Source organism: Malus domestica, chromosome 13 (assembly GCF_042453785.1).
Source record: "Malus domestica chromosome 13, GDT2T_hap1".
Taxonomy (NCBI): domain Eukaryota; kingdom Viridiplantae; phylum Streptophyta; class Magnoliopsida; order Rosales; family Rosaceae; genus Malus; species Malus domestica.
The window spans coordinates 13,394,781-13,466,869 of record NC_091673.1 but is presented as its reverse complement, the minus strand read 5'-3'; the positions used below and the strand labels follow the sequence as shown (position 1 = coordinate 13,466,869).

The window sequence follows — 72,089 nt, the reverse complement described above, 5'->3', positions numbered from 1 at the left end:
TTCTCTTTGTTTCTAATTCTTATGAAGGACTTTGATATTCTGCATTTGGAACTTAGAATCAAGGTTCTAACTGGTTACTATATTTCAGCAGCCACTTTGCTCTAAATCCAGTTGAAATTCCTCTCCTTCATCCTTTGCATGTTGAATTTCACATCATCATCATCTCCATGGAGTTTGGTTCATACTAAATTTAGGTGGTTTCACTTCATGAAGGCTAACTGTTTATTTTAGGCATGAAATATAATTTCTTGGAGAATGTACATTGTTGATGATAATTTTTCGAACAATACTACCCCAAAAATTCTCCTGATGTTACCCTCAATGTGGGCATCGTATAACCATCATCCGAACTTCTCAACCATTTAAGGGGCTCATTCCGACCAGTGCTATTTGGTTGTAGAACAGCTTTGCAACTTCTTTTTTATCTCTTATATTCTGATTAGCATTTTACTCTCTCTCTCTCTCTGTCTCTTTCTCTCTCCTTTTTCTATGCATATGAATTGTTTCTTAAATATTTTTTTATTAATCACTACAGAGCACTTCTTTCTGATATTAGGTAATAAAACTACACAAGTTCTACCGTGAACATTACCATCCCAGCAATTCACAATTTTGGCTATGTAATACATTGTACAAACAAGTATCTTTTGTTCCTTATTGAATATAAAGATGTAAATAGACTTTATTCTATCCGGTACGTTGAACACAGTTTTAAGACCCGCGACATCGCGCGGGGGGGGGAGGGGGCTCAGTTGCTTGTGTAGGAAGAAAAGAAGAGATAGAATTTGGGGTGGGTGGGACGAAAGAGTTAAAAAGGGTGAGGGATGAGGAAAGAAAATGGAGAGGTTTAATTCATTTCTCATTTTCATTATTTTACTCTTTTTTCTACTGCTTTTTTTAACTACAGAGAATATATAAAAGGAGTAATTTTTAACATAATTTTTGAAGTTTTTTTTACATGGAGTTGATTTGGGTGGGGGAAATAAAACCATGGATGGGCATATTAGCACTAAAAAAGTGTACATAAGCAAAGCAACTACCACCAAGGTGCTTCGAAAATTTACCAAAACTCTGGAAAATGAACGGTGGTGTGCAAAGTAACTACTGCTGTGATGTAATCATGAAAATATAAATGGTAAAAGTTAAGCTGCAAAAAAATTTTGGACGGCGTGAGATGTCATTCAAGTTTCTTTTTCCATGTCATTACGAGGGAGGATTTGGTTCATCTTACAAGTACACGTAAGATAGACTTGTATGTAACAGTTTAGAGTGAAAATATTAAACGAAACGTGATTATTCCACCCAAAACTTTAAAGTTTATTTATTCTGCTAAACTACAACCATGTGGCACGTTAAAAAATTAGAAAAATAAATAAATTTCCTTACGTTTGTTAATCTATCTCTATATATAAAAGAAGAAGGTAAATTTGATGAAATATTCATAGTACTAAAAATGCCCCTTCTTTTTACTACTTTTTAAAGAGACAATTTAATTAAATAAGGACAAATTATTAAAAAAAAACCCCACATACATGGAGTTACTAACCATTTTTTAAAATTATACATTGTAAATTAACTTTCAAATAAATTAATATTCAAAATAATATAAAGTTTAAACTAAAAAATTAAAAAAAATATTACCACACGCATCAACGTTTGGTAAGAAGCTAGTATATATAAAAAGAAGGAATATGATGTGAGAGGATAAAAATTGACACATCCCAACTCGAATATCCACGTGAATACTAAAATCGAGGCATGTTGACCGACATCCGAAGGATGACGAAGTCATAATGTGAAAGTGGTGTGTAAAAGTAGGAATAAATTAAAACCAAAGTCTAAATTTAAAATATATAAGAGTGCACAATATGGATGAATCTTATTACAATGCATACAGTATCAGAGCATAGATAAAAGTGTACCAAAAAAATTAAAAAATATTCTCATAGAATGGTAATTTATACAATGACCCAAAGACCACATGTGGCAGCATAGGTTATGGGAGACTCGCAGGATTATAGAGGCTACTGTGTTTTCATATAAAGGGCCAATGTGACAGCCCGTTCCGGAAAATAATTTCCGTTGACGTGAAATTACTAGTGTACCCTTGGACGTTAAGTTGTGTGGTGTATAACTTGTATTTAAGTTGGATTTAATTATGATTTCCTAAGTTTTTGGAACCACTTAGGAACTAAGAAAGACTAATTTTTGATTGGTTGGAGAGATTTGGTCCACACACTACACCTCACTTCCTCTCTCTCACTCTCGTGCTCTCTCTTTCTCAGACTCACAGTCTCCATCTCTTCCTCTCTTGTACGGACACAACCAGAAACCCTTGTAAACGTGATAGATCGAAGAAGAAAAATGGTACCATTGTATTCCTAAGGTCCTCACGGGTTCAAAGGTACCAATTACAGGTAAGATTACATTCGATTTCACGTCGAACCACAAAACCCGATTTAAGGTACTATTCATGCTCACGTAAAATATTGATTTTTAGGGAATTTAAAGGACATAGGGAGCTTAAGGAGGTCCTTACGAAGCGCAGAGTACCTCATTTGAAGAAATTGGACGTCGGAATCGGGAGAACGACAAGTTTTGAGATTTGCCGGATTATCGAAGCTTTTTTCGACGGGATTCCGGTGGTTTCAAAGCTCGAATTAGGTATGGTTTTGTTCGTCGTTGTGAGATCTTTAAAATGGTTCAAGTTTCATAAATTTTGGGTTAAAAACGAAGAAGATATAAGGAAATGAAAATTTCCCAGTTTCCAGCAACGGCGACGGTCGCTGGAGCTGAAGGTAGAAGATGAGAGGATATTCCGTTTAGTTTAACGGAATATTCTAATGGTGTTAGGTCACGCCGTTAAGTTTTGTTAAGGAATAAACGGAATATTCCGAAATATACCTGACGGCGTCAGTTGACACTGTCAGTGTGCCTGGCACATGGCCGCGCGTAGGGGGAGCGTTTGGCCGTGCCTTGGCCGGCGCGTGGCGACGCATGGGAGCTAAGAAAAATATTCTAAAAATTTGGGGATGATCCTGAGATTGTGTAGGTCACTGTGGTATATTCATATACCCAAATTGGGTAATATATGAGAAGTTATTACCTATTATTGGTTATGTGCGTTAAATAGCGTTTATTCGGTTATTACACCTATAGGTGAGACCTATTATCAGGACGTGCGTAATCAATTGAGGCTCGGGGGTTACAACCCATCGACATATCTGTGAGTGGGCAGTTATTTTCAATATATATATATATATATATAATTGACGTTTTCCCAGAAAACGTATTTAAGGAAATGTGATTGAAATGTCATGCTATGCCTATATTTTATTTTAGTATATGCATTATCATAATTATGCATATTGTTGCATGGTGCTGTGGAGGCTCAGGTAAACTCAAGTAAGTTATGTTTGGCTATGTGAATTGTCGATGATGTGATATGTGATTGAATATTGTTGAGCTCATAAAACTGCACTTAGGGTGATTGTGATCAAGGAAGAAAATATCGGTGATATCGGAAATATCGGTAGTCCGAAAACACGGAAATATCGATGGAAATATCGGTAAAATATCGATATCGATAAAAATTACATGGAAACCACGGAAATTGTAAGAAAAACTTGGAAATTTTTATTGAAACTTTGTAGGATGTTTATTTAGTCAATTATCTATTAGTTTATCACAAAAAATTGGAAGGAAATGCATTGCATGATGGATTTAACATTATCAAGTTGATTATATAGCGATCTGACAAACATTATGAGTGTAGAAAATATGTAGTAATTAATGAAAGAAGTCTAAACACACCATAATCATTTATATATAATGAATTAGTACAATATTTTACACTTTAGAACCACATAGAGTTCCTATGAGGTTCAAATTTGTCACTATCTTCATCATCTCTATGTGTAGAATGAGTGTATTGTGAAGAGTAGTTATCAAATGATAAATCCCCAAAATAGTTTTGCATGTAATTGTTAATATGCCACCCATATGGATCCGAGATTGGTTGAGGTTGTCCATAAGAAAAATCATTTGAAGATTGAGGCTGGGATTGATTCCATGAGTCGCTCGATTCCATCCCAACAGGAATGGGATATGAAGGGTAGGGAAATGGTTGGTTATGAGGATAACCATAGTTACTACTTTCCAATCCAACAGAGTCTGAAGTTCTAGATAACGAGTCATCTTCTTGACTTGACAAAATCTTTTTGCCTCTTTCTCTGCGAGTATAGTCCTTCCCTATGGCACCAATTCCTGGTCCTGCCCGCCTACTGCCATGGTCATCATCCTGGGTTGCATGCGTGAAGTTTGCCTCACCAGTGAAGGGGCTCATATATCCGGGATGTGGTGGTCCATAATAGTTTCCATATCCACCACCACTACCTCCAGCTCCACTATGTCCTTCATCATTCCCACCTCCGGTGGTAGGTGAGTCTCCTGATCTTGTACTAGAGCTATCATTAGTATCAGCACGATGTTGTGGTTGTGTAGGATTGGAAAAAGGTGGAATTCCAGTGTTGCTTGGTCTTGGCTGCAAAAGTTCTTCGAAAGAGTCAGCGCTGCTAGATCCCACCTCCTCCTCTAATACTCTTTCTACATTTATCCCTTCATTACGTGCTTCTTCAGCAACTCTAGGAGCTGGGTTGCCTTCATCATCATCTAAATGAAGAGGTCTAATCCATTGAAAAAGTTGGTTACCCTCCGTATCATCATCTTCACCAACAATATCAAACACATCTAGTGGGTCACCACGGTCGACATGATCGATTTCTGCTTCCTTATCTCGAATTTGAAGCTTCATGTTGTAGTAGTAATAAACTAATTTTTCCAAGCTACTATGAGCCAACTTATTTCTTTGCTTTGTGTGGATGAGTGCAAATGTGCTCAAATTTCTTTCACAAGCAGATGAGGAAGCCGTTTGTGATAATACTTTTATTGCTAACTTTCTCACAGTTGGTGCATCGGTCCCATACATGATCCACCATTCAGCTACAATGAAAAATAATGTTGATAAGCCTAATAACTCCAACAAATTCTATTATAAACTTATAGTGAAATATGTTTATACTCACTAGGAGACATATTTGTTCGAGCAGCAACTGATGTTGGTTCTCCAAATGTTCTTCTTGCATCTTTAAACCATGTTAGCTGAATACAATAAATTGTGTTAGTTTAATCCAACAAAGTAATTATTATAATTTAAGTAATTGTGTACCTCATTTCCAAATTGGCCAACTGCTGGTGATGCATGGTCTAATTTATTGTATACATTATGTACAGCACGTATAAGGTTACCATCATCTCCAACACCGGGTCTGTATTGGTATCGGGGATTCAAATAATATGCTGTTCAAAGAAACACATACTCTAATAAGATAAATAATACTTATGCAACTAAAGAAATGAATTGCAAATTATGACATAATTTATACCTGCTGAATGCAAATCGTGGTATAATGTTTTATACCATCGGTCTTCAATTATTTTTACGACCCACCTTGCACCATGTTTTCTTTCCAATTCATCCTTCACTACACGCATCAACTCATATACAGCCCCCATAGTAGGATACACTTCTGTGTCAACGATGCGTAAAACTTTGTAAAGAGGTTCAAACACTTGACACACATGTTCTGTTTGACTCCAAAAAGCATGATCAAGCACTATACTTTCCACCATACGACCTGTATTTGAGCGGCTGAAATTGTGGTTGGCCCAATCGTCACTAGTGAATAGTTGCTTCAACCCTGCTTTCTTCTTGAGTAGGCTGTTTAATGCAATATAGTTGGTGGCGAATCGAGTGGTAGCTGGACGAATAATTTCTCCTCTGCAAAATTCACGCATCTTTGCCAACAACCAACCGTGATTGTAAATATAATTAGTGATCGTTCTGGCTCTTTTGACCACAGCAGCAACATTCTCTCTCTTCCCCATTGCCTCAAACATAAGATCAATACAATGTGCTGCACATGATGTCCAAAACACATTATGATGCTTCATTAACTTTTTTCCAGCTTTGACAAATGCAGAACCGTTGTCGGTCACGACTTGGACAACATTATGCTCTCCCACCTCCATGATTACATCCCTCAATAATTTGTAAATATACTTGTAATTCTTTATATGGTCTGAAGCATCAACAGACTTCAAAAAAATTGTCTTGCCCTTGGAGTATACCATGAAGTTGATGATAGATAATCTGGTCGGGCCGGTCCATCCGTCACACATGATTGTGCAACCATTAGTTTCCCATTTTGACCTCAACTTGTTAACATACTCGCCAATGTCTTTATACTCCATATCCAAATATTTGTTTCTTATCTCATAGGGAGTGGGAGGTTGTACTCCAACACCGGCCTGTTGACATCCCACTACCATATTTTTGAAATGATGTGATGAAGCCTTCGCAGCAGGGACATTTTCATAGATAAAGAACTTGCTAATTAGACGCCCCATTCCCTCCTTCACATTACCTCCCTTGAAATAACTCCAAACACTCTTTTGACGTGCGTTGGATGACTTATATAAACTTGGGGCTATTGGTGGTGTTGGTTGTGATTCTCTAAGACTGCATCCCCGTCTCATTTGTGCACCACCACTTGTCCCGGAACCTTGTCCCCTATTAGGAATTTTATGAAGGTGTTCTCTTTCCCATGCTGACTGTTTGGAGGCACGTAATGCTTGTTTCAAACTGCGTCGTTCTTCAGGTCCCATGTCATCATCACATTCGTCCTCATCGTCATCATCATCACTGTCAACCGCTTGGCCATAGACTTCTCCCCGTAGCCCAGCTCGAATATTTTCCATTCCTTGTGTCATCTTTTCCTTCTGCTGTTTTTTATTTTTTAATAATGTGCTGATGAATGCCTTCACTTCTGGGGGGACATTATCGCATCGTTGGACATTTTTTGCTGGATCTAATCCACTAAGATGGTACTTAAGTCGTGTCACTCCACCACTCTTCATTACCCGACCACAATATTTGCAAATTGTGCCATGTTTGTTTCCGTCTATTGGGTCGCCATGTTCCCAAGCTGGATCACGTTTACTAGCTCCACTAGACATCTTAAACGTACCTACATTTATTTTTCATGAAAATTAGACAAAAGAATTAAATAATAAAGTTATTCTACAGAACCTAAATAATAAAGTTATTCTACAGAAGAATACAATATGAAGTAAAGAAAATGATTGTAAAAATTTAAGTAATTAAAAAATTAATATGGAATAAAAAAACCTAATATTAATGAATAATAATCCAATTTGATAAAAAAATAATCCTAATATAAATGATGAATAATATTCCTTTTTGATAATAATCCTAATATAAATAATCCTACTATAAATGATGATAATTATGTTTCATGAAAATAATCCTAATATAAAACATAGTGAAGAATAATATTCCTTTTTGATAATAATCCAATTTAATAATAATCCACTTTAATAATAATCCAATTTAATCAATAATCCAATTTGATAATAAAAAAACCTAATATTAATGAATAAAAATGAATAATTCGTTTTTTTTTTCCTAAGTTTTGGACCTTTTGGTTCAACCTAACCCAACCCAAGTGTGGTTATGTTTGAGATTTGGGCCTAAGGTCAAGTTTGGAGACTACATTAAGTGGGCTTTAATGAATAGTCCAATTTGATAATAAGCCAATTTAATGAATAATCCAATTTAATGAATAATAATTCAATTTTATAATAATCTAATTTAATGAATAATAATCCAATTTGATAATAAAAAAACCTAATATTAATGAAGAATAATCCAATTTGATAAAAAAATAATCCTAATATAAATGATGAATAATATTCCTTTTTGATAATAATCCTAATATAAATAATCCTACTATAAATGATGATAATTATGTTTCATGAAAATAATCCTAATATAAAACATAGTGAAGAATAATATTCCTTTTTGATAATAATCCAATTTAATAATAATCCACTTTAATAATAATTCAATTTAATGAATAATCCAATATTAATAATCCTATTTGATAATAAAACCTAATATTAATAAAATAATAAATAACATTAAACATTTTAAAATTATCGTAGGGAATAATTATACAACGTTACTTAATTACTTACAAAAAATTAACAAGTAATTGTTAACATTACTTAACTACTTACAAAAATTAACATGCAAGTATTAATTACTTAAAAAAATTAACATACGAGTCCACACAAATTTATTTGTTGTTGTATAAATTACAATAATATAAATAACTTACCTTAAATATGGAACCCTTTGTGTTCAAGCTTTGGAATGGATATGGAATGGCTTTGAAAATGGTAAGGGAAATAAAATAATAAATAACATTAAACATATTAAAATTATCCTAGGGAATAATTATACAACATTACTTAATTACTTAAAAAAAATTAACATGTAATTGTTAACAATACTTAATTACTTACAAAAATTAACATGCAAGTAATAATTACTTAAAAAAAATTAACATGCAATTGTTAACATTACTTAATTACTTACAAAAACTAACATGCAAGTATTAACATTACTTAATTACTTACAAAAACTAACATGCAAGTATTAATTACTTAAAAAAAATTAACATGTAATTGTTAACAATACTTAATTACTTACAAAAACTAACATGCAAGTAATAATTACTTAAAAAAAATTAACATGCAATTGTTAACATTACTTAATTACTTACAAAAACTAACATGCAAGTATTAACATTACTTAATTACTTACAAAAACTAACATGCAAGTATTAATTACTTAAAAAAAATTAACATGTAATTGTTAACAATACTTAATTACTTACAAAAACTAACATGCAAGTAATAATTACTTAAAAAAAATTAACATGCAATTGTTAACATTACTTAATTACTTACAAAAACTAACATGCAAGTATTAATTACTTAAAAAAATTTACATACGAGTTCACACAAATTTTTTTGTTGTTGTATAAATTATAAGAATATAAATATAAGTTTGTAAACTTACTTTAAATATGGAACCCTTTGTGTTTAAGCTCTGGATCTGGAATGACTTTGAAACGGGTAAGGGAAATAAAATAATCGAAAATGCTCATCTGATACTGATACTCCACCTCTTGAAATTTTTTCACAATGACAACTTTGAACGAGTTCACACAATAACTCTGAAACTCCACCTTTTAAAACAATATTGGCACACGGTTTTGAATGAAACCACCGGTTTGAAAAGAGTCTTTTCAAAAGACTACTGATGATAATGGTAAAAGATGCATGAAATTGTCCAAATAATTGTTCGTGTTGTCGAGAATATGGAGTGAGTCATGTGTCCTCCTGACAGGAGGAACCCACACACACACACACAAATGACCACCATTCATGGTCTGAAAAGAATACAATTGATAATTGTAAAAGCTGCATGAAATTGTCTAAATAATTGTAAAAATATTGAGTGAGTTTATCCTCCTGACAGGAGGAACCCACACACATCATCACTGTCAAAAACACATCGCACGCACACACAATGCACGCACGCAGACCACACCTCAGTCTCTCTCTCTCGATCCTTCTCGTTCTCTCTTCTCCCTTCTCTTCTTCCAAACACACACACACACAGAGAGCTCCTCAGTCTCTCTCTCTCTCGATCATCCTTCTCCATCTCTCTTCTCCCTTCTCTTCTCCCACACACACACTCACACAGAGAGCTCCACAGGTTGACATCGGATCCAAGTCCAACACACGCACACACAGAGATCGGACTCACAGAGATCTCCGATCTCTCTTCTGCCAAACACACACATGCACACAGAGATCTCTCGATCTCTCATCTCCATTCTCCGATCTCTCTTCTCCCTTCTCCGATCTCTCTTCTCCCAAACACCCACATACAAAGAGAGATCTCCGATCTCTCTTCTCCCAAACACACACACACACAGAGATCACCGTTGATCGTGGCTCAGGCGAAGTCAGAGGTGCGCCGCGGAGCAAGGATCGTTCGTATTCCGCTTCGTCAGGTGAGATTCCATGAAACCCTAAACCCTAATCTCTCCGACTTCACCCTGCCTTGAATCGTTTGTATATTTGTGAAATCTGATGTATATTTGTGAAATTAATGTTAAGATTCGTGTTTTTGCAAGGTTTTTGGGACGAAACCGGCCCGGGAATCGCCCCACTGTCTCCGGCGTTCTTCTCCGACGTCGCCTCGGATTCCGATTCCACCGTCCATGGATATTTCGCCGATAATTTCCAAATATCGCGATATTATCGATATTATCGATAATATCGCGATATTTGGCCGAAAACCCCACGGAAACCAGTTAAAATATCGCCGACCGGAAAAATCGATATTATCGGCGATATTTCGCCGATAATATCGATATTTAAATCTGTGATTGTGATTTAGCTAGAGATATGATACAGGCCTGTTTATTATGTCACCTCCCGCACCATATGCTCACATTGGATCCAATTTAGATGCACAGTCTTGTCGTACAGACCTTATTTATGGTTCCGACTCGTAGGTGACTAGCGATTTATCGCCTGACTATTATGTGAGATGAGTATTGAGCATAATTATATTACACCCATTATCGTTGTACAGACCTTGCATTTGGTTCCGACTATTGTGCAGTATGTTGCTGTATAGGTCATTGTAGTGACTTCGGCTAGATTGACGTTTGAGCTATATATTCAGCCGTATAGACTACTAACATGTTATATTTCTATGAAATTATTCTTACCTGATTTGCTTACTTTATTATATCGTGGCATGGCATACATATATTTATGATTATGTGAAGCATGATTGAAATGATATAATTACATATATATATATATTTATGTATATTCTTATATATTAATTATGGGAAAAATTATGCTTGTTTTACGGCGAGGGGTTAGTATATTCAAAGGAAAATAAGGTTTTCATGTAAATGTGTTTTACTGACCCACTCAACTTTATTTTTCGCCCCTCTAGGTTTTAGTTAGCAGAGTTTGGTGGCCACGAGGAATTCAATGGTGTTCTGACAAATCCTGAAAAAGTAGGATTCACCCTCTGGTGTTGTATCTTAGTAATTATCCTACTTGATTGCAACTAGACTTTCTTATTGCTCTGATAGTGTATTTATACACTTAAACTCTCACTAGTATCCTTTCTTAATTGGAATTGCTAGTTGCTTGGTTTTAAATTGTTCGTTTTTCCTTATTCTTTATCGTTTCCGCTTTGCGTTCATGGCTACGTCACTCTCACGTGTCGGCCAGCACATCTCGACTCCGATCAGGGTGTGGCAGCCAACGTTGTTCATGATAGTATCCACCAAACCATCATTAGTAATAGGTGAGCCAGAGAAAGCAAGTTGGTAAGCCAAAAAGTTAATCCAATCTAGAATGTCAATGACAAAAAGATCACCGATCAAAAGTTCATGAACTCACCTCGAAGCTTAACAACATGATTATGCCAAGAAAAGGCATAACGTTCCTAAAGGGTTTTCCAGGCATCAGGAGAACATATCTTGTTCACAATCACAAAGAGGACGTTGGGAGTAGGGGATGTACTCGATGACCAAGACAAGACCAATTGGTTCAGTTGAATCCATGCTTTATAAACAGGATTGATTTCGTCAATCAACCGTCCTTCAGCATTAGTGATAAACGTTGGAAGACATCGAGAAATGCTATCCACAAGTGAAAGAAGTCCCCTACTATGAAGAAAGGGGATAAACTAAGCCGTCCACAATGGATAGTTATTGCAATCCAAATTAATGGAAAGAAAGTTGCCAACATTAGGATAAGAGACAACAATGGCAACGGAAATAGCCATGAGGGAACAAGGCAAATAATAATGATTGTTGGAACAAGCCGCAAAACTTCTTGCTATTAACATTGATGAGGAAAATGTTGATCTACAACGATCTCTCTTATGCTGTAAGTAAGGCCATCTTTGTCTCATTGATTAGTGTTTGAATTTCTACTTGGAACTTCGGTTAAAAAGTTATGAACTTTCTACTCGGTTGTTTGGCTGTAAGCTTCTTGTTAGGTTGTTTGGTTTCACATTATAAAATTTGCATGAAGAGTATGTGTGCGTGTTTTGTTGCCTTTTCATAGTGGTATTGAAATTGGTTTGTAGGCCTGGGATGAATCAATGCAACATCAGTGAAGACAAAACAACTAAAACACTTCATGGATTATACCAGATGCAGTCTTCAGAAGGTATAAATAAGTTGTAGAATCATGCTAATGGGACAAGATATGTAGTACTTGTAGTTGATGTCTTACATCTTGATCAGAATCTCAAGGGAAGAAGAAACATGGTTCAAGGGAAATAATGTCTTTCTGACCTCTAGTAATAAGAAAATTTCAAGCAGTGAAGGGTTTCTAGAGGTAGTCAAAGCAACAGAAGTTATGAATCTACAATTATGTGAAGTTATGCTCCTTCTTATTGTAAACACGAAAATTTCCTGAAACGAACGAGACAAGAACAACGTGCACAAAATAATATTTGTATTTGATGATTTTGGGTTACAATATCTCTCAAATTTGATCATCTGATTCGATCTCCATAAGGTGTTGATTTGTGGATGTGCGATTGATCCAAATGGCCGTTGGGCTTGATCTAAGGATGAACATTCTTTAAGGGCCGTGGGCTTGATCTTTGAAGGTGGATTTGAGCAGATCTTCAAGGAGCCGTTGGGGCTTGATCTTGAGGATGAGTGTTTCTTGAAGGGGCGTTGAGGCTTGATCTTGAATAATGGTGATGAACGGATATTCAAGGGCTTTTAAGCTTGATTTTAAAGAACAGTGATGAACGGATCTTCAAGGGCTTTTGGGCTTGATCTTGAAGAACGGTTGGATGTATAGATTTGTCGACGTTGTTGATCCAAATGGCCGTTGGGGCTTGATCTTAGGATGAACGGATGATGAACAATGAACACTTTCTTCAAGGGCCGTCGGGGCTTGATCTTGAATTGGTGGAAGTTCTTCAAGGGCCTTTGGGGCTTGATCTTGAATTGGTGGAAGTTCTTTAAAGGGCCGTCGGGGCTTGATCTTGAAGGTGGATGATTGTTGATCCAAGGGTCGTCGATGCTTGATCTGGGAAGAACGATGAACGAAGAACGAAGAACGAAGAGGGCTTTCTTGATTCTTCGGGAACCTGGATGCTTGAGAGCTTCGGAGTTTCAGAGTTTCAAAGCTTCAAGGTTTTGGTGTAATATGAATTCCTCCCCCCAAATGAATGAAATTGGCTTCTATTTATAAAAAATTTCAAGGCCTAATTTTGAATATAATATTTCAGATGAAATAAGTCGTTTCTGCCAGGTGTTGACACATGTCCTGTTTGATGACTTTTCCGACTCATTTCAATTTTTCGTCGAGTTACACGCGACGTGTAAAATTTATGTAATACATGAGCGTTGAAACTTTGATTTATCGGTCAACATTTATTTACCAAAATTTCGATGTCTACAAATGCCCTCACTTCAAGGCGCGTCATATACATGTGTTTGTCACGTGTAGGAGATGCGTTTTGAAGTCCCTTATTGTAGATGTCGATCCAAGGGCCACCGAGGCTTGATTTTTGAATTGGGTTGGAGATTTCTTCAAGGGCCGTTGAGGCTTGATCTTGAATTGGGCTTGAGATTTCTTCAAGGGTCGTTGATGCTTGATCTTGAATTGGGCTTGAGATTTCTTCAAGGGTCGTTGATGCTTGATCTTGAATTGGGCTGAAAATGTCTTCAAGGGCCATCGAGGCTTGATCTAGAAGGTTGAAATCGGACCACAAGGAGCTTTATGTGGTAGATGATTTTTAGCTTTGGTAGTGGATGAATCGACACGTATTTTGTTGCGCATGTTGACTTTCCACAGCTTTGATCTTGAACTGGGTTGGAGGATTGTCTGGATTCCTCCAATTGTTAACTTTCCACAGGCTTATTCTTGAACTAGGTTGGAGGATTTTCCGGTTTCCTCCAATTGTTGACTTTCCACAGCTTATTCTTGAACTGGATTTGATTCAAGGGTGGTAGACACTTGATCTTGAATCGGACTTGTGATTTCCTCACGGGCCGTCGAGGCTTGATCTTTGAATTTGGCTGGAAACTTCTTCAAGGGCCGTTAAGGCTTGATTCTTGAAGGTTGACTCGAACATATAGCAAGCAGGCACGAGGTGAAGGTGACGACTTGTTGCTTTGTTCAATCTTTCTAATTCACACCTGAGCAGTTTGGTCAACGGTATGATCTTCAAGATTGATGGGCTCTTCTTCCAGTTGGTGACTTGATCTTTAAGGATTTGATTCAATGGTGGTGAATCGGCACGTGTAGCCCACAACGCCTAGCGAGTCGACCCAAGAATTTGAGGGTCAAAATGAGTCATCCACCTAGAGTGATTGCAACCCTGATGATATGAGATACTTTTGATTTTGAAGAAGTAGCGGATGAATTGGCACGTGCTTTGTTGTGCTTGTCTCCACATGCTTCAATGTATCATTTTCACTTCCCTTGTCTGTTCCCCAGGCAGATGTGGTAGACGAAGAGGAAGCATAAGATGTTGAAGATGAGTATTCGAGAGCACGACTAGGTAAGTAATCAGGAAGGGGTTCCAGGCAGTTGGTTCCAGATTGGAAGATTGATACCAAGTGTTGGCTGATTACTTTCTTTCTCCTTGTCTCGCAGGTAAGAACAAGGACAAAGAAAAGGACAGGAAGAAAACATGATATCAAATGCTCTTGCTTTCGAAGAAGTGGTGGCGATTTGACAGCGTTGCACAACGAGGCTTTGCTCTTCGGCGATGGTGTCGTCAATATGTTGTTGAAGCTTCTCGAGCTCTTGGATTCAACTCAGACCCCTTCTTCTCTCTAATTCTTCAACTCGGACTTCTTCTGCTGAGTTGATTGTGCATGCCGCATTTCCTTATTTGTTCTCCAGGTAGATGTGGGAGCTTCTTGAGTTCCTCAACTCAAACTCCTTCTGCTGAGTTGACTGTGCAGGCTGCATTCTTCTCTGCTTGTTTCTTCTGCACGTTGTCTCCACATGCTGCAAGGTATCATTTTCACTTGTCTTGTCTGTTCTCCAGGCAAATATGGCATTTTCTTTGGAAGTACATCAGCAGCTGAAGACGAGTACTCAAGAGCAATGTTAGGTAAGTAACCAGGCAAAGGTTCCAGGTAGTCAATTCCTTACCCGAGTTTGAGTGGAGGTTCTGACATATTGCTTTCTTTATCCTTGTCTTTGCAGGTAAGAACAAAGATAAAGGAAAGGACAGGGAGAACGCATGATATGAGATACTCTTGCTTTCTACCCTGGTGATATGAGGTACTTTTGCTTTGGTGTCATTTGTTTGCAGAGGTACCCCAAGGAATAAGGAACACTGAATGACTCGAGAGGCTTCGTTGGGAAGGCATTCTCGGAGATGAAGAAAGGTTCTGTATGTTTGCCTTGCTATGGAGGGTGAATGTGGACAGTTATAGGAAGTTCTTTAATACCTGTAGAGGTACTGTTCTTTCACTCGTGTCGGCAACCATTGAGTAATTGATCAGTATGGCTTCACGTGCTTTTTTTCATGAGAAATCTTAGACAAATTATCCGTAATTTCCTCTAAGCTGAGTGTGCATGTGACAGATGTTGACGAGGCTGAAAAAACCTGGCGCCTCTTCGATATCTGGGATCGGCGCTTCGACAAATTGCCCGTGATTTTCGCAAAGCTGAGTTTGCGTGTGATGGGTGCTGACGCGTCTGGAAAAGCAAGATGCCTCTCCGATTTCTGAGCTTGCCTCTTCGATTTTTGAATTGGCTTCTTCGAATTCTGAGCTCGCCTCTTCGATCTCTAAAATCCTGTCGAGTGCTGATTTTTATAGAGGCATGCAGTTCGTTTCAAAGCATACTTGAATTTTCGCTTGTAGAAATTCCCTTCTTGCACTTCTAAGATCTTGATTTGTCCGACCTCTTCTTTCTTTAACACCTTTGAAAATGTCTGGACCCTTCGACCGTCGTTTTAACTTGAACCTTGGTGAAGAGGCAGTCCCGCCTTCTTCAGACAACATATGGCGCCCATCTTTCATATCCCATACTGGTCATCTTACCGTTGGGGATTCGGTGATGAAGAATGATATGACCGCTGCGGTGGTGGCCTGGAACCTTGTCACTCCCAAAGATAATAGGCTATTTTCCAAACAGTCCGATGAGTTGACAGTTAAGGATTCTCTTGCTCTCAGTGTTTAGTGTGCAGGTTCTGTGTCTAATTTGGCCCAACGTCTATTTGCTCGAACCCATCAAGTTAAATCATTGGCGGCTTAAGTGATGAGCCTCAAACAAGATATTAGAGAGCTTAAGCGTGAAAACAGAGAGTTGCACATGTTTGCCAATAGTTACTCAACGAGCATGAAGAGAAAGCTCGACCAGTTGCAGAAATCTGAAGGTCGGATTCAGAGTGACCATCGTCCTCTAGAGTTTTACCGAGTGTTGAGGCTCCAAACAGTCAACCTCCGGTGCTTCTTCTTCCTGGAGCTTCGCTGAGTGGTGAGGCTTCAAACAGTCAACCTCCGGTGCCTCTTCTTCCTGGAGCTTCGCCGAGTGGTGAGGCTTCACACGAGCAACCTTCGTGAAGGCTCCCTCCTGTTTGCTCCTTTTTTTTTTTTACCGATGTAAAATGTACATTTCTGTAAATTTTCAAAGAAATTAATAAATGAGTTTTGCTTCATTCAGATGGTTTCTAACTTTTGGTACAACTATGCTAAATGAGTATGAAATTTGTTAGTGGGTGTTTTTTTCATGTCAGAACCGAATGCCCTCTCCTTGGATGCTTCTTTATGCTTTCTTTTATAAAAGTAGCACTAATAATGGGTGATCTCCAGAAATGAAGTGCCAGCTCCACTTTCGTCTCTCCAATCTGCTACTTTAACAAATTGGTAGCTGGCGTTGCCTTTGAAAGATGATTTCCATAATCAACATTGCTGCCCTTTAATCATAATTTTTTTTTTTACATTTTATTATTATTATTATTATTATTTATTGTTTCTTTTGTATGGTGCCGATGCACCGAAACCTTTATAACTTTTTTTTTGTATGGTGATGTCCACCATGATTCTACCATTTTTTTATATATATATGGTGCTCTGCAAGGTTGGGTTTGTGGGTGAAAAACCCAGGCCGAGTTTGAGAGAAGACGAAGGAGGAGAGGCTACACGTGCTGCTGAAACTGATGGGCAGAAGGAATGTGAGGAGACAAAGGGAGAAGCTCCACCATTACCACCACTGAGCGCAACCACCTAGCGTAGAGCCATCGCACACCCGTTGCACTGTCACTGAGCACCACCACTAACCACAACCACTGTACACCCGTTGCACTGCTTGCCGTCGCCGGAGAGAGCTGTTGAGACTGTTGTCACTGTTTGCTACAAGGGACACCGCTTGCTGCTGCTTGTGATTATCCGAATAGCTTCTCAAATCTTTGTAGCTATTGGAGGCTGCCGTTTGTGCATGGCTATAAGGAGAAGGCTACAAAGAGAGTCTGGCGGTTCTTCGAGAAGAGATCCAGGCCGCCTTCATCGAAGTTCTTCGGCGCCAAATTCAAGTTCTGACCTCTTCGGTGCTGCGACCCCATTGGAAAATTCCTTCCTTTGGCCAGTTTCGCGGCAACCATTGCAGTCATCCCATCCACGGACCACAGTATCACGTTGTGGGTTGAATTCAATGACATCTCGGTGATGGAGGAGATGGTGGCTTGGTTTACTTCAAAAGCAAGGAGAAGATGTGGGAGAACTGGGAATTTGAGGTGGCGACGTCGAGCGAGGAATGATCGGCTACGCCCAATGCAAGCAGGTCGAAGTAACTTTTACTACCATTTCTCTCTGCTTTTCAAATCAGAGAAGATGGTGAAGAATTTTGATAATTTTGCAGAAAGCTTTGTTTTTATAAAGCTTCAATCTGCAAAAAGTCTTTGTCTTCCTTGCTTCAAACTCACTTTTCAACTTGCTCAATTTTTCGACAAACTTCAGTGCATTTTTCGATCAAGGTTGAGGCTGAGCTCGACGATCAGGTGGTCGAGAAGCATTAAGTTGAAGTCGCCAGGAACGAAAAAGACGTCATGGACTCCGATTTCAACGAGTAGCCGAGCTAGGTAACTGCCCAGCGTTTCGCTGCAGGCGGTGGGTATGACCGGCAGTGAAGATGGATCTTCTTGGGCGAGGATGTTGATGACGAATGAGTGGTTGAAGATGGGCTCATTCTGTTTGAAAAGTAACTCATGGTTTTGGGCTTTAAGTCGTTGAGTGCTTGCTGCTTCTTTGACGACCACTGCCGGCTGGGATGACTGCTATCCACTGCTTGCTGGGATGATGGCTGCTCCCTGTTCGTTGCGACGACGGCTCTCTCCCATGCCAATGGGATCCCAATCTTGTGGAAACAACTTCGCTCAAAATTTGGCATAGGAACGAAATGTGGGCGGTGGTGTAGGCGCGGGTGAAAGGAGAGGCAGTTTCGCTTCCATATCCAGAACTTCAACATCATTTGTGGTGGTTGCAACTATGTGCTTTGTGTCTATGAGAGATGGCGGGGAGCAACCACGGGTGCAGAGACAAGCGCTGGGTCAACTCGGGTGCTGAGAACTCGACCATGATGAATCTGTTATTCTCCATTGCATCGCCGAAGTTTACCGCATTCAAAACGACGTCGTTCTTCCTGTCCAGCTCCGGTTTTTTTGTTCGAGTTCTTATGATTGCCAGCCTCGTCGAAGTGGAAGTAGAGATTGTCCTCGTCGTAGTGATCCAAATCTGGATAGCGCGGCATATTGTCGTCGTGGTCAGTGCACTCTTCTAAGAAGCTGAAATCCTCGTTTTCATCGTTGGTCGAGTGCGGGCCCTTACAGGTAACCAAGTCGACTCGCCATTCTTTATGTACGAGAGAGACAATGGGGTCTCGAAGGGAAAGGAAGACTGTGAAGTCGAATGAGTCGTTGGGCCTGGACGTTGCAGGAAATGAAGGATGCAGGTCCAAGAACTGGGCCTGGGCTTTTGGGAGTTTGTGGGCTGAAGAGGAAGCGAGCTGCTGAGGATGACGGATTGGGCTTAGAGGGAGAGGGACGACAAGCTGGAGCTTGGGCCTGGATGGCCTCCTTTTGAGAAACTTGTTGCTGATGGACATACATATATATATATATATATATGTATATGTATATGTATGTGAAAGAAATCCTTTTTTTATTTTATTATTTTATTATTTTTTATTTTTTTAAATACATAAAACATATGTATATTTTTTTTAATAAAACATTTTTATTATTATTATTTTTATTTGATGTGACTGAACTTGAAATTGAATATTCAAGCTGCCTACGTACCCTTCCAAAGAGATCAAGTCAAAACGTAGTTCAAATACATTTTTTTTTGTGCTGTACGCAGTTTATGCTCTTGCGAGCCAGGAGCTCTTGGTGCCGCCTTTTATGCTCGTGCAGACCATGAGCGTTTGTTGCCATGTATAGTTTAGGCTCATGCAGGCGAGGAGCTTTTGTTGTCCCCTTTTATGCTCGTGCGGACAAGGAGCTTTGGCTCGTGCAGTTTAGGCTCGTGCGAACAAGGAGCATTGGTGTCACCTTTTAGGCTCGTGCGAACGAGGAGCATTGTTGGTTCGTCAAGCGATCCGAGAGAGTCGTTCCTTGTAATCTTCATAGCAATGAGCCTTGTTTGAGTAGTTGAAGAAGTTTTCTAGGAAGATGTCACGCATCGTGATGGGGATGGATGATCTTCGTGTCAAAGTTTCATTATCTCCAACACTTTCACATTATTCTGGAGGTTGACAGGAGCTGCTTTGCCCCATTTCCCATTGGTGAACTTGTGGAAGAGATGGTTGCTGCTTGGAGAGGCGTTCCTTGCAATCTTTATAGCAAGGAGCCTTGACCGAGTAGCTGAATAATTTTCTGATGAAGAAGAGATCGCTCATGGTCGATCTTTGTGTCGAAATTTCCTCATCTTCAACACTTTCACATCGCTTTGAAGGTTGGCGAAAGCTGCTTTGCCCCCTTTCTGATTGGTGCACTTGTGGAGAAGACATATGCTTCTTGTGCAGTTTCTTCGGAGTGACACGAGTCCATCCTTCAACTTTACTCGGCTTGACTGGCATGGTTTTGGAGCATGCCCTCAGCGATTAAGGTGAAGATTTTGAGTTGACAGGTCCGGAAGTGACGTCTTTTTCTGGGATTTCGTCTTCTTTGTCTTCTTGGGCCTCCTCTTCAGTGCGGTCTTCTTGGGTTTGTTGGCGTGAAGATTAGCCGGTGTAGATGATGGTGCGCCTCCTTACCTTTAGTGGTCATTTTGTGTCGACTTCCAAAGTTGTTTGGCGCTTCATCCTTGAAGGAATCAAGCTTTGAACATCGTCTTTTCCTGCTAGACTGTCGAGCTTTTCTTCCTTTGGCGTTGTCTTCCTGTTTCTAGAAGGCTTCTTAGTTTCTTCAAGTCTGTCCGAAGCCGATAGTTGTGAAGGAGATCTAGCTGTGCCGCTTTGTTTCTTGGGTTTTGATAACCTTTCAAAGACAGATCTTTACGGTGTTGGCGTCTTAAGCCTTTTGAAGACGGAAGTTCACTGATGCTATCAAGCACCGAAATTCTAGGTTTTGAATGATTCAGCCTGTCGAATATTGAAGTTCGAGGGGCTGGTTTAGGCTCCTCTTTTGGCCTTATGGCTTGTAGTCTTGGCTTCCTCATTTTTTTGTAGGTCACCGATGTCCACCATTTCTTATCACCAGTAGATACATCTTGGTTACTTGCCCCCGGTGATGGTTATGTAGGAGGTGCCGTGTGACTTGAACATTGACGGGAATAGTCATGCATGCTTCAGAGATGCACATGATCGAGTGATCCAAACATGATAGTAGTAGTGTGTGTCGCAACCGTGTCTTCAAGGTCAAGCTCGATTTTCCCTCGTTATGCTAGCTTAAGGATGAGATCTTTCAGTACGAAGCACTTTTTCGTTGGATGACTGATGAAACGGTGGAATTTACAGTACCTTAGACTATCAGTACGATTCATCTCTTCCGGCCGTCTGCACTCAGGTAGGTCGATCACCTTTTTGTCAAGCAAGTCTTTCAACATGGCAACTACATCAGAGTCGGGGAATGGATAAGTCTTCTCTTCGAGCTCCTTCAAAGTGCGTCTACGCATCTCTTGATCACGAAAAGCTTCAGCTTGAATCGCCTTGCCTCATGTAGGGTTTTTGACGGGAGCTGTGTTGACCGTCATTGTTTTCTTGGTGGGTTTCCACGCAGTCTTCTCCACCTTTGGCCCAACAACTTTGTCATTCTTGTAGTCGGCGATTGATTCTTTCTTCCCATGATGGGCGATGCTTAACTCCATGTCATGGGTGCGAGTGGTCAATTCCTCGAAGGTCCGTGGTTTAATGCCTTGAAGGATGTATTGCAAACCCCATTGCATGCCTTGGATGCACATCTCGATTGAAGAGGTTTCCGAGAGCCTGTCTTTACAGTCGAGGCTTAGAGTGCGCCATCTGTTGATGTAGTCAATGACTGGCTCGTCCTTCCACTGCTTTGTGCTCGTTAGCTCTAGCATGCTCACAGTGCGGCGGGTGCTGTAGAAGCGGTTGAGGAATTCCCGCTCCAATTGCTCCCAGCTGTTGATGGACTCAGGCTCTAGGTTCGTGTACCACTCAAAGGCGTTTCCTTTCAGCGAGCGCACAAACTGCTTGGCGAGATAGTCCCCTTCGGTCCCTGCGTTGTTGCAAGTTTCAATAAAGTGGGCAACGTGCTGTTTCGGGTTTCCCTTTCCATCAAATTGCATAAATTTTGGCGGTTGATAACCCATCGGCATCCTTAAGGCGTCAATCTTCTTTGAATACGACTTCGAGTACAACCCGAAGGTATTTGAGCTCCCTTCGTACTGTGCCTTGATGGTGTTGGTGATCATCTCCTACAGTTGCTGGATAAAAAGAGATCCCATAAGTGCTGCTGCTTGGTCTGGCTCCGGCTTCACATCGATTCTCTCCACCGGAGGCTCTTCTTCTTTGCCAGCTCATCTTTTTAGTGGATCATCTTCTGGGTCGGGGTTCTTGCCGTCCTGTGGCTCCAGTCGGCTGACAAGTGCAGCGATTTGCAAGTCTTTTTCTTCCACAATCTGTGTTAGCCTTGCAATCGCTTCATTCATTTGAGCCAGTTGTTCTTTGATGGAGGTAATGCCGATGGTCATGACTTGTGCAACCAATAGACGTGACTTTCCTTTAGACATCCAGGATGCAGACAAAGAACGTCGTTGGCTGCTTTGGGATGTCATCTTGTGTGCCTCAGCATCATGCTTCGGTGCCTCCAGCGAGGTCAGGTTGATGATGGACTCGCGCCTTTGATGCTCCCCTTGCTCCTTTAAAGGCACCAACTTTGAAGTGGCATGTTGAGGAGCGGTTGTGGCGCCAATGGATGCTCCGTTTATGGCGGAAGTGCTCAGGCTTCTTCCCTTCATGAGAACGGCTTGTCCTTTACCTGATGCCATTGATTTTGAAAGTGTGCTTGAATTTCTTGAACGGAGAAAGAGATGAGAGGTAGAGATTGTCCCACCGGGCGTGCCAAATTTGTAAACACTAAAATTTCCTGAAACGAATGAGACAAGAACAACGTGCACAAAATAATATTTGTATTTGATGATTTTGGGTTACAATCTCTCTCAAATTTGATCCTCTGATTTGATCTCTGTAAGGTGTTGATTTGTGGATGTGCGATTGATCCAAATGGCAGTTGGGCTTGATCTAAGGATGAACGTTCTTTAAGGGCCGTGGGCTTGATCTTTGAAGGTGGATTTGAGCGGATATTCAAGGAGCCGTTGGGCCTTGATTTTGAGGATGAGTGTTTCTTCAAGGGGCGGTGAGGCTTGATCTTGAATAATGGTGATGAACGAATCTTCAAGGGTTTTTGGGCTTGATTTTGAAGAACAGTGATGAACGGATCTTCAAGGGCTTTTGGGCTTGATCTTGAAGAACGGTTGGATGTATAGATTTGTCGACGTTGTTGATCCAAAGGGCCGTTGGGGCTTGATCTTAGGATGAACGGATGATGAACGATGAACACTTTCTTCAAGGGCCGTCGGGGCTTGATCTTGAATTGATGGAAGTTCTTCAAAGGCCTTTGGGGCTTGATCTTGAATTGGTGGAAGTTCTTCAAAGGGTCGTCGGGGCTTGATCTTAAAGGTGGATGATTGTTGATCCAAGGGCCGTCGGGGCTTGATATGGGAAGAACGATGAACGAAGAACGAAGAGGGCTTTCTTGATTCTTCGGGAACCTGGATGCTTGAGAGCTTCGGAGTTTCAGAGTTTCAAAGCTTCAAGGTTTTGGTGTAATATGAATTCCTCCCCCCAAATGAATAAAATTGGCTTCTATTTATAGAATTTTCCAAGGCCTAATTTTGAATATAATATTTCAGATGAAATAAGTCGTTTCTGCCAGGTGTTGACACGTGTCCTGTTTGATGACTTTTTCGACTCATTTCAATTTTTCGTCGAGTTACACGCTATGTGTAAAATTTATGTAATACATGAGCGTTGAAACTTTGATTTATCGGTCAACATTTATTTACCAAAATTTTGATGTCTACACTTATATACTAGGCGTATCTTTGGTCTTTGTAATCGATCGTTTTCTCTTTATAGTATGGGTGTCGATGTTTGCGCTCAGCAATGGTAGACGTTGTTTCAACTATATTGCAACCGCGACATGGGTGATTTACTGGTGGATTGAAGGGATCGTGAACTTACGTTGTTTTAATTATGTTGCAACCACGACATGGGTGAATTATTGGTGACAGCATTAGTTACTATAGTTTATTAGGGGTTAATTACACAAACACCCCTTGAGGTTTTTTGTGTTTTCACAAAACCCCCTCAGGTTCTCAACATATCACAAACACCCCCTGACGTTTTAAAGTCATTTCACAAAACCCATTTAGTTAAAGTGTTGTTAGTTTTATGCTGACATCAACAAAAAAAAAATTAAATGACAAAATTAACCTTGTTTATATTCCAATTAGAAATATGATATTCCAGTTAGGAAGATGATACACTTGCAGCCAAACACCTCAAACATAATATTTATCATATTATTCCAATTAAACTAGCCTAGTGGCTTTTGTGTTTCATGATACAAAAAATTCCCCTCTATGTTTCTTGATCATCTTTTTCTTGTTCAAAATATTATTCCCCTCTACTAACAACCAATTCATTGAGTGCAGCCAACCCTATGACTACGCGCTTCAAGCATTAAAGCAATATACAATCAAAATAAGACTTAACACGATAGATTTAAGAACAATTCAACATTCAACAATCTAATATTTTCAACAGGTTGCAACAATTCAAAATAAAACTTAACACGATAAATTTAAAAACAATGCACAACCAAACATAATATTATCATATTATACCCAAAATATAAAACAAAAGTCATAATCCAATTGCAGCAACTTCTTCAAAATGGTTGATTGCCAACAACTTGGTTTGTTGCATTGGCTTGGCTTCTAATTAATCTTTTGACTTGGTTCAGGAACTTGACTTCTATATTTCTTGGCTTACTACATGAGTGCCACCAATTTGAATTCCCTCGTTTGGCACTATTAACATAAATACAAAAATTAAATGAAATTGTGAAGAATGAATTCATATGTAAAAACAAAAACAAAATATCAAATTGTAGTAGCCAGTAAATATGAAAATATAGATTCTGACCTCCTCTCCTAATGTTACCAGTTCTCCTTCGTGCATCGACTCATCTACTCGCTCTTCCCGTTCCCCTTGCATCATTCACACCTCTTCTTTGAAACATTTCAAGATTTCCATTTGGGCATCTTCTTCTATTATGACCCAATGTACCATAATTTTTGCATGATAATGCATAAGATCTCTTTCTCTTTCCCCCGTTCATCCGCCTCTTTTCTCCTATTTTTTGTGGGCCTCCCACGGGGTTTCCTTAAGGGTGGGGGATGAATGGCAACATAAGGGTCGTCTGCCCAATATCTCTCATCTGGAACATGGTGAATATGATATAAGTATGATGCCACTTACTTCTCTTTGGTGAAGAATTCATGATAGTAGTCTTCTGGGTTGGCTCTCTTCCATATAATGCATGCACACACATGCTTACATGGAATCCCGCTAATTTGTTATTCCATACAACTGCAGTGGCTTGTAGGCAATTGCACAATGTGCTTTTGGGAAATGTCATGCACTTCAAACTCGTCTTCACCTGGTCCAATAAAAAAAAAGTCATACTAAGTGTTTCAGAAAAAAAAAAAGAAAAAGATATACTATGGAATAAATAAAAACAATTTGATAATTATTACCTGCATGAGCTACTGTAATGTTCCTACATTCTTGCACATTTGTATTTAACTTCATTCTTGCGCCTTCAGTTAGCCTAGTAGGCCATTCCATCCCTCTTGTACATCTATTTGGATATTGTCTCATCATTGTTTCCCTAATTGTATCAATGAACATTAATATTGGTTTTCCTCTCCACTTGTTCACCACTGAATTAAATGATTCTGACATATTGTTAGTAATATGATCATTCTTTACAAGACGATCAAAGACATGCTTGCTCCATTGCAAAGGGTAAATTTTATTTAGCCTATTCCATACGTCTTCATCAAGTTTCTTTATTTCTTCCATTGCCTTTGTAAAACTCGCAACATCACATGTTCTAGCTGCTTTTCATAAGTTACTTCGAAGAAGTAACCCAAGGTTCATTTTTTCTCATATTGCTATAGATATGTCTACAACAATGTCTATGCGGAGAATGTTCCATATGTTTGATATTGCGTCAATAACACGCTTGAAATACGCAACATTGTTAACAAAATTCATTTAGTCAAAGTATGTTAAAAACACAAAATAAGAATAATGCTACATTTTTGTCTATCTGACATGAAGGTCCATGGAATGTTGTCTGAGTTGTGACTACCAATTATTGTTTCCAAGTGAGTCATGAAGAATGTCCAGCTTTCTGTGCACTCTAATTCAACTATTGCCATAGCTATACACCTCAGAACTACTGTCTAGACTAATTACGGTTAATAGTTGGCCTTCAAAAGACCTTTTCAAGAAGCACCCATAAACTCCAATAAAAGGCCTGCATCCATTTACAAAACCATCTCTCATTGATGCAAAGCAAATGAAGAAACGCTTTAAGATAGGATACCCCAAGTTTCTATCAACCTGAATCTTCACAATGCTCCCTGAATTTGATTTGAGAACCTTATTCTCATATCTTCTTAACTTACCATAACATGCAACATGCTTCCCTTCCACGACCTCTTTAGCCTTATGTCTTGCTCTTTAACCTATTACCCAATTTTCTAGCTATTCAGGTCGAAGTTGCATTAGAGTTCTTCTTACCTTTAGTACAAATATGCTCATTGTTGTATGACTTAATCATATAAGTTATTAAGGACATTGTGGGTGTAGGAGAGGCATGAATACACCATGTACAACCAATAGCCTGAGTTTAAAAAAAATAAAAAATAAAATAAAAAAATAAAACATGAGCAAAGCAATAATATTAAACATGTATACTATAAATAGTATGAAATGAATCATACCTTACAAACAGTAGTAACTCGAGTTCTTTCATTCTTTTTTCGATGAATTTCGAATCCCTTTTGTATAACATAGTCTTAAAGTGTATTCCGAAAATGCTTAATATCATTAAATATTTGACCATCCTTCAACTCCACATTTCCTGACAGGTAATCCTTGTATAGCCTCTTACTCAAACCCTTCATATAGTCAACCTCTTCCTCATCTTCAGAACTAACTACCTTGTCGTGATTGGAGTCCGAATTATAATCAGAAAGCCCATCATCATTGTCCAAATCTTGTCCATAACCATCAATACTATAATCACTAGTAGCATTGGATGTGTAATCCTCATATTCGTTACCATTAACCACATCTTCACTATTTATATTAGGTTTCAAATCGTTGTCCTCATCATCCGTGAATGGGAACAACTCGTTTTCTCCTTCACCAATATCTTCAGGTACTCAACCCTCGTCACCACTGCTACCCTCATTCTCATTCTCATTAACTATGTCAAAATACAAATCAACTACAAACTTCATGTGCAATTCAAATAACTGAAACTTACTTTTAATATCATCATTTGATTTTATAGCTTGTAGCATACCAGTACTTGGGTGCCTAAACTCAACCAAAAATTCCATATACGGGCATCTTCTTTATTAATGCACAATGAGAAAACATGATCATACAAATCAATAAGGGAATACTTATCGCTGTCAATGTTAACGCTTTTTCTAGTAGGGTTGCTTTGAAAGTGAAGCTCAATATCAAACATTACCATATTGTTAAACTAATCTCACTGTAAAAAGTAGAATAAACACAACGTCAAATACAAAATTACATCATCACAAAAGCATGAACTACAAGACGTTAAAAATTACACCACACAAAACTTTGATACAATGACATGAAAATTATAAAAGGACATTTCTGATTTCATTGGGTGAGGGAAGAATAGAATAATGAAACCACACTATAACAAGATTATGGAAAAATAACGAATAAAAACATGTTCTAATGAAACCAACCTTCAATTGCATGGCAAATGTAGCTCTTTGCTTTATTTCAGCAACCTTGATTAATGAAGCTTAATTAGATTTAGTCCAAGCAACTAGAGCAACAAGGGTTGGAGAAACCAACCAACGAAGGATATTTGTGTTCACGCTATTGTGAACAAAGGTTTTTATATGGTAGAACTATTAGGTTTTTTTTTAAAAAAAAAAATTCTTTTAAATAATGATAGGTCTAACTAAAACTTGTAGCCAAACACTAGTTTAACTTCGTAAGGGTATTTTTATATTTTCATAACTTATGTCATGACTGCTAGATTTTTTTTTGTCATGGAGGGAGGTTGATGAAATGATTTTAAAACATCAAGGGGTGTTTGTGATATGTTGAGAACCTGAGGGGGTTTTGTAAAAACACAAAAAACCTTAGGGGGTGTTTGTGTAATTAACCCATTTATTAAGTTTACTAACTTATACTTTTAACTCGTTCATATGTTTAGGATAGTAAGTACTATAAAAAACATAAAAGTTGAGAAATGCATTCAATAGTTCTACGTTTAAAAATCTCGGAGTATAGGATGGCGGAAGATGTTTTAACTTGGTTGCAGCCTTGTAGGACGACCAAAGTGAGGATTTGCAAAATCTAAGTGGGCAATCTCAAAGATGAACAAGACAACAATTAACTAAGAAATGAGTAAGCTAGAGAAACCAAATTTTGTAAACCAAATGAAATGGTTATTGATGATTGGATTGTTACTTAAGTGTTGATTAACATGCTTATTTATTAAAAGAGAGTTATTTTCGATTTTGTTATTGTTATACTACGTTGCTTAAGTAATCATGTCCCAATCCAACATTTCGAAACCATAAAAAAACTAAGGTCCACATTCTGCGTGACAAGTATGCGGCAGCATATCTCGCCTAACTCAAAACACGTGGCAAACATCGTCGTTTCCTCAGAAACCGATGCCTCCGATTTCCCAGAATTTGAAGCTATTGTAATAAATGCACTCTTTCTTTCATACGCCAAAATTATACGTGAAAAAATAAATTAAATAAGTGTAAAATACATTTTACTCCCTTAGGTTTGAAGTCGATTTCAATTCCTTACAACATCTTTAAAACATTTCAATTTCATACATTTACTTATCATTTTATTTCAATTTCATGCATCCGTTAGAAAATCCGTTAAGTAAACCGTTAAGTGATGACGTGGTTGCCAAATTTGTGCCACATGGCAAAAAATTAATTTTTTATGCATTTAAAATATTATAATAATTTATCCTATTAAAAAAAAAACCTATCTTCTTCCCCAAGCACACCCATCCCACCCCACAAACCATCTAGAAACCCATCTCCCACCCCACCCACAAACACCTGCACATTGAATTAAAAAATTTGAAGCCAAATCAAAACCCCACCCACAAACACGTGCACACTAGCGTATCGGGAAGCTTTCAGGGCTTCTTCAAGATTGAGCTACAATGTGACTTCATGGCCAATGCAGTCGGCGACGACGAGGCTTGCATGGGTGACATCGCGCATAACGATTTCGTCCTCTCAGGACATGGCGTTTCGATGCCTGAGGGTGGGTTTTGGATGGGGTGGGGTGGGATGGATGTGCTCGGGAAGGAGATGGGTTTCTTTTATTTTTTATTATAGGATAAATTATTATAATATTTTAAATGTATAAATTTTTTTTTACCATGCGACACAAATTTGGCAACCATGTCATCATCACGTTATCACTTAACGGTTTACTTAACGAATTTTCTAACGGATGTATGAAATTGAAATAAAATGATAAGTAAATGTATGAAATTAAAATATTTTAAGGATATTGTAAGGAATTAAAATCGATCCCAAATCTGAGGAATAAAATGTAATTTACCTATTAAATAATAAATCGCAAACCAAAGAGAGAAACAAATCAGAAATAAAAATAAATAAATAAATAGAAAAAGGGGCAAAAATAAGGAAAGCAAGGCAGAAATAAAATAAATTAATAAATTAATAAAATTGTGCACCAACAAAGAGAAGAAGAAGAAGAGAGAGTGTGCGTAAAATTGAATCAATCAGATACGATTGCTCCGCCGTCGAAACCCGTTGCAGCCAATCAATAATCAGCACTGATCGGCCCCGACCAATCTCCGCCGTCGATCCTGGAACCCGGTGATCGGAGACTTCCACCGGAAGAGCTTTAACATAATATGAATTCAGTGAATTTTTATTTAATATTTTTGGGGATTTTTTTCATAGGGGGGTTTTGAAATTCCTACTGTGAAAGTTCGGTTATCGGAGAATCTGGTTCTGGGTTGTGTTGGGTTTTCCGAGAGCATTGGTGGGTCGGAGAGGGTATTTTGGGGATTGGACTGATGCTGGACTTTAGGGAAGGTCGGTGCGTGAAGGGGTGAAAAGGTTGGGGTTTTGGGGGTAGAGGTAGGTTAGGGTTAGGGTTTGGTAAGGTTGGTTGTGATGGAGGGGAATAATACTGAGCTTGAAGAAGGCGAGGCTCCTTGCAATTACAAGGATGATGACGAGGGAAACCTTGACCCGGACAACGATCTCTCTTACATTGTAAGGGCATCTTTGTCTCATTGATTCATTCGTGTTCGAATTTCTCCTTAGAATCTTTACTGAAAGCTTTGGAGTTGATTAACAATATATGAACATCTTAAGAAGATAATAGGGTGTTGAATTTGTTCTTAAGACTGAGTTTCTATGCTGTCTTTGATGTATGTCTGTTGTATTACAATGGTGGATTGTAATTTTAACTGCTTGTTTGGTTTCCAAGAAAAAATAAGAATGGAAGGAAATTGAGTTTGAAATGGAATTTTAGACTTGCAGACAACTGTTTGCAGGGTGAAGTAGAAATTTTTATCCCTTGGATAGTAAAACGTAATGCAATAATTAGTTGTCTTTAAGTTGCGCTGTATTCCAACGCATTGTGATATACAAATGCTTCGGAAACTGCCAGTGAAGTTTCTGGGTGTTTTCTGCTGGCTTTAGATACAATGTAGATTATTTTCTGTTCAAGTATAGAAAAAGTACATTCATGGCTGATTGCTGAATATTTGATTGTGCAACAGCATTATTTTAGTGAACTCTTGGGGTTATTCATAGGTACCATTTATTGACTATGAGTTGTGGTATATAGAGTTTTTAAATGAGCCGAAGTTTTCTTTTTTTCATTTTGATGCTTCATAGATTACTTATATGGTTATTGATCCAAGGAAAGCATTAGTGAATTTGAACTCAATACTTGTTTGTTCAGTGTCCAAGATAACAAAATATTTAAACCCCCTATAAATTTCCAAATGCTGAGTAGCTGAGTTGAGTTTAGTAGGCCAAATGTTTGTCTCTGAAACTAACATTTAGTTTTCACTTCCTCGATTTTGTCGTCTTGGCTATCAAAATAACTTTGAAAAGCGTTATTGATTGCCAGATAGGTGAACAAATCCCATGATGGGCTAAGCTGGTTTTAGGTAACAGTAAGACAAGTTTAGACAATCAGCGTCTTTAGAAAATAAAGAATGAAAGTAAAGTAGGATTTTCTTCTGCAACGTTCTGTAATTACCCTTTGTGTTTCTGTACAGACATTGTGGTTTTAGTCTTTTTTTTTTTTTTTTTTTTTTTTCTGATCTTATCTATGTAATGACACTTCAATAAATTTTTTTTTTATGTAACGGCACTATCTTTTGATTTTGTCAAGGATGAGAGAATTCAGAATGCTCTGGGCCATTTCCAGAAGGATTTTGAGGGCGGGAATTCTGTTGAGACTTTGGGTAAGTGACATACATGAAAGTAGTAGACAGTGCTGCATATTTGTCCTTGTAAATTTAGTGACTCATCAGGTGGATGGACTTTACTGTTCTGTCAGGGGCAAAATACGGTGGGTATGGCTCTTTTTTACCATCCCATGAAAGGTCTTCGTCCATTTTGTCTCATCCAAGGACCCCACAGATAAACTACAACGCATCAAGATCTCCTAAAAGTTTAACAGAGGTATATGATAAAATTCTTCTTATTTGTTTTTTGGTAGGAAGGATTTATTTATGGCTGAGATCTTGTCAGATTGGAAAGTTCTATTTTAGTTGAGCATTTGTGGGTTATGTTAACATACAGGGTGCCCCTCAGAATCTGAAATCTTATTCAAAAGCAGCCCCAAATGTGAGGCTTGGAACTGCTAACAATGCTCATTTGTCACATAATTCAAGGGTCCTCCCTGGAGATATTTCAGTTAAACGGAATTCATGCCTGCCTTTTGCACAAGTAGCTGAGGGATGTTCCTTGAAAGATGAAACTTCAAACAGACAGGGGAATCCAACTGATCAAAGGACACTGAAGGTTCGAATCAAAATGAACCCTGATAACACGGTTCGGAAGAATGTAGCAATATATAGTGGTCTTGGACTTAGCTCTCCATCTTCATCTTCGGAGAACAGCCCTGAGGAATGTAAGGAGATGATACCTCCATCTCAAGTGATTGTGGATGACACTACCACTAACATTATTCAGGTAAGCTCAGATGTTTTAGTGCAGTTTCTATAGCTGTGGATGGACCTAAAATGATCTGTTGCATTGATGGGCGTTGTTTATGTTTTGTAACAGGTTATGACTTCCTTCCCTGTTCTTGGTGATGCATTGTTATCACCACTCCATGACAGTTTGCTTTGCTTAGCAAGAAAGACAAGGCTTTATCAACAAAAACCAGTGCCTTCATCTAAGGGTCATCAAGAACATTCATCTTTGTCTGTAGATGACACTGTTTTCACACAGGGGAACGCCAAAGTGTCAGAGGAGATAAAAATGAAAGTATCCAGGAAGGGTGAAAGTCCGGTAGCACTGAAGCTTGAGAATGGTATCAAGAATAACACGAAAATTATCATGAAAAAGAAATCAGAAGCTGGGAGTCGAGAAGACAAGGAGCATGTGCCCAATGACTTGAAAGCGACACCTTTGTCCAATTCAGTATTTGTTGGTAATTGTTTGAAAGTGATTGGTAAGACACCTGAAGCTTCCAGGGAGGCCAATGAGAATGAGGTGAAAGGAAAATTATCTTCCTCTGAATTAGTGAAGGAAGAGTCATTTGAGTTGATATCTAATCAGGATTTTCCAGTTGATCTCAGGGATGATGTCAAGTGCAAGGGTTACAAGATTTCAGCCGCAAAAGATGATTCTGATGTATACAAATGCAAGGAAGAGCATGACCTGCCCAAACGCAATGCTGGTAAGAAAGGTCCATCATGTGAACAAGCAAAAACTAATGTGCATAGCAAGAGAGCAAAGCTATCTTCTGAGGGCAAGATCAAGTCAAAGGAAAATCAAACCAATGAAAAGCCACCTAATATTTCAACAAAGGAACGCATGGAGTTTGAAATAGGTGTATTACCAACAGATAAATTGAGTGGAGGTCATGGTGTTTGTCCATCTGATATAAAAATTCAGAAGTCAAAGTCAAAGAAGGATAAGGTCAGTGGTAATCAAAGAGTCTCAGTGTGGGGCAAAAGATTGGAACAAAGGGATAAAGTGGATCTAGCAGAAAGACCTGCTGCTGATATTGATATAAAAGGGAGGGCATGTTTGGATAAACCAAAGGAAAAATTGAGTGGCAAAAAGTCCGAGAATAGGTTACTGTCAAAAGATGCTCCCATTCTGTGCCAACGAACAAAGGAAAATGGACTGGCTTTGGAGCTCGTACCTGCAGCTGCAGCTCCTGTCATTATAGCAGAAGATTGGGTGTGCTGTGATAGTTGTCATACGTGGCGGCTTCTACCCTACGGTACTAAGCCGGAGCAACTCCCTGAGAAGTGGTTGTGTAGCATGCTTAATTGGCTGTAAGCTTCCTTCTCATTGTTGGGGTTGACAATAACATTTGCACACCTTTTCTTTTTCATTCTCTCTCTCTCTCTCTCTCACACACACACACACACACACGCAGATATTCGAGTAATCACATGAGCATATGTGTGCCTGTTTTGCTGCCTTTTCAATGTGGTATTGAAATGATTTTGTAGGCCCGGGATGAATCAATGTGACATAAGTGAAGAGGAAACAACCAAAGCACTCTATGCATTATACCAGATGCCATCTTCAGAAGGTATAAATAAGCTGCAGACTCATGCTAATGGAACAGCATCTGCAGTACTTGCAGTTGATGCCCTACATTATGATCAGAATCTCAGTTCTCATGCCATGTCTAATCAAGGGAAGAAGATACATGGTTCAAGGGAAATACCAAATGCAGGTAATGGAAGTGGTCTCTTGAACTCTACAAAGAACCACCTGCAAGTAGCTGTAAAAAGAATAAGCTCAAATGACATAAACCAGCCTCCTTTAGAATCAAATCTGATAAAGAAATCTAGTTCTCGACATATGAGCAAGCTGCAAAACTTGGGAATTGAAAAAAGCATACCTAAGCAGAAGGAGAAGCAAACAAGTGGAGGTATGCGATTATCTGTAAAGTTTCCCTTTCCTACTGCCATAACATGTTTATGCAAAAGTAGTAACCAGTGCCTGTATTTATTTGGGTTGTTCTATATCTGCAGGTAATGCCAAGGTAGTAAGATTGAAAAACAAGGAGGATGATCAGCATACATTTGGAACTTCTAAGAAACCGAAGAGAGGAGATATGGGGCAAGCTGATAAGAACCCGAATTCTAATGTTGACGTTGGAAAGGTTTGTGTCGGTTCAAGTGCTGGTTTGTTAACCCAGGCACGTGGTCAGGACGCCAAATACAATGACCTCTGTCATTCTGAAGACACAAAGGATGTAGCCAAGCCTGCCAAGTACAAATTACAAGTTTCTGCAAAGAAATTGAAAGACCAAATTCAGGTCTCCTTGCATGGTGGGGCTTTGGACGTGAGAACAGGTACTAGAGATAGTTCCATGAAGAAAAGAAAGATGAGAGAGTGGCAGGATTCTCAGAATAATGTGGAGACATTTCAAGATTTTGGGCATGAAGGGAAGGTATGTACCAAGGAGGAAAATGGTGAAAGCGGATATCGGAAGGAGAAGAAGTCCAGGATTCTGAAGTCTGATCGTAAAGAGTCTAGTACTAGCAATGGAGATGATAGATCAAATAGAAAAAGCAGAGCAACCCAGATTGTCATGTCAGGCACCAAAGTTCATTCAATTCATCTTGCGGAAAAGGATAGGGGTATTGTAAAAGACCAGCAACCCAAGAAACATAGTAAAAAGAACGCATCTCAACAAACATTCAATGGTGTAAATTTATTGGGAAGGGATTTGGGATCCGGGCATGTTTCTTTGGCTGCCACTTCAAGCTCTTCAAAGGTTTCAGGTTCCTATAAAACTAGAGTTAACTTTGAAGAAGTAAAAGGCTCACCTGTAGAATCAGTTTCTTCATCTCCTTTGAGGACCTCCAATGCAGACAGGCTTACTTCAGCAAGGGGAGATGCTTTGGGGATAGATGATTCCGCTTATGGTGGTTTTCCTTTAACAAATAATTCCGAAAGATGCTGGGGCGGGGATGGAACTGGTAACATTGATAGATTGGGGACAACCAAGAAGGAATCAATTTTGTGTAGTAGTCATACTGAATCCCATAAATTTTCATTAGTAGGCTACCAGGATGGAGATGCCAATGGTGAATTCAATGTCACTGCCAAACCTTCTTGTGAAGTTTGGAATAGCCATTTGCTCAGTGGTAATGATGATGGTTTGGAAAATGGTCAGTGCCTCAGTAATCAGCATGTCATGAATCATTCACATGAAGATGATAGAGAGAACAAGAACCACTCTGGAGATGCTGTTTGTGTGCAAAAATCTGGCAAGGGTTCCTGTTTGCAGTCTAAGGACATTGTTAGAAGTGGCACTTCTAATTTGGATAGGAACAGGATGAAGGTTTCTGATCCAGTGAATGATTACTTGAAGAAGAGTCAAAGATATGTGTCTGAGATGGAACCCAATTATGTTCATGAAAAAGGGAATAATATTAGACACGATCTTCCTGATAAGTGTAGCACTAAGTGGGTTGAGGTCAAGGATGAAAACTATCATATTGGTAGGGGGGATAATGCAGGACATGGGTCAAGTGACAGTGGAGTGGAAACTCAACTAAAACGAAAGGACTATGATGTGTCAGATGTGAAGTTTAGTTCTACACAGGGCCCTAATAGGAAGGGCGCCCTGCAACAGAACCTGATTCAGAATCATGAGGGCGGTCAGATGCAACATGAGTCAAGATGTGGGAAACCACAATTGTTTTCACATTGCCAAGATGAAAGGAAAGAAGAAACACCATCTCTTTGCCCCCAACCTATTGCAGCATCTGAGAGAGTAGAAGTGTTTCAAGGGCTTCCAGTTGATACCGTTGTCAGTGGTGATGTGCCAAAGTCACTAAAGCAGGCTGGGACTGCTGCTAACAAGAATGGAGTTAATTTCAATTTAGTACATCTCATGCCTGATCAACAGAGAGCATTAGATGTCAGTGCGCCAAGTCCTGTGAGAAACTCCTCAGGCCAAACTACTACTAATACCTTGATAGAAGCCAAGAGGCTTAGAGACTATGCTGATTATCTTAAGGTTTCCTGTTCTCATTTGACTTTTAGCTTATCTTTAGTACATAACATAATGGATACAAATTTGTTTTTCTGTTCTCTTAACTCATACTGTGTTTTTACTATGTTTTAGAACTCTGGGTTTGATTTTGAAAGTAGTGAGGCTTATTTTCAAGCTGCCCTGAAGTATCTCCAAGGAGCTGTGCTTTTAGAAAGTTGCAGTAGTGAGAATGGCAAACATGGAGACATAACTACGTTGCAAGTGTACAGTACTACAGCTAAACTTTGCGAGTAAGTTAAATGCTCTCAGTTTTAAGAGAAATAGATGTTTCTCGACCAGATGACTTATTTCTCAGCTAATAGATTCAATTAGCTATTATTTAATGCAGAGATGGCCCATTTTAATTTTAATAAAATACGTAATGTACCATACAGTTTTGAAGCTTTTGTTTCTGCATTCCTATAGCCGGTTTTGGCTCTGTGCTGAACCTTTTGAATTCACAGATTATGTGCCCATGAATATGAAAGCCGCAAAGAAGTGGCTTCTGCTGCCTTGGCCTATAAATGCATGGAGGTGGCATACATGAGGGTGGTTTACTGTAAACATTCTAGTACAAACAGAGATCGGCGTGAGTTGCAAGCGACTTTCAATATGGCTCCTCTAGGTAAGGAGGTTATGAATGATTTATGCGATAATCTTTGGATTTCATGTCAAGTTTCAGTTTTGTTCTTCCACTAGGAGATGGTTGCGATTTCAAGTTATAGGTTATTTATTCTAGTTTGAACGTTTATGTTACTGAACAATCATGTGGTCCCCTTGCTTGTATCACTTACAATTCACTACATGTTTACTTGAAAATGTCAAGTCTTTAGAGATACTGTCTGTTATTGTTATTTGCAGAAACATATTTATCATATAACTAATAATAAAATATCTACCATTATCTATCTGTCATTTCTGATAAAAATGTACCTGATAGCTTCTGTTGATAAAAACAGCAGGAGGTCCAAATCTGGTGTCTTCTGACCTTTCTACTGAGAAAGAATATCAAACAACTCAACTTTTTTTTTTTCCTGTCTTTAAACTCTCTGTTCAGGTGAGTCTCCATCGTCTTCTGCATCAGATTTAGATAACTTGAACAACCAATTGATGGCAGAAAAGTCTATATTGTCCAACGGAGCTGGTTCTCATGTTTTTGGAAACCATGTTGTTGCTGCTCGTAACCGCTCTAATTTTGTCAGGCTGCTTGACTTTGTAAGTTGATTCAGTCACTCGGTCTCAATATGAATTTTATGAACTTGCTAAGAATTGTTCTTTCAAGGTATTTTGATACTCACTTATTCAGGACCAAAGATTCAGTACTATGAATCATGGATGTATACTGGATAAAAGTGTTAGGAAGCTGAATTAAAATTTCCAGCCACTGGGTATTGCATGTTTTCCTAGATTAGCCAATTGTTATTGGAGTTTCAGCGAAGAAAAAGAAAAAAAAAACTATTGTATGAAAGCTTCCAAGCAAGCCTATTTTTTTCCTATAAGCATCTTGAGTGACTTGTGATTATCTTGAAAGTTGATTATTTCTTAATTGACAGCTAACTCAGTGCATATATAGGACTTTTAGTTGGCAGGGTTTTGACAGTAGGCTCATTCTAGTTTCTTTTTCGCTTCTGTTTTTTAAAGTACTTAGTTGGATTATAAATTCGTAGGTCATCCCATCTCATTTAAGACCAGTAAGATATTTTCGCACAGATTTAAGTATATGGTAATGGTTTTAAGATGAGTATGTATTATTTTGCAGACACAGGATGTAAATTTTGCAATGGAAGCCTCAAGGAAATCCCAGAATGCTTTTGCAGCTGCTTGCACAAAACTGGGAGATGCACATAAGAATGGTTCTATTTCTTCTATTAGGAGGGTCATGGATTTCAGCTTCCAAGATTTAGAGGAGCTTATCCGTCTGGTTAAGCTTGCAATGGAGGCCATAAGTCGATCCAAATTTGGTGGTGCCAGAGATTAAGTCAACCCTGTATATATTGAACGTTTTCATGATTTCTCTCCTAAGAAGGCAGGCATCAGGAAAAAAAAGGAGAAAGGATGCCCGCCTGGACCTTCACTTGAAAATTTTCATAGAAGGCTGGTTTCTGACAGTTCATTACTCTTCTGTACATGTGTACAAAGTGAGATTGATTACCAATTTTTGTAATGTATTTTTTTGCAAGTTAAGTCTATTTTTGACACCGACAAGGGCACATCATGCTCAGCCATAAGTTTTCATGGGTTGGGAAAAGAGGAATTAATTGTTCGGGAGCACAGCTCGGAGATATTGTAATAGTTCAGTTATATATGTTTTTTTGGGCTCCTGTAGTTTGGAGCTTGAGGGTTTAAAAAATGTCTATAGGGATTTGAAGAATATTCTTAGGCAACCATTTTGAGAAGGTTGAATACTGATATTGTGGTGACTGGTCAATGCTCTATCAAGCATTTATTTTGTTTTATTAAAATTTTGATGGAATGCAAACCAAATTCTTGGGCAAGGTTCCCCTTATACTTGTAGAAAAAAAGCTTAAGCTTTTGTTGATTGTGCCAGCTTTCCAAGGACCGACGCATGAATGAAATCTTCAGGTATGTAATATTTTACTTCACTTTAATGGCAACAAGGGAGGAGTCGTTCGAGTAATGTATTTATCAATATGTTGAAGTTACCTTGGAACTTTTTTATGTTGGTGTAGGTGATAATCAAAGAACTTTGGTTGAGCAACCCCTGAGAAGTTCAGACTTGTGACCTACGTGGTGGAGTACACTCTAGGACCATCGCTGCATGTGAGTTCAAGACTTCCAAGTGTAAGAAAAGCAGGTTTTCAAATGTTTTTCTATTGCAAGAATTACCCTATATTATTCATGTGTTGTTCTAATAATAAATTTTTCCTTGTATGCGGTAGGATGTGTCAGTTTACTTCTGCATCAATAACTTGTGCTTTGATGTGTACACATGAAATTGTTTTCGCAATTCATGCTATCTACTTGTGATACACTGAGATTTAAGAGTTGAAGTTCTATATCTAGTTTCAAAAATTTACAAGGGGTTCTTTTTTCTCGGTTGGAGTTGTTGCTCACGAGTAACTTAGAAATATAATTTTCCTTTCTGTGGGAAAAGGCTTTGTTGTTGTTGTTTTTGGTTTATGTTAAGCTTGCAGTTTGCTATTCTATTATCAGTAATAATATCTTATGCTGTGGTTCATGAGCCGTGACTGTAGTTTCAGTTCAAATGGTCCTGGTGTTGGTCAGACTGGTTTGCTTATTGCATCAACTGAGTGAACATACTCATTTTTTCCGTGGCACTCAACTTGTTGGTTTTCATGCTACTTTCACTTGTATTCCATGTGGTGTCATTCATTGTTTTGCAAGCTTGTATTTTGCCAATGTCGCCATTGATTGTTGAGTTATCAGCGTTAGATTTACAATGAGCGAATGAGGTTCTACCAATTACGTTTCGCAAAATTGTAGATCTATCCATGTTGGTGATTGATATGGCTGCTTTATATTGAATTTCAGTGCACAACAAATTTAAATGGCTGAGTTCCGTTTTGATATGTTTAGCGATAAAGTTTTGTAGAGGCAGCCATGCTTAAGGGTGTTCATACCTGTGTACACCACTTTCAGTAACCACTCTCCCATAATTCCATGGTGGTGTTGCTCTCTCTCTCTCTCTCTCAGTTGATTGTTATTCTGGCAGCTTATATACGAATAGTTCTTTCTGTTATTTTTAAACGTAGTAAGATAACAGTCTTTCTTCTGTGATGTAGGTGTAGTACATCAGTCGTGCTAGATAGGCAAGCTTTTTCTTGATTTGATTCTTGCCTTGAAACGTTAAATATGTAGATTTGAATTAATATCTAGTTTTGTTCTTTTATGATGAGGAAGCCGGATACTTTCCACAGTATACAGGTTTTATCGAATCAGTGTTACTCTACCGGTTTTGATTGGGTGCTGACTTTGGTCGCTGGCAGCAGCAGGTGCTGGTTATTTACATGTATTTTCTGTTTCTCTTGTTTTTCTTTTTACTCCAACATTGAGTATTCTTTTCAGTGTTGCCTCCAGGATTTGTGCACTATTTATCGTACATAAACAATAACGATTAAAGTAATAATACAGCTATCAGCATTTTTGCATCATCGGAGTTATCTGTTCTAATCATCATTTTAATTCTTTTGAGTTGTGGAATTTATTTTCTTTCTTGAAGATTTTCTCGAGGCGTCAGCCCCGTATGGTTGAACAGCTCTCATGGACTGCCGGAGTAGGAGATCTCTGTTTGAAAACTTTCCGACATGATGAGCATTAGACTGTTAATGGAAAGATGGCTGCTTGTGAATTTGGCAGAAGTTTAATCCGAACTTGGAGATTGGAAACGTTGTTTGTATAAGGCAATGCAAGGGTCAGACGTCTTTTGCTACTTTTGGAGAATTCATGGGTTTTTCATGTCCTCTGGGAGAAAGAGATTCTCTATTTGGGACGTCTTGAAAAAATCTTCTCAATTTTCTTCAACTTTGGTGTCGTTTATTATTTAGGTTTTAAGTGTTTAAGCAACCATGTCAATAAATGAGATCGTATTCAACGAAAAATTGAGAAGCGAGGTTTCTTCAGTGCGCAATGTCTTTAAGAAAGACTGGACATCCTGCATAGAGAAAAATTGCCTTCCGGGGATCAATATTAAATAGGGAACTTTAACAAAAAGCTCCCGGTACTGTTTACTTTAACGAAAAATCATATTTTTACACTAAAAAGTCAATCCTGGTACTATTCACTTTACCCTTTATTTTGTCCTTATCATTAAAACTCAAAGTTTTCAAGCCATTTTCATTAGTTTTCCTTATTAAATATCCGTAATCATTAAGTATATAAACACAAACTGGATACTAATTACCAAAAATCCGTACACGTGCAGGAACCACTTTTGAAGTGATGAAATCTATTAACATCTCTAACAACAAATTCCCTCTCAACAATCTCACTAATTAACTTGAAAGCTTCATGACAATCCCTACACATTCTCAAGTTCTTCATTATTCTAATGATCACTCCTTTCGGTATGCTTATCAACGCAAATCCCAACGCTAATCTCTCACTGTGCAAACCTACAATTTCCTCCTTGGCCTCCTCCTCCACATCGACAAAGACCAGTCCCAAACTCCCTCCTACATACCCTCTTTGTTTCATTTTCCCTTCTAAATCCCTCAACAAAGCCACCACCTCGCTCCCTCGCGCACAGGATGACACATCTCCGGCGTAGAATACGTAAGTTGAGTCCTTGACCTCAATCCAGCTGCACCCGGGTTCTTTTTGCACTCCAGTACGCCTCATTTCTGACCTAAGATCATGAGAGTTCTCCCACTCTCCGTTCAATGCGTAAGCATTTGATAATGTGACGTATGCACCCGCTACTTGTTGGTTAGAGTCTATTAGCCGTCTGCTAGCTTCAACAGCGATGTCTACCCTTCCGTGAAGCCTACTCGCCGAAAGAAGTGTGCCCCACAACAAGGCCTCTTGGTTTGGTTCTGCTTGGATAGATTTGGCTAGTTCGTAAGCCTCGTTGAGCCGGCCAGTTCTACCAAGCATATCAACGACGCACGTATGATGCTTTGCATTCGGTAATATTCCATGCTTCTCAAACATAGATTCCAAGTGTTGGAGGCCTTCATCTACAAGCCCTGAATGGCTACAAGCATGCAAAACCCCAACAAAGGTGACATTGTTTGGTTTTATTCCTCTATCGATCATTTCTTGAAAGAGTTGAAGAGACATTCTCCCAAGTCCGTACTTTGCTGCAGCCACAATCATTGAAGTGTAGGGTATTACAGTAGGATTCCGAATCCTCCGGAAAACCTTATCAGAATATTCAACACACCCACATTTAGCATACATGTCCACCAGTGCACTTGCAATCACATCATTTGAATCATGGCTACCCCGAATTACTGATCCATGTGCAACTTTCCCAGAAACTAATCTACCCAAGCTTGCACAAGCATTGACAACACTAGCCAACATAAAATGATTCGGGCGCTCCGACATCAATCGATTAAATTCTCGAAAAAGTTGAAGTGCTTCCTGCCCCTGCGCGTTTTGTGCATAAGCACAAATAATTGAAGTCCAAGAAACAACATTCCTACAACTCATCGAATCAAAAACCCGTTGAGCATTATCGACATCGTTGCACTTCCCGTACATATCAACCAGCGAAGAGCAAACAACAAGGTTAGATTGAAAACCCAAAACTTCAACAAGCCCATGAACTTTCTTCCCAGTTCTGAGATGAGCAAGGATCGAACACGCATTAATCACAGTCGCGAATGTGAACTCATTGGGAATAACCGAACACTCGGGCATCTTCCCAAAGAGCCAGAGAGCCATTCCGGGCTGACCCGTGTCGACATAACCGGCCATGAGCGAGGTCCACGACACAACGTTTGGTTCCGGCATTTCATCAAACAGTTGGCCTGCAAGGTCGATTCTTCGGAGCCTAACATAACAGTTGATGACATGGTTTGTGGTGAAAGTGTCATATAAATAACCGGATTTTATAGCGGCGGAATGCAGTGACTCTGCGGAGCCGGAATCTTTACAGTGCCGGAGCTGTTCAACGAGATGAAAATTTGACGGTTTATTTTGGCGGGAAAGGTTTGAGGCGGTGAAGGCAAAAATGAGATTTTGGTTCAACGGGTTTCTCATCTGTCTCGCGCGCTCTCACACACGAGGGATCTTTCTGGTTTATAACATGAACGGTCAAACGACGACGTTTGGTAACCAATAATAATTTCTAACTACCTTCCCTCTTACCTTTCCTTTTTGCATTTTCCACTCAATTGTTTATCCTCTTTTCACATATGCCCCTACTTAATAACCCAAATGTTAATCGCACCAATACTTCTAATTTTTTCATTAATATTAAACATTACAATTTGTTCTTTTTTTTTTAATTTAATTTCTTTTTTTTATTACGATCTAATGTTATTTCTCTTCACTTGCAAGTAAGATGTGGTTCGATTCTTATCAAAGTCGAATTTGAACCACATTTTTACTAGTCTTTTGTGAGGCTTAACCGACTTACCCGCCATTTTTTTAGTACACCAATATTTTTACACTAAGGAATGGAGAGTTCGACTAAGCCACACAATGGACAATCTAATTTGGTATCAAATTCGTTATTCACGAAATTCAAACTTAAGACCTCTCACCCATGTCCCATTAGTCTAGCCAGTATCGTTTGTATAAAAAAATAAAAAATACAAATAAAAGCAAGGGAGTCCTTAACGAATTGGAAATGTTTAATATTAATGAAGAAAATGAACAGTATGGTATGGTTAAGATTTGGAATATTAAATTAGGGACATATGTGGAAAGAAGAGAAACAAATTTTAAAAATATTAACTACCTATATTTAAATGTAAGTGTAGTACGCGTGACATAAACTAAGGAGTGGTAACATTGACTTGTAGAAAATTTTACGAAATTCTTTCAAAGTAGAATTCTATATGGATTATGTGTCACCTCACAATTTAACTTTACTTTTCACACATACATGATAAAACATAATACAAAAAACATGAGATTGCAAAGAATTTATAAAAAATCTCAATTTGAAGAGAATCTCGTTTAGCAATCTGAAGTTTTTGCACATGTGCACATCACTTTCTAGCTCCTAAAAATTGATGGACTGCATCGGTGCACGATTCTTTCTAGCCCTTGAAAAACTGGCTTGATATTTAGTCGGTTGATATTGCTTGCGCAAACAACAAGATCAATCATATAAATTGAGATTGACGGTGCCTAAGTCTTCTATCTTTTCAGAAAGAAACAATCAAACATATCATGCACCACCATCTCCCAATCTCAATTCTCAATGGTGTTATGTAGGTTGCCGTCCATAATTAAAAAGCACCCATTCATATAAATGTTTTTTAGTTGACAACGAGACATAAATCTGAAAGAAACAAAAATTACATAAAAAAATTACGAGATCGCAAAATCCTAATTATATCTACAACTAGCAATCGACCACAAGAAATAGAAGCTAGCTAAATAAAGGGAACCAAATTGCATGGCAAATTCAAACTATACATTACTATTTACTTTCTACTATTTGCTTTGGAATATCTCTTTGTCTACCTTTAGCATATTCATCGTCACCTTCCTCAGATTATTTTAAGAAAATATTTTCTTTTGTTTTGACCTTGTTTTTCCATGATAATTTTGTTTTTCTTTTCTCTATACAAATGAAGAGCTATTTACAAAAATAGTATAAGTCAAGTTATCGTGATATATCAAACTCGCTATAAACGGATTCAAACTTACAGTTGTGTTAGTCAAACTCAAATCCTCCTCCCCCGATTAAATGGAGACAGTTAGTTTAGCTAATTGGTAGTCTTTTGCAAAGAAATTATATTTTCAGTTTTTATTTTACAACAATATATATATATATATATGTATGTATGTATGTATTATAAAAGTTTACAGAACTATATTATTGCATGACATGGTGTGCCCTAGCTTCGGTCATACATGGATTGATGAAAACAAATGTCTGTATTTATGTGTGTGTGTGTGTGTGTGTGTGTGTGTGTGTGTAAATGAAACTTGTGACAAGTGTCGTGATGGAGTGAAGCAATTTTATGGGGGTAGAGTTTCCTCCAAAAGATAACGATAGGGGGGCGGGTGTTTCCAAGTTGTAGAATTCAATTCATTGTGTTTTTGGACTTCATCTTGGTCGCATTCGGAAAGTTTAAGAAATTGTGCCACCTTGGGGCCAGGAAGAGAGGAGGCCGACGTTGACATGGTGGGAAGGAGGTCAGGATCGAGAGAGGGATGATACCATGTAAAAAACCTGCAACAGGTAAGTTGAATTGTAGAAGTCATAGTCCGAATTCATTCATTTACAACGCACAAAAACATTTGATTACAAAGACTCTTGTTTACAGTTTTGTGTCCATATTTTTCTTTACATTCACCAAAATTTAATTAACCAAGTATATTATGACCTTTTATAAACTAGTTAGCCTTTTAAATTGTAAAACAACGATTGCCCTTGTAGTTGATATAAAGGGAGTGATTCCGGATTTTCGCACTCCCTTTTAATCCCATGCACTTTCGTTTTAAGTTTGTCAGATAATTTCTTTTTAACTCGTTCAGTCTAATCAATAAACTAAATGATAAAAAAAAAGAATTGTTATTAGCACTCTAAAAGTCTCATTTTACACTCTTTATAAGTGTATTTTTCCTTCTAATTATAAAAAGTTTGAAGTGCCAAATGAGATTTTTAAAATGCTAATAATAATTTTCTAAAAAAAACATAAAAAGTATGAAAATCCCACTCTGATTAGAGGAGAGAGAGCGTGTGATTCTTGGGAGGAGGGGGGACACTCGCATTTTGGACACGTGTTTTTTTTTTATCAAGAAATTTAAGGAGATGACAACAATTTAACACTGTTAAATGGGTGGACAAATGTCACTAACTTATAAAAACCAAAGAGAGGGCACATTCATTTTGGGTGGAGTAATGCTAAGAAACCTAAATTTGTAGATAAAATTTGTAAACCAAATGATGTGTCACAAATAAGAAATGATCATGTTTATCAACGCTTAAGTAATAGTTCATGATTCCAATTATTAACTTTTATGTCATTTAATTTATAAAATTTTATCTACAAGTTTAATCCCTCTAGCATTGCTGTTAGGGATGCAAAAGAGTACGGTGACCGGAGGATGATGAGGGTGGACAAAGACATGATGACAACACTAGATTTGGTCTGCAAAAATGAAGGCATCTGAATACCAATTGAGATTGGGTCTGCAAAAAGGATGATACCATGTAAAAAACCTGTAACAGGTAAGTTGAATTGTAGAAGCCGTAGTCCGAATTCATTCATTGACAACTCACAAAAACATTTGATTACAAAGACTTGTTTACAGTTTTGTGTCCAAATTTTTCTTTACATTCACCAAAATTTAATTAACCAAGTATATTATGAACTTTTATAAACTAGTTAGCCTTTTAAATTGTAAAAAAACGATTGCCCTTGTAGTTGATATAAAGGGAGTGATTCTGGATTTCCCCACTCCCTTTTAATCCCATGCACTTTCGTTTTAAGTTTGTCAGTTAATTTCTTTTTAACTCATTCAGTCTAATCAATAAACTAAATGATAAAAAAAAAAATTGTTATTAGCACTTTAAAAATTTCATTTTACACTCTTCATAAGTGTATTTTTTCTTCTAATTATAGAAAGTTTGAAGTGCCAAATGAGAATTTTAAAGTGTTAATAACAATTTTCTAAAATAAACATAAAAAGTACAACAAAAAAAGTATGAAAATCCCACTCTGATTAGAGGAGAGAGAGCATGTGATTCTCGAGAGGAGGGGGGACACTCGCATTTTGGACACGTGTTTTTTTTTATCAAGAAATTTAAGGAGATGACAACAATTTAACACTGTTAAATGGGTGGACATTGTCACTAAATTATAAAAACCAAAGAGAGGGCACATTCATTTTGGGTGGAGTAATGCTAAGAAACCTAAATTTGTGGACAAAATTTGCAAACCAAATTATGTGTCATAAATTAGAAATGATCATGTTTATCAACGCTTAAATAATAATTATGATTCCAATCATTAATTTTTATGTCATTTAATTTATAAAATTTTATTTACAAATTTAATCTTTCTAACATTGCTGTTAGGGATGCAAAAGAGTACGGTGACCGGAGGATGATGAGGGTGGACAAAGACATGATGACAACACTAGATTTGGTCTGCAAAAATGAGAATGGCCCCTACTACTATCACCCATATAAGTCTGCCACAATAGACAATTGCTTGTACTACCACCACCACACCACACTGTTGGAACTTAGATTCCTTTCTCTTACAGGTTACAAGAACAACAATTATTGCATCATGTGCCATACCATAAAAATAAATAAAGGATGCTTTGGGAAAATTATCAGGTTTAACAATCACACGGTTACTTGATGTTATCAATTCATGAATTATATATAATTTATGTAAACGATATGGCTAATATTTTATGTAGTTATGATATGGTAGTAATAAGTAGACACTAACACACGGTTACCTGGTGCTAGTGAATTGCACAATGGTAACAAGAGAAAGGCTGAAATACCTATGTGAGTCTTCTCTCGGCCCTTAAAAATATGGACTTGCCACAGCTAATCCCCTTCTAAAAAAAAAGATATCGACATACTGTTATAAGTAGACAAGTATTATAGAAGAGTAAATCAAGAACAACATTTAGCAGTGTGACAGACACCGAAAAATTTATACAATACTAGCCAATTATTTGATTGGTCCTTAGTCCAAGGGGCTACATGTATGACTTAACTTTAGAAAGTGCATGAATCTAGGTCCCCACAAGCTCACACACCCAATGTTTGACGTAACAACACAAAATTAAGTTACAAAGACCAAAACAAGGTGCCTAACATCAATGATTCTCTCCCTATAAATACAGGCTTCTACAAGACTTGAGAGCTATCAAATACAAACTAACCAAATCAAGAGAATTTAGTTTGTTACCTCCAAATTGTGCTTCCTCCCCAATGGCCCCTGTACCCATTTATCCCATCAAGGTTGGTCACATTGACGATGTCCAAGAACTCAGAAAATCCAAGCCTTCTATTATTCCTGAGAGATTTGTGAGGGACATGACTGAGAGGCCAGCACTTGCCACTCCCATGCCATTCTCCACTGACATTCCCACCATCAATTTCTCAAAGCTTGCAAAAGGGACCAAAGATGAAATCAAAAGTGAGATTTCCCAGCTTGTAAATGCCTGTGAGAACTGGGGATTTTTCCAGGTAAAAATTCCACACAACTCTCTTTTTCTGTTTACTTGTAAGGAAAACATGATAATACAGATCTGGGTGTAGCCAAGTTGGTTAGAGCAATGTGCTCTCCTCTCTACACCAAAGTTTGAATCTCTCATACTCCATTTCCGCGATTTAGATGAATTAGTGTAGAAATAATGCTTGCATCAGAAAAACATGGCAAATCATGGAAGCTAACTACTGGTCTGTTGTGGCTATTTTATGACAGGTGGTTAATCATGGGATTGATCTGAGTATACTCGAGAGCATAGAGAAGGTGGCCAAGGAATTTTTCATGCTGCCTTTGGAGGAGAAGAAGAAGTATGCGATGGCTCCTGGGACAGTTCAGGGATATGGCCAGGCTTTTGTTTTATCAGAAGACCAGAAATTGGACTGGTGCAACATGTTTGCTCTTGGGGTTGTACCAAACTTTATAAGAAACCCCATGTTATGGCCAACAAACCCAGAAAATTTCAGGTAAAAGTTTCTTCCACGCTTCAAAATATGTTCTCTTTTTAGGCATATTGATTGTCATGCAAATCACAGTTTGACATATACATATATAATTAATCAAAAACTCAAGAAAACTGTTATTAACACTCGAAAAAGTTCATCGTGCTCTCCTCTAGGCATAAAAGTTTGCTTTGTGTTTTTATAAAGTTAGACTGCTCTCCTCTAGGCATAAAAGTTTGCTTTGTGTTTTTATAAAGTTAGACTGAATAATGATTTTTTAGAATGACAATAATAGTTGTAAGAACCCAAAGCAAAAAATTTATATTCATGGGTCAACTGTGTCCATCTATTGGGAAGGGCCAAGTATTTCTTTTTCTTATTATTAAAATCTAAAGTCTAAAACTTTTTCCTTCTTTTGTTTTCCCCCACTCAAGTGAAAGTGTAGAGGTCTATTCAAAGGAAGTGAGGAAGCTGTGCCAGAATCTGCTGAAATACATAGCCATGAGCCTTGGATTGAAAGGTGATGTGTTTGAGAAGATGTTTGGGGAGGCTGTGCAAGCCCTAAGGATGAACTACTACCCTCCATGTTCAAGACCTGACCTAGTTTTGGGACTAAGTCCACACTCAGATGGGAGTGCCCTCACAGTTTTGCAGCAAGGGAAGGGCAACTCAGTGGGGCTTCAAATCCTCAAAGATGACAGATGGGTCCCTGTTAAGCCCATTCCCAATGCACTTGTGATCAACATTGGAGACACCATAGAAGTGAGTAAAAATATAGTTGCATAAGAAATGTCTCGTAATTTTAAGGACAAGCGGGAAGCTCCTGAAAGGATTGGCACCCTCTTTTTCGGAATTGAAGGGTGGGTGCTTTGCGCCTTTGGACTGATGAGCTAATCTTGCGTAATTCTTGATATTGATTATTAAAAAGTGGCATTTTGATTGTTGTTATTTTTCTAACATGAAAAATGAAATGCAGGTTCTTACAAATGGGAAATACAAGAGTGTGGAGCATAGAGCAGTGACACACAAGGAGGAAGACAGGCTTTCAATTGTGACATTTTATGCTCCTAGCTATGAGATAGAGGTTGGACCAATGGCAGAATTGGTGGATAAAAACAACCCATGCAAGTATAGAAGATACAATCATGGAGAATACAGTAAACACTATGTAACAAACAAGTTGCAAGGCAAGAAAACCTTGGAGTTTGCTAAGATTCAAACCTAAATCTCAAATTAATTGACAAGACCCCATTTAGTCCCCAACCCTTCATTACTGTCAAAATACGAAAATAGTTGTGAAATGTTATTGGTAACATGTTGGAACTTAATGTACCACCATGTTACTAACATAAAATTCAACAGATGTCTTGTACAAAGAACTTCTGTACTGTGATGTCAAGTAAGTGTAAATTATTGGGATGCACTGTTCATATGTAACTCATTTTGTACGATCTCCACCAATCAATCCCGTGGGGTCTTTGTGCTCACAAGCTTTTCTTGTCAAATTGCGTTTGTTTATATATTTAACTAGCAGTACACGCCAGCATAAGTAAACAAGAATGGAGTAGATTGTTTGGCCTTCAATTTCCGTACTCTTCTCATCTCATTCTGTTTGTGTGGTCATGGTTAAGATATATTAATATTTTATATTGATTTTTCTATAAAAATAATAAAACAAAAATTAATAGGAATATAAAATGTTGACGTGGCTTAACCGTGATTACACAAAACAGGAGAGGATGAAAAGAGTATGGAAATAGGAGGGCAGACAATCCCTCTCCTAACTATATATCAAACAGAAAATATCACTTTTCAATGTTCTTTCTCTCTCTCTCTCTCTTTGATTCTTAATACAGAAAGAATAGCATGCAAAATTATGCAATCATATGCAGGAAGGAAGAGAATTCTCTACCCTCCTATTCTCATCTCTTTTCATCCCCTCTTCTTACACATTATTTTTTGTCTTATTATCTTTATAAAAAAAAATTAATATAAGATGTTGACATGACTTAACCGTGACCGTTCAAATAAGAAGACATGGAAGGGTAGAGAGATTAGGAGGGTAAAGAATCCTCCTCCCACCAACCATTATAATTCTTTATAGGATAGTGTTATCTATACATTATTTTTACTTTTCACATACATCTCTTCATTTTTTATCGTCGAATCGAATAAATTGAAAAAAAAAATTAAAAACAATAAATTAACAAATATGTGTGAAGTAAAAAAAAGTGTGAATAACACTTTCCTTCTTTATAATCGAAAAGAAGATGGAAAAAAGCATCGGTGTTCCTAGGGTTGAAAAAAATAAGAAAAATTAATGAAAATGACTTGAAAACTTTGAGTTTTAATGATAAGAACAAAATAAAGGGTAAAGTGAATAGTACCAAGTTTGACTTTTTAGTGTAAAAATATGATTTTTCGTTAAAGTAAACAGTACCGTAGACTTTTCGTTAAAACTTCAAAAAAAAAAAAAGCTAATCCGACAATCTTGAACAGTTGGGTAAGTATGGTATTCGGTTTCTACGAAGGGTTTGTTCAGTAAAATCGATCCAAAATGAAAATATTTTTTATTTTTTATTTATTGAATTAAGTAAATATTAGCCGTTGGATTTCCCTAAGATTTAATGTCAGCCTTTCGTTAAAATTAACCCTCTCTCCTAGGTCTTCGCTCAGCCACCACATATCACTTCCTCCTCCCTCGACTCTGACGCCCTCACTTTGGTCTTCTCAGCAACTTCTCCGGCCGCCGCATCACCATATCTTTTTTCTCTCTCTCTCTCTCGCCCCCAACCGCCACCACCAAGATTCCTCCTCCCACCCCCTTATCGCCACCGCCACCGCAATTTAGTTATCACCACCATTGCATTTCAGCCACCACAATTATTTTCTCCTCCCATATTAATATTCAAACCTCTCTTTAGGATTCTCATCTCCTCTAAATTCTCATGCAACCCCACTTGTAGATCGAGTCTCTCTCTCCGACCAAGCCACCACCGTGGCCTCATGCACGACCTCCATATCCGCCGTCCATCTCCATCTCGCTCTCGCATCACGACCTCCAAGCCACCTCAACACCACAAACAGTTCTGAAAATAGCCATTTCGAAAACTTCGGTTTGGTAGTCGGTACATGTGTTTCGGTTCGGTTACCTAATGTAGCGTTGGTACGTGTCCGTCCCACGTTTGTTGCGTCTAAAAACTGTGGAACGAATTGAAATTTGGCTAATTTTTCGTTTCACCTCTTTCTCTGGAACGACCCGTTCCACATCTGTGGAACACAAATTTATAACATTTTATGACAAAATTTCTCCTTATCTTTTTCAATATTTACATCATTCGGTCCGTCCTGTTCCGTCCTGTCCCATTTCGTTTTGTCTTTTCTGCATATCAAACGGTACCTAACCGAACTCATCCCTAGGTGTCCCGTTGTTGAGGGAAATGGGGAGAGAGAGAGAGAGAGAAAGAGAGAGCTCTTTTTTATTTTATTTATTTTTTATTTTTATTTTATGAGTGGTTGGAACCATTGAAATCATGCAAATATGTCTGTAAGATTTTGTTGTTCGCATTATTGAGGATTGGGGTGAAGGAAGCAGCACTGAGCAAGTTGTGATGTGTTTTTTGGTGATTCAATATTAGCTGAAATGACATGGAAAATTTAGAAAAATAACTAAAATTAGACGTCTACATAGAATTATAGCCACTATTTTAAATTTATGATAATTATAACTAAAATCTAATATAAAAGTACTTATACACTCTTATGATTAAAACTTTTTACAAAACAAATCCAAAGAAATTCAAAGCCTCACTTCAGCAACCTAGACAATTCTAACCCTCTCAAAAAGCTCAAAAGCTCAGCCAATTTCTGATGAGAAGTTTTATTAAGTTCTTGGTTATTTTTCCATCTGATATTAACAATTACTTTTCTAAATTTTTCAAAAATCTCAATCTTTGTCATCTTCTTCCCATCCTAGCAAAACCCAGAGGTTTGAGCCTCACGCAACATTACAATTTGTTTTTCGAAGACAATCATATCATTTATTTTAGGTAACCACTAAGCAGTAAGCTCTCCCCCTTTCTGTCCCTCTTGCATTTCTCTTTGTTGAAGATCAAATTGGATTGAAGTACATGTTAAAATCAAATTGGGCTCTGATCTGTAACAAGATTTATAGAAAAAGGATTGTGCTTTTTGTAGATCAACTGTTTGCGGAGTTGATTTCCAGAAGAAAAGGTGTTGGAATAAGATAACACCCAAACGAGTTTTGTGGTTACAACTGTGAATGCAAATTTCTTTCTCCTTGTTCTTAGACAAATTTGCACTTATAAAACAAATAACACCTTAGGTTAAGGCCAAGAACCTCATGCTCCAACGATGAATGAGGGGGGCTTTGACCGAAGAATCTCCGTTGTCAAAGTTAAAATTTTGAGAATTTAGCAAGAGAATTGGAATTGAGTTTTGGAGAGAATGAGGGGGTTTATATAGGGGAGTGGCCGGCCACCTTGGGAAGAGATGGACCGGCCACTTGGATGGTTTTGTGGGCTAGGTTCATGATTTGTGTTTAATTGGCTAATTAATTGAATAATTAATCAATTAATTTAGCTAATTAATATAATAAAAAATGAATGATTTAGGGGTTACCTTGTGGAGAAGATATGATGAGGGACAGATGAAATAGGTTATAATAAATACCTATTTGGGCACTTTTGACTTGATTGAGGGATGATTGTCTACTGCTCGCGCGTAGGAATTCCGATGTGTCTCGAGGGTAATTTTGTTCTTTTTACCCTAGAATCCACGTGTCGCCTCCATATTTTTCTGGATTATTTTTTGCTCCACAACAGCTCTAATCTTTGCAATGGTGGGCATAATTGCGTCCCTCATTGTTAAAAGGGTATATCAGTATTTTTATATCAACTTTTGGTTCTAATTATAATAACATTAAAAGGATGGCTATAATTCTATATGGGGTCCAAATTTTGGTTATTTTTCCAAATTTCCCCAATTACATGTGAGTGTTAACAACAACTAGAGCACAAAGTGATATGAAGCTCTAGTAATATACGTTATTCATGACATGAGAGCTGAGGTATGAGGGAATCTTTTAGCTAGTATCTTTCAGCATCAAATGACCAAAGTTATAACAACCAAAAACTTCGGTTTTAAGATACATCAGAACATAATAGAATTTTTATAAAATGAGATCAGTTACAATTTCAATTTATGTAATTTGTGCGAGCTTTTAATTTGGTTCATATAGTTTTAATTTCCACAGTTTTGTAATTCAAGAGCAATGACTTAATTTTTTTCGATTTTTTCGACAAAATTAAGATATTTGGAGCATATGTAAATTAGGAAAACAAGGTTTCATTTTATGAGCTTTGGTATTGTCATGCTCACCACAAGGTTCACCATGAAATAACATAATAATGCAAAAGTTCAACAAAGCAAGGGACCTACTTGGGGGCAAGGGATGATGCAATTAATCAGCTTTAGGGAACGTGTGGGAGAAACTTTGGCCCAACAAATGGAGCATGACCTATGCAACTTGGAACAAGGTCACTAGAAAAAACAAAGCAATTGATTTGGTGATGCAATTTGTTTAGTGGAATAAATTTAACTAATTAACTATCCAAAAGTAACACATTAGTGCTCCAGTCCACAGATTCATGAATCTGTTGGCTAATCTTTCTGTAAGAGTATCACAATTTAATGCTTAAAGGCAATCCACATGCGATTCAGAATTAGAGTTAATATTTTCAATAAATAATATGGTAAAATGCTAATAGTTAGACCAACTCGGGTTTAAGAGTAGTAGTCGCTACTTGGTTGGAGGAAGTCTCATTTCCGACTTAAATGGATATAAAAGTAATATATATTTGTGATGAGTTCAATATTTAATAATGGCTAGCATCATTGTACGAGAATAACTTTGTTCTGAATTCGCCTTTGTAAAATTATTTTGGGGAATGTCAAAACAAAAAATGCTCATAGCTAGAGAGAAAACTGCTCCTAGTTAGAGAGATGAAAGCTGAACTAATTTTTTGCAAGAGTGATATTCGAATGATGATCTTTAAAATGAATGGTTCGCGTGATAATATTTTGTTGTGGAGTGGGTCCAAACAAGCGATTAGCGTCATATAATTCACTTCCTAGCTGGTTAGCGTTTGAGAGCTCCTGTTATCTCAAACCAGTTAATAATGGAAGGAGTCCAACTCCTTATAAACTCATGCAAGGTACTTAACTTTTCAAGGTGGGACATTGAAGCGAAATGTGTGGACACCAAATGGCGAATAATATGAAGTACAAGTAATTTTAAACTTCAACCGTATGTTAATATGCTCTGATAACGTGAAAGAACGTTGAAGTTCCATATATAATTTCACAATAAAATCTTTGAGTTTGGGACATGGGGAATTGCCTCATGCATGAGAGAAGCAAAAAACAAAAACAAAAGCAAATGCTTGAACCCATTCATGACTTTTTGACAATGCGAATCCTTCCCACTAACTAAAAACCAAGTGCTCACGGCAGGTATGTGCTGTTTCCTAACTCGCAATTACCATCAGCAATTGTGGGAACTTCACCACCTCTTTTCTTTTCTTTTCCTACGCAACAAGAGCACGAGAGATTCTCTCACGCAATCAAATTTTAATTTTAGTAGCGTTATTGTTTAATAAACATCTGTCACGTATTAAAAAAATATATTACCAGTCAAATGAATGATTGTCACGTAATAAAAAAGTGCAATTGTGGGAACTTCACCACCTCTTTTCTTTTCTTTTCCTACGCAACAAGAGCACGAGAAATTTTCTTATGCAATCAAATTTTAATTTTAGTAGTGTTGTTATTTAATAAACATTTCACGTATTAAAAAATATATTACTAACAAATGAACGATTGTCACGTGATAAAAAAGTGACACGAGAGGAGAGGGTGTCTCCACCCCAATCCTCCAAAGGCTAATTATGCATCATTTCCAACATGGAAACCCTACTTTTACCTTCCCCTTTGTTTGGTTAGAATATAAAATTCAAGAGAGGGGTGGTGATCTCAGCAAATGGGTCCCAAAATCTCAAGTTTGACAAACTTTGAGTTGGAAATGCCAAACATGATTAAACAAGAAGTGATTATTTGTTTAGAAAAAGTGAGCAAAGTACCATGGATTTGGAAGGAAGCTAGTAGTAGAGGAGGGAGAGACATCTTTGCAATTCTGTTGGCCTTTCACTTTGTGAGTTGGGAATTTCTTTGATTTATTGAATTAAGAGAGAACCGTTAAGTTTGCTTCCATCACTTCCATTACCATTACCATTACCATTTTCTGCAATTTGGCATCTTGTTGGTATTGCATTTGGCATTTGACATTTGGCAATTCATTGAGTTGAACTTCCTAGAAAAATACCACCTTTCCGTTTTCTTGTATTATATAATATCAAAGTTATATGGTTTTGACTAGAGGTGGCAAATCAGCTCATTAAGTTGTTAATGAGTAACAATTATGACTCATTTAGTCTGATTTCACATTACATTATCGTCATCACTATCGATCTCATCTCTATATTACAGTATTACGATAAAATCAAATTAAACGCGTTTTAACGGGTACCCATTAATAATTCAATGAATTAATTTGTCACCTCTAGTTTTGATGACCATGGCCAACCTAAAAATTCTCACTTTGTCCCCTTCCGCTTTCTTATTAGAATGAGAAAAATTAACAAATTTATTCTCATTCTTTTTGCTTATTGTTTAAGCAAGTTTTGTTTGCGATTCCCATTGAAATCCCACATTCTAGTATATGAATCTAAACGACTATATAGTTTATAGCTCAAGTAATTCAGAGTAATCACTTGTACATTGAGATGTGTTAAATTAGTTTTGGCTTGATCCGTTGTTTCACATTGGAATGATAATTAATCATCACTTGATTTTGATTATATGGCATTCACACGACTGCTTATTATATTAAGATTTGATTCCGCAGCAACTTGGTAACAAACACTACTCACATTTTCGACAATATTATTACCAGCGACAGCACAAACTTCTCACTGAAAGCTACTTCCACCTCCCAATGTCAGGGCTTATATCATACCAAACTTTTTAGTGATAAGCTACCATCATCAGTCACTTACTTTCGTGGACAATTTCTAACGGTTGATGCATGTGACGTACATATCTCGCCCACCAACGATCAGAAATTGCCCATGGCTTGACCTTAGAGCATGTCCATCCCACTAAGATACTAAATGTCTAGGCGACTAGGCAAAGGCAAATACTACCTTAACGAATGGTAATTGTCTGAGTGCATCTTCGTTTGTAAATGACTTGCTTGGGAAATTGGTATTAAAAAATTATTTAAAAAAAATTCAGATATGATTTTTAACCATTTTGGTCACGTCACATGTTATTGTTAAAAATTATAATTTTGGGTAAATTACATGTTACCACCTCATATAATATCTTCAAAATATTTCATTTTTATACTTCACTTACAATTTTATTTCAATATAATACTTTCATTATATTTTTCCATTTATTGATCCGTTAAAAGCTGACGTGCCCTGCCACATTTGTACCACACGTGGCTAAACCCTTAATAAAAAATTAAAATAATTAAATTAAAAATTAAAAAAAAAACTAAAAAAAAAACTTCATCTTTCTCAACCCATCTAACGCAGTAGGTTCATCCTCTCCCACCCCTGAAGAAGTCATGCACCACTCTGATGATTTGATTTTAATCAATTTGTGCTCACAAATTTCTCATACCCAATTCTTCTGAGCCTCTCGTTTTTGTATGATGACTTTAATCAATTTGCGAACTCGGTGGAGGAGCTGGAGCCAACGAAACCTTCTACAAAAATCTCCGAATCGATGCCGAATTTCCAAAGTTTATCGAGATCGAAGCCGTTGGCCTTAAGGAGGGCGATGGATTCTGCGACATGGGGGTTGGCTTCCTCGTCAAAACCCTGGAAGTCGAACTCCCAGGTGCCGCCGACGTCGCCGCTTTCGTCGAATAGGGTGATATCGCGGTGGAATCGGGGATTGAAATGGGGACGAAGTCGATCTCGCATGACTTCACCTACGAAATGGGGATGAAAGCAGCAAGTTTTTCTCAGGAATTTTCTCATAATGTGCCACAAAAACCTTGGGCTTTGATGAGAATTTTCTCAGGAATTTTTCTTTTTTTAAAGTAGGAAAAATCTTGAGCTTTGATGAGGAAAATCAACGGCCCATAATGTGCCACATCGCCCCTCCTCGGGCTGGGCTGTGTGTCTGCAAACTCTTTTGAGTTTTGGGGGATTGGATTGCATAATTGCCCAAGCAATTGGCAAGGGGTTAGCACAAGCGAACCGTTTAAAGGTGCAAATTTGACGGCAGACCAAGATTACGTGTAATTTGGGATTCCGGAGGAGCCGAAACTCATTGCTTGTCCCACAAGCATAACAAACTGATTTTTGCACACCATCCCTCTTTATTTTGGCCCTCGATTCTTGTTTATTTGTTCAACCCAATGGCTAGCAGAGAGGAGAGTGCAACAAGTGAAATCTAACATCTCTGGACAACAAGCCGTGCGCGGCGAGGCCCATGTACAGTAAGGAAAATAATTCATAAGTAGGCATAGTTCAAATCCGTCAACGTAAATAAATAGACAGGCACCAAAGACCAAACTAATAACACAAATCATGAAGCAGAAGAGCATAAGCATTTTGTAATCGTATCGACAAATTCTGAGTTGACAAGCCATGTGTTTTGCAATCAAGACAAAGCACCCACCTGATAAATTTGATATCCTATCGTCGACATGCAATTTCAAGTGGACACACTGGGACCGAAAGTACGCCTCCTTCCAGTGGGGCAGAGAAACAGCTAACAAAGATGGATTGGTATAGTCATGCGATGGAAGATAATGCAATAATTAAACAAAGATACGATACGGTCCCATGTTGCACCGGGACCATATTATGAAGTCAGTTACAGATTTCCCCAGCAAGAGTGCACTACCCATATTAGCCATCCATACCTTGCTCCAAGGGCAAAATGTACAAAGTATTCTCCGCTCGTGCTTTTTAAGCAATCACTATTGGTCACCGATGCATTGGCATTTACAAGTGATTGTGCCACCTCGTCCACTGCTTGAACCAACTTCTTGTGCTAATTATAGCAGCAAGAGATACCACGCCATTTGAAGGATGATCAACTTAGACCGCATCATGCCAAGTACCTAAACAAATTGGGGTTGTCTTTGTCCCGTTCTAAGTAGTCTCTTGTGATTAGATCTTCGATCCTCTTTTTTATTGCTTTGAAATCGGGCTGAAGAAGAGACAAGGGAGGGAGGGGAACAAACACCACTCATTTAGAACCAAGGAAAAGGGGTTTAAATAGTATCAAACCAGAAAAAATAAGCACTACACTAACCTTGAACATGCGACCTAGCTGCTCTACACACTCCATAACCAACTGCTGATGACCCAAAACTTTACGGCTCTTCATAATACGCACAATTGATGCATCGATGGCATACCTTCTGTCCTTGTCAACATCTTCAATTACTTTCTTCTTCTCATCCACCGGTGGAAGTGGGATCTGCATGGTGATCAGTGATCACAGTGATAAGTTAACTGATCACTCAGATAAACACATAATTAGAAGACAAAATGACAAGATACCACGTAAGGATCCAAGTACCTTGATCCTCCTCATTTTGTCAGTAAACTTATCGTTAAACTCAAAGTAATCAGTGGGAGAGATAGTTTTTGTGTTTGGTTCCTTGTTAAGGATCTTATACTTGGCACATGACAATGAATGGAGTAGTCTGACAACATCATCATCAGTCAAGTTTAACTGAGTCATAATCTCCGAGTAACTCAGTCTATCTGAGGTATTGAATAACAGCAGGGCTGAAGCCTAAAGTAAGATAAAGGAAAATCAGTCTTAGAAATAAATAAAACTCTAATAGATCGGCATCTCACAACCCAGAAGAAAAATATAAGAAATAGATCACATATTAGAGAGAGTTCAATTAATATCTTAAATATATTACCTGATAAGTCGTCACAATAAGCTCTATGGTTTTTGGATCAAATTTCCCAATGATGTTACAAGTACCCAGTGAGTACATCCACGTAAGCTTTCTGTGTTTTGTCTTCGTTTGATAGAATTCCCTGAAAAGTTCTACGCACTTAACCTAAAGCAAGAGTGAAATATAAAGAAGTTAGAAACATCCCCGAAATTCTTAACCCAGCAGATAGTAAATTTTGCAAGGGAATTTTCTCAGCAGAATCGGTATACCATCTCTGGGGGTAGGTTGAGGTCAAAAGTCTTGTAGCTTGGCCAGAAGCCAGTGGTCAAGACAGTAACTGTCAAATCAATACCAGGATTTGCCTGTGGATTATTTCTCAGATACTCCTCAAAGCCAACTTGGTTGTCCTTGGCCAATGTCAAATCAGTAACCTGCAAAAAAGAACCATTTTTTCTTTCTTAGTCATATCTCCAGCAGTAACCCTGAAATGCATGCACACAAGTACAAAACATTAAAAACAACATTTCTTGAAGGATTTTTTAAGACAACTGACCATTCCATCCATCTTTGAGGTAAACTGACCACCACATTGTTGCTTTAGTTTTGTCAAAATACATCTCTCATGGTCATCATTAGCACTCTTGTCAAAAAGAAGACGTCGAGCAAGCTTTTTCCTGCCAGAAATTAAACATGTATAGTTTATGTAATGCCTTCTAGTTTTAAACTATACATAATCATCTATAACCTTTCCCAAAAACACATTAGATTGAAAGGAAGCAAGTTGAGCAATAAAAGTGATACCTATAGAACTCCGCGAACAGGTCTTTGTCACTAATATAAGCCAGCAGCTTTACTACCTGCAGTTTGATGGGCCTTTGTTACTGAACTTTGCCTACCAGAATAAGAAAAAAGTAATATGTCCATGGAAGGTAAATAAATCGAATGGCACATCAAGAGTCCAGACCTTCTCAAGTGTCTCCTCAATGGCTTCATCACTCAACTTTTCACTCCCACCTTTCTTAAGAATGTTATCACAAAACGTGGCAAGTAGTTCCGCACTAGAGCTTCCAGCAACACCCTTGTTGCAAAAGATCTCAAAAGCCTCCTTTAAGGCCTACAGATGCACAAAAAACTTTCAGTTATGCAGAAACAATTGGTGGCAGAAATAAGAATCTTAAAGCCCTGTTAAAATACAAACCTTATGGAAAAGAGTATGGTTTTGGAAACATTCATTGACGTATGCTATGTACTTATCATGCAGCTCAATCACTTTTCTAACAAAAACCTGAAAAGCACAATCATATTAGTGTCACTCAAGCAAATCAAAAGTTCCACATGTGCAATGTTCCTGAAATTACCTGTTCCTGCAAACCAACCACATCCTTTTTCTCTGCCTGTGGGGGAACAAAAAAAGTCAGCATTCATGTACAATTAATTGTCGACATGAACAAACAATCTGAATCAAACGAAAAAATCGCTGGACTACTGATAAATCAAAACTGACATTATAAAATAGCTGTCTAGTTCAATATATGAAACAAGAAAAGTCGACAAACAGGACTCTTTGGAAATATATGAACAGTCCTTTCATCTTTACAGTGTATAACATATCATATCATGCCCTCTATGCAGATTTACTGAATCTATTAATGGTGCAAAGGAGCTTTTAATCCTCATGGATAGGAAATTTTTTAAATTACCTAAAAAAAAAAAAGCCAAAGCAATATTTTAAGGAAGATTGTAAAGATCTAAAATTTCGGTCAAGAGTTTGGTTTTCATTTGAACCTATTTTCTACAGCTATATTATTTCCCCCGTGTCAAGAGTTTGGTTTTCATTTGAATCTACTTTCTATGGCTATATTACTTTCCCCCATGGGACTATGGGTGTCTCTAATTTAGAATTTCAAACAAAGTCTGACCAGTAGACGGTATTCAGTAGAAAACCTTCTCAGCAGCCATGAATGTATAAACATAAAAGAAAAGATGGTCAAGGCATATACCTTCTTGTTGCTTGCTGCATCTTCTGCCTGTTTGACTAAGGCTGTTCCTTCAGCAGTAACATGCTGCATCATGGAACACCATGAAACAATAAGAGCATGAAAAAAAAAAAAACAGAAATGGAAAAATATATGCTTATGCTACATACCAGATCACCTTTAACCCACAAAAAAATAAAGGAAGACTCCTAACCTGCTTGAATATTTGAGAAACAGGATCCAAACCTCGAGGTATCTTAGAAAATAGCCTGAACATTCTAGACAGATCATCCACCTTAAACAGAAAGAAGAAAAAATGATAAGAAACAACATTCGCCTAGTTTTTTTCAGAATTCCTTCAATCTAATGAACAAAGATGTAGATTTTAACATTTCTCCGAAGGTACCTTGTCATCTCGAAGCAATGCATGGCATCCTGAGTGCTCTTTCTCAAGTAGTTGGGTTGCATAAACAGACAACAGCTCATGTTGAACTTTCTACATTAAGTAAATAATAACATTAACAGCCAGATTTCAAAATCTACAGATACTTGCATCCGGACTTACCAAGACTTAACATTCCATAGGAATATCTATGCATATATGGTAAATTCATAGAAATAATCAAATTCAAACCTCAAGCAGCTTTGGCTCACTACTAGAGTGCAAGTAGTTAGAAACTCTATCTTTCTCCCGTTTCAAACACTCCTCTGCCTGGATTTTCACACAAAAATTAAGTTCATCGAAATAGTTCATATATGTGTATATACTATATAGAGTTAAAACTGATAAGACTAGCGTAATGGAGTTTACTTTCAGCATATAATCTGGACAAGAGTCTTCTAAGATCCAGTTGGAAGCTTTTCGAGAGTAATAGGCAGCAGTGTCTTTAAGCATGTCTGCTTCAAAGTCATTTTCATAGTGATCCATTTGTCCCATTCCAATCTCAACAAATATATCCAGAACATTCTTCAAGAGAGCTCGGTCAATCTGCTCTCCTTCACGTTCTTGATCAATCTGATTAGTAAAATGTCAAGTAAATTTATTCAACTTAAACATTAGAACATGTGGTTCAGGTAAAACAGAAACGTACCAGAGATATTACAGCACTTCTTACTTTTGGTTTCAATTCTTGGTAGACCTGAAAATCACAATGATATATTACCCATCATATTACAATCTGTTACCTCACAAAAATCAGCTGAAGATGTGAAGGGATCGTGACAGAAAACATCGTTCATATAAATTTTACCAAGAAATGGGTTGGGGGTGAGGGAGGAGAAGCGAATGTATATAAAAGAAAAAAAAAGGTATGAAAGTCAGCTTGAGCTATGGTTCAGGAGGCAATCAAAAGAATTCTCCAAACAACTTGATTTAAGATGGCATGTAAGGGTTCCAGTGCAACTTACCAGATCTCGGAAGCAAGCAAGTCCAACTTCATTTAGGGGTGGAAGTGATCGCCGAGCTATAAAATAGCGATCAAGATAATGAAAGAAACGAGAAAGCCACCTGACCATAATTTTATGGTTGGTCCACCTTTTCACAAGCTCTCTCAACATGAACTCATCGTGCTTCTCTCGCAAAGATGGCAAAACCTGACATAAGCATATAAAATTAAACTAAGCAACAGAAAAAGCATTTGTAAGAGAAAAAAAAAAAAAATATATATATATATATATATATAACATCTCAAACAACACTTGGGGATTGGGAGCGCTTAATTAGCCCTGACTACACATGCCAAATGAATATCATATCAATGTGCATTGAATTCTAACAGGTTAGGTGATGTTAGATAGTGCAGAGCATTAAGAATATAACTTTGGCTTAAGAAAAAACAGTTTGTGACACTGTAAACACTATGCAATCTAATTTACCATAAGTACTGGGACTAGGAAAAATATTAGCTAACTGCTTCCTCACCGTCGAAGTAATGTACTCTTCAAAAGATTCCCTGTACTTGTCATATAGCTGCTGTGAATAGTCATGTGGTGGCTTTTGAGTACACATATTGTATATGGTTCTGTGAATAAAATTACGAACAACGAAACGCAATCAGCAATCAGCAATGTTTACCTTTGAGGCATACAACGACAGCAAATAAAAATGACCACAACAGAAAGAAAAAAGAAGTTAGAAACAGATACGTGTAGAGCATCATGTAGTCCTCAGAACTGAACTGCGGCTCGGGCAACCCTTCTAGAATGTTCTTCAGCTTTGTGATCCCCTTCTGCATGAACTCCCATCCTTGTTCTAAATCAATGGTCTTCCGCTCGTTCATCGCCATCCTGCCAGACTCTAACTCGCAACCGTGAAGCCAAAATCTGCAAAAGTCAATCACCGAAAGATCAACAAACTGAGCCAAACCCAAATTCCCAAATGCGAAAACCACAGACACATCAGAAACCCTAAATCAACTAGTTCAATCAACTTCCCCTAAATTCAAAGTCAAAGAATCATAAAACCCTAATCTGTTTGACAGCCAATTAAAGATCCCCCAAACAGTGAAATTCCCAGAATTTCCCAGCAATCAAACCTCAAGACTCAAACTTTCCGAAATCGAACTCCAAATGTGAAAATTTACCAAAATTACAGCCCCAATCAATGTTGAAAAGCAACAGTTCGTAACAGACAGTAATAAGTTAAAGAAACTGGTGTAAAATCAATCCGTGATCAGAAGAGAGATCAAGGTCGCGATATGTAAAAGTTAGCAGAGAGATTCACTTGAGCTGGGAGCCGGAGAAACCCTAATCGGAGGAAAAAGAGAGAGGGGTCTGGAGGAGGAGGAGGACGGCAGACGAAGATGACGAAGTCCGACAGAGCATAGAGAGAGGGAGAGAAAAGGGTGGAAAAAAGGAGTTTGGGGTTAAAGTAGTCTATCTAGATTCTAATAATCTCAGATGTAAGCACTTTTCGATCTTGGACATTATGAACACAGCAGACAGCCACTTGATGCATACGGGTTTATGTTTCACTGTAAAATGATTCCATATTAGAAGGTAATTTTCTTATGAAAGTCTCGAGTTTAAATGATCCATCATCTTTCAATTTAATTTGAAGTCGTCTAATAGAACTTGTAATAAAAATAAAAATAAAGATAATGTACCATCTCCAACGCTTGGGTTAAAAGCCAAATTTTTTAGCTCGGAAAATTTGGCTTTTAGCCCAGAAACATCTTTTCTGCTCCAACCCTGCTGTCCTAAAATTTTAGCCCGGAATTATTAAAGAATGAACTTAGACTAATTTTTTTCTTAAATCAAATTTTTAAAAAAAATAAATATGTAGATTATTGTAAATTAATTTTATGAACATTTTAATCTAAAAAAAATTTAAATTCCGATAAACATTTGGCATTTAGTCTGGGGGAAAGCTGGGGGGTATTTGGCCCACATATAACAATTGGCATTTAGCCTAAAATTTTAACATGGGTTGGAAAGTGTTTGGAGGGGTAATTTGGCTTTTAGCCCAGATTTGGAGATGGCCTTAGACCATCCAACCCTTGGGCTAAAAACCAAATTTTTTAGCTCGGAAAATTTGGCTTTTAGCTCAGAAACATCTTTTCTGCTCCAACACTTCTGCCCTAAAATTTTAGCCCAGAATTATTAAAGAATGAACTTAGGCTAATTTTTTTTTCTTAAATCAATTTTTTTAAATAAATATGTAGATTATTGTAAATTAATTTTATGAACATTTTAATCTAAAAAAATTTAAATTCCGATAAACATTTGGTATTTAGCCCGGGGGGAAAGCTGAGGGGTATTTGGCCCAGAAATAACATTTGGCATTTAGCCTAAAATTTTAACATGGGTTGGAGAGTGTTTGGGGGGTAATTTGGGGGGAAATTTGGCTTTTAGCCCAGGTTTGGAGATGGTCTTAGGGAGATTAAATTTTTAAAATAAATTTGCAAATCAAATCATGTGTAACCAACATGAAATAAGCATGTTAAACGATACTTTTAATTAATAATTCAATCATCAACAACTACATCATTTGATTTACAAAATATGGTTTCCCTAGCATTATCCAATAAAAATGTGTAAATTACACAACACTATATCAACTATAGGTCGAACCACAATCTCATACCTCATGTTTTAAATATTGCAATGTCATACCTTATGTGACAAATTTATTGCAATGTTAAACCTCTGTTTAATTTTCTATTAAGTAAAGGGAAATTTTATTTAAACCCATTAATCCTCCTTCCATACCCAACTTAGAAATTTTGTCCCACAAACTTACCATTTTACCCTCAAATACAAAATTTACAAACTTGAAAAAAATTACACAAACACATAAACCCACCCAACCACCTACCCTGGCAATAGCCGGACTTGATTATGGTCGTCATCAAGCAACCAATCGACAACCTTGCTAGGCTGGTTAAGACCAAGCCTTTCTTGAAGATCATACAATTGGATTGCAGTGGGTACCGATAGCCTTACCCGCCGATCTCGAAGCCCTCTTATGGTGCAAACCTTGCTATGCCTGTCCTTTCCTCCAAAAGCTCGGGACGCACGCACAATCCTTGGATCCTTTAACCTTGGCCATAGAGTTGATGAACGAGATAAATTAGGGTTTGATGAGATTTTATTAGCTTCTCTGGCGACACATTCTCTTGATGTCGTCGAAGACCACAACCGCCCTCCACTATGTTTTTGATGTTCTTCTCCACCCTCTGGCAATCCATTTTCCAATTTCCGGCAGCCAATTATGGCTAGATTTTTCGCTAGTTGATAATATCTTTCTACACCCATATTTTCTTTAGGGCATAATTGGAATATAAAATTTAACAAAAATTTAATGGGTGTAGAAATAAGTTTATTGGATCCAAATAAAATTTCCCTTAAGTAAATGTGAGAACACTCCTCTACCAAATTAGGTAAATTTCTTGTCTCAACAAAATTAAAATGAATGAAAAAAAGTAATCACTCCCCCTCTTCTCTTTCCTCGCTTCTCTTCTCCCCATAATGAACTAGAAGAATTGAAGCACCAAACCTAAACCGTCTACATTTGCAACCAACTTCAACACCTATAAATTCTCAAATGTTGCAAACCCACCCAGCACATTGTCGCTGCACTTGTGAAATTTCAATTATTGCCGTGGAGGTTGAGCCACCGCTTGCAAATGATGAAGCTAGGCTTCTGTTACGACCCGGTAGCTTAGCGAGGATCTTGAGGAAGATTTTGTTGGACAGTACGGAAGTCCAATCAATGTTTGCCCAATTGGGGATTATGGTTTTGTGAGCGGGTTTTGGTTTGGGGGAAGCTAGTTGAGTAGTGAATTGGAATTACAATTCGTTTTCCACGTCCTTCCTCATCACTAAAACCCACAAAAAAAATTCAGAAAAGAAAAACGCAAAAAGGACGAAAGCCCTCGAACCAAGCTTGTCCAAACCTAACCTAACATCATCCCCCACTTCGAACACATCGTATGACGCCTACTTTTGATTCCTCACCAAACCCAAAGTATTCCTCTCCAAGAAGTCCCACCACGTCCTCCGCCTCGATGATGTTGGCAACCTCTACAGGGAATTCGGCTTCCCTCATCGCCGAAAAGTTGCCTGATCCCTACAACGTTACCCCTTTATCTTCCAAACATATTGCCACGATGACAACAAAATGTCGATCGAATTCACTAATCTCATGGAAGCTTTGCTCGAAGAGAAGCGATTCATAATTAACTTAATGGAATTGGACCAACCTCAGGGAAGCTTTACTCGAGAAATGAGAGATAATGGGTAACCGAAATTCACATAGGTTAGAGAGAGAGAGAGGCTCTATGAGATGTTGAGAGAGAAGGTTTGGTTTTTGGGATGGGAGCGTTGGGCCAAAATTTTTTGTTTTTTTTCTTCTTAATTCTTTAAATAAAATATTAAACACTGACGTGGCTTCAACTGAGTCTCGGTCTTTCCTTAGTTGGAATTTCACGTGGAACCCAATTGAAGCCACGCCAGCATTTAACAGACAAATTGACGGAGACCTGTCATTGCAATGAATTCGTAAGACGAGGTATGACATTGCAATATTTAAAACATGATGTATGAGATTGTGGTTCAACCCATAGTTGATGTAATTTTGTGTACTTTAGCCTAAAAATAATAATAAACTGATGAATGAGCTTATTATCATAAAATACATGCATGCATGCTCAAGTACAACAATAAAAATTCAACTCGTTAAACTCAATAACTGTAGAAAACTTTCTAAATGGGACAGGTTTGAAGATGAAAATTCGGGTACTTTTCGGTTATGGGGAAAAACCATGAATATTATTCGGTTAGGTTTTGGACATGGTTATAGGTGTAACGACCCGTCCCTACATATTTTGGTTTTTATAATTTTAAAACATGAAATTATGAAAATGCCCTTCAAGGCAAAAACGTTGACTTTTGTTGACCACCTTGTCGTGTCACGTGAGATTCATTTCCTTGGCGTATCTTTGTAGTACCCGTCGTTACAAATGCGTTGGCACAATCGAAATTGAATTTGGAGCTAAAACAAAGATTTTATGGGATTCGAAACGATAAAGGCATTTTGATAATTTTTCAATTAGAGATATTTCTCCATCATGGACCATTAGGGTGGCTACCCCATTTCTGGGGTGTTCTTTTTTCTCCCCCGATCTCTCGGACCCTCTTGAACACTCTCTCTCTTTCCTTGTCTCTCCCCCCCATCTCTACAAACTCTCTCACCTCTCTTCTCTCAAACTCTCCATCTTATTACTCTCTCTTTCTCTCCAAGCACAGACACACACACACATAAACACCACAACGAAGATTGGATCACCACCACAGTAGCTTACACTCCAGCGACCCCACCTCCCTTGAGACCTTCCTATCGCGATTCAAACTAGTTGAGGCTCCTCCTCCTCTCTCTTTCTCACTGCATTGTTACACCGTCAATGTTCATTAAGTTTTCCCGCGAGTTCTCGTTATTTTCCCTTGGGTAAGCCTAAAAAACTGATAGGATTAAAAGCACACCACAAAGTAGCACACAAAAGTCCTATTGATTTTCCTTATTAACACTAAGATTTGTTAATTATAGCATATGAAAATAAGGATCTTTCCCGCAGAAGATTGTTTTATGTAACTACTTAAAATGTCACAAAAACTGAGTTGCTGTCCCTACTGACCAACCATCGAAAAATAATTATTAGATCGACTTACACTTATCTAAAGTTTACGAAATTTTATATGAAGACACTAGACACACAAAGCTACACTCACACAAATTTTTGGGATTTTTAGAGTTGATTTGCTATTTAAATTAAATCGAACAAAAACAGGATAGAAACATATTTTAAGTAGTTCACAAATTAAGAAAAACGAGTTAGGGGAATTGCTATCCACCACCAAATAATCATACAAACATGTTATGTTTCATTCAAATTCCTTTTATTTCCAGATGAAGATGCTCAAGTTGGCTCAATGTTAGAACTCAACCTATTACTCTTTCTTATGTAGTATGTTAAAAGAATGGTGTTTTCAACTTAACTTAGTCCCTAGCATGCAATCTAGAATGGCGTGTTCATAGATTTAACAAGTAGAAATCATTAAGAACGAAAGAGTTTGAGTCATCACAAGGCATCGTAAGTACTAGCATTGTCTTACTTATCCTAGAAATTGGTTCACATGTTAATTGCAATTAACAAGTACTACTCTAGAACATATGTAGGTCCTCATTCAACAAGGGTAGACACACACATATTCATAACATTAGAATCCTAGATATGCTTACTAAGTATGCATCCGTAGAAAACACATAAAGAATTCATCAGACAAGTAGTGAACCAATTTTCATCCTTTTACAAAAGTAATTCAAACGAAATGTCATAACAAACTTGCAATCATATTTGGGGCTTCAAAACAGCCCCTAACTACTAAAAATTAGTTACACTTACACATAATCCTTATATAAAACCAAAAGAAAGATATGAGTTTGAGAAGATAAAACCGAAAGAAGAGAATGCCAAGATTTCCTCCTTCCTCCTATATTGCTTTCTGTCCGCTGCTCTTTTGTTTTCCCCTTTTTATTTTTGTTCTATTTTTTCTATCATCTCATCCCACGACGGCGTCGATGAATTTTCCGGCCACCCATCTTGGCGCCTGCGGTGGCGCTTGGGGGAACCCCCAGTCCCTCCTTAAGTTTTTCGACGTGCTGAATCCTAATCTGATGTATGTTTTCCCAAATTCGATCGTTTTAGTATATGGTTATTAAATGGGCTCTATTTGTGTTTTGGTGCGTTGGTGGAAAGTGATCCCGTCCTCTCTAGTTCGAATGGCTCCTCGACAATGGAAACTGTGAGTGAACCCCTTCTTAAATTGCATGTTTTTATAAAATATTAGGCTTGCATGCATTTCATGAATTGAGCATGTTTTATATTATGTTTGACGGATTTCTATATTTATGGTTTACGGAGAATTTGTGATTTTTTTAAATTGCTTTTATTAAATATTTATGATTTGTCGAGTTTACGTTTTACAAAAGGTTATGAATTATTGAATTTTCATATATGAAATTCTATGGATTTATGAGTATGAATTATTATGGATTTATGAGATGAGACTTTGAGCTTTCGAGCTCCGATGATCTAATATGAGTTTTTGAGATACGTTTTCGATGCTTATCTAGTGGATTATCATACAACACATACACACAACCGAGTATGTAGATGTCCATGACCATAGGACACAGTTGATGAGATTTATGACATACTCCCAGCTTCACTAGCCCGAGGCTAGTGTCAGTGTGTTATGTGTGTGTGTGTGTGTGTGTGTGTGTGTGTGTGTGTATGTGTGTGTATATTTCTTCTCTAGTGTACCCCAAAGTCGTACAACTTCACCTTCGGATGATGGACCCCTATTTTCTTCTCTGGCGTAACCCAGAGTCGTACATCTTCACCTTCAAGTGATGGACCCACTATATACATATATATATGTTTCTTCTCTGGCATAACTTAAAGTCGTACAGCTTCACCTTCGAGCCATTATGATACCCCTAGTTGAGTACATTATTGATATGATTTACAAATGTTTTACGGATTTACCTTCGGGCGACTATTACCATTACTGAGCACTGGTTTACACGTACTTGTTTTACGAATGTTTTTCATGGCATGCTAGAGTTTTCAAAAAACTTACTATGTAGTACTATATATGTGTTTTCAAAACAGGAGGTTAGTATGTTCAGAAAGAAAATAGTTTTCTTATTATTAGTATTATTATTATAAACTTTGGTTCACTCACCCTTTGTTTTGCGCCCCTTTATGAGTTAGAATCGAGGCATCTAATCTCAGCGTCAAGACACCGAAGCATAGTATCCTCGAGTCTTTTCAGAGTAGAACCTACTCCTTTGTTCGTATCATTTTATATTAATTCTTTCACATTATTCTTAATTAGTTGTATGCTCTGAACACGTTCTTACAATTGCATACTTCATTATAATCAAATTTACAAATTTTGTTTACGTTCGTTCTTTCTTTATATGTTGCGTGCACGTTCAAAATGGTTTCGTCACTCTCGGGTGTTAGCCAGCACATGCTTATCCTGGTATTTGGGGATATCAGGATTGGGACGTGTCAATAGGGGTCCCCGATCTATATCCATCCCCGAATCTGCCCCGAATATATATTATGTGTTGTGCCGTATTGAAATTGTTTTCATAATTTTGTATTGTCTTTCTCCCCTAGTAGTTGGCTGTTGTATTTTTCTTTTGTTATCCCATTTTTTTTTTCATTGGACCAATTTGCCTTAATTTGCTATCATATTTGGCTTGTCATAAATACCTCCATAAAGTTTTATTATGTTTTTAATGATTTGGATGTAGATATTTAATGACAGAATTAATATCTATTAAATTAAAATGTGTTAGTTAAATGAATAATTTTTTTGCATTGACAAATATGGATATAACCTATAACCAATGGGGAATCCGTTACCCGGTGAGTATTGTTATGGATAATCTCCGATGGTTCATTTACGTTTAGAGATATGGTTAATTTTCATTATTATGGGGATGAATATGGCATTTCCGTCTTAAAACCAAAATGTTGCCATCCTTATCAAGGAAGGAGTTATTAGCTCCGAAGAAATTAATGGTGGTGCTATTCACACAACTTTTTTTACTTTCCACGCACAAATCTTAATTTTTGACCGTCGGAACAAATGAATTGAAGAAAATCAAATAACAAAAATTAACAGGGAATGTGTACGAGGTAAAAAAAGGGGTGTAGATAGAACCACCCTAAATTAAATACATGCTTAAAACGTAAAAGTTGAGAAACTTATGATTATTTTCATCACAAGTTTCCAAATTTCATGGGCAAGCAATTTCTTATAGTTCATGTAACTAACTTTTTAGGTAAAATTCCAAAGTGAAAAATAGGACAAAATCACCAATGCTCATGCCATGGTTGTTAAACACATTGCATGCCTACTACTAATCAAAAGAAAACCAATAGGTCGAGGTCAAAATTTTATATTCATTCACTACATCCATTCTTTCTCTAAAAGCCTTCTCTCTCAACAAGACCCTAGCTGGCTACCTCTATCATCGACGACCTTTGGCTATAGCTAGGGGTCGGTGGCAGCTTCTCAATTTCTCTTCCTAGCTCTTCATCCCTTTATCTTCCCCCATCTTCCCCATCCCAGCCTTCTCTCTTTTGGCCATACACGACTTTCTTTCCCC

The 72,089-nt window shown here is 37.7% G+C and overlaps 4 protein-coding genes and 1 long non-coding RNA gene across 7 annotated transcripts; 3 read left to right on the top strand and 2 right to left on the bottom strand.

Moving 5' to 3' along the window:
* The first annotated feature begins 29,534 nt into the window (after window positions 1-29,534).
* On the top strand, window positions 29,535-38,609 carry LOC103452932 (cysteine-tryptophan domain-containing zinc finger protein 3-like). Its single transcript, XM_017336995.3, has 11 exons — window positions 29,535-30,128; window positions 31,264-31,336; window positions 31,432-31,556; window positions 31,677-32,069; window positions 32,163-33,388; window positions 33,569-33,996; window positions 34,100-36,099; window positions 36,208-36,365; window positions 36,579-36,739; window positions 37,172-37,329; window positions 37,874-38,609. The coding sequence occupies exons 1-11, from the start codon at window positions 30,027-30,029 to the stop codon at window positions 38,090-38,092; spliced, it is 5,043 nt and encodes a 1,680-aa protein (XP_017192484.2). The 5' UTR covers window positions 29,535-30,026; the 3' UTR covers window positions 38,093-38,609.
* Window positions 38,610-39,989: 1,380 nt separating this feature from the next.
* Window positions 39,990-40,525, top strand: LOC139190393 (uncharacterized). Its single transcript, XR_011574617.1, has 2 exons — window positions 39,990-40,105; window positions 40,316-40,525. It is a non-coding gene; the product is annotated as an uncharacterized lncRNA (long non-coding RNA).
* Window positions 40,526-40,915: 390 nt separating this feature from the next.
* LOC103452969 (pentatricopeptide repeat-containing protein At4g15720) lies at window positions 40,916-42,814 on the bottom strand. The gene has a single exon (XM_008392492.4). It carries the CDS (start codon window positions 42,799-42,801, stop codon window positions 40,993-40,995), a length of 1,809 nt encoding a protein of 602 aa, XP_008390714.1. The 5' UTR covers window positions 42,802-42,814; the 3' UTR covers window positions 40,916-40,992.
* Window positions 42,815-47,555: 4,741 nt separating this feature from the next.
* LOC103452933 (protein LATERAL BRANCHING OXIDOREDUCTASE 1) lies at window positions 47,556-49,908 on the top strand. Its single transcript, XM_008392462.4, has 4 exons — window positions 47,556-47,941; window positions 48,180-48,427; window positions 48,838-49,165; window positions 49,380-49,908. Exons 1-4 carry the CDS (start codon window positions 47,684-47,686, stop codon window positions 49,626-49,628), a joined length of 1,083 nt encoding a protein of 360 aa, XP_008390684.2. The 5' UTR covers window positions 47,556-47,683; the 3' UTR covers window positions 49,629-49,908.
* An 8,182-nt stretch (window positions 49,909-58,090) lies between these two features.
* On the bottom strand, window positions 58,091-64,451 carry LOC103452934 (cullin-1). 3 transcript variants are annotated; one of them, XM_029092039.2, is made up of 20 exons: window positions 64,125-64,451; window positions 63,548-63,724; window positions 63,324-63,423; window positions 62,810-62,995; window positions 62,494-62,541; window positions 62,214-62,417; window positions 62,037-62,114; window positions 61,809-61,898; window positions 61,617-61,697; window positions 61,427-61,489; window positions 60,785-60,820; window positions 60,625-60,711; window positions 60,391-60,540; window positions 60,228-60,283; window positions 59,980-60,100; window positions 59,696-59,857; window positions 59,448-59,591; window positions 59,093-59,311; window positions 58,823-58,990; window positions 58,091-58,717 (listed from the first exon to the last, which is right to left on the bottom strand). In XM_029092039.2, the coding sequence occupies exons 2-20, from the start codon at window positions 63,685-63,687 to the stop codon at window positions 58,616-58,618; spliced, it is 2,235 nt and encodes a 744-aa protein (XP_028947872.1). In that variant the 5' UTR covers window positions 63,688-63,724; window positions 64,125-64,451; the 3' UTR covers window positions 58,091-58,615. The 3 variants fall into 3 exon arrangements, with proteins under 3 accessions (XP_028947872.1, XP_008390685.2, XP_070667199.1); XM_008392463.4 differs by having other exon boundaries at window positions 63,985-64,401; XM_070811098.1 differs by having other exon boundaries at window positions 62,518-62,541; window positions 64,125-64,352.
* Window positions 64,452-72,089: the final 7,638 nt, after the last annotated feature.

Coding starts and splice junctions, on each gene's coding strand:
- LOC103452934 (XM_029092039.2), bottom strand. CDS start 63,687: ATGGCGATGAACGAGCGGAAGACCATTGATTTAGAACAAGGATGGGAG. Junction 59,858..59,979: donor CCTCAAAGATGGATGGAATG/GTCAGTTGTCTT, acceptor TCTTTTTTGCAG/GTTACTGATTTGACATTGGC. Junction 59,592..59,695: donor TCAACCTACCCCCAGAGATG/GTATACCGATTC, acceptor CTCTTGCTTTAG/GTTAAGTGCGTAGAACTTTT.
- LOC103452969 (XM_008392492.4), bottom strand. CDS start 42,801: ATGAGAAACCCGTTGAACCAAAATCTCATTTTTGCCTTCACCGCCTCA.
- LOC103452932 (XM_017336995.3), top strand. CDS start 30,027: ATGGAGGGGAATAATACTGAGCTTGAAGAAGGCGAGGCTCCTTGCAAT. Junction 31,557..31,676: donor CTCCTAAAAGTTTAACAGAG/GTATATGATAAA, acceptor GTTAACATACAG/GGTGCCCCTCAGAATCTGAA. Junction 36,100..36,207: donor ACTATGCTGATTATCTTAAG/GTTTCCTGTTCT, acceptor ACTATGTTTTAG/AACTCTGGGTTTGATTTTGA.
- LOC103452933 (XM_008392462.4), top strand. CDS start 47,684: ATGGCCCCTGTACCCATTTATCCCATCAAGGTTGGTCACATTGACGAT. Junction 48,428..48,837: donor ACAAACCCAGAAAATTTCAG/GTAAAAGTTTCT, acceptor CCCCCACTCAAG/TGAAAGTGTAGAGGTCTATT. Junction 49,166..49,379: donor ACATTGGAGACACCATAGAA/GTGAGTAAAAAT, acceptor AATGAAATGCAG/GTTCTTACAAATGGGAAATA.